This window comes from Carcharhinus amblyrhynchos, unplaced genomic scaffold, assembly GCF_965287045.1.
Source record: "Carcharhinus amblyrhynchos unplaced genomic scaffold, sCarAmb.v2.hapA scaffold_58, whole genome shotgun sequence".
NCBI lineage: Eukaryota > Metazoa > Chordata > Chondrichthyes > Carcharhiniformes > Carcharhinidae > Carcharhinus > Carcharhinus amblyrhynchos.
Genome location: NW_027649798.1, coordinates 901625 through 964410, shown reverse-complemented (window position 1 = coordinate 964410; position 62786 = coordinate 901625). Strand labels below are relative to the sequence as shown.

Sequence of the window (62786 nt, the reverse complement as noted above, 5' to 3'; positions counted from 1 at the left end):
GTCCAGACACAGGAGAGAAAGGTGAGGACAGTACAGAATTTAGAGAGCACCCTCTGTGACTGGATCCTGAACTTCCTAACTCACAGACCACAATCAGGAAGGATCGGCAACAACACCTCCTCCACAATCAACACCGGTGCCCCACAAGGCTGTGTTCTCAGCCCCCTACTATACTCTTTATACACCTCCGACTGTGCGGCAAAATTCCCCTCCCATTCGATTATTAAGTTTGTTGATGACACACTATAGTGGGTCGGATCTCAAACAATGATGAGATAGAGAATCTGGTGAACTGGTGCGGCAACAATAATCTCTCCCTCAATGTCAACAAAACAAAGGAGTGGAGAGATGGCAGATGGAATTTAATCCGGACAAATGTGAGGTAATGTATTTTGGAAGGTCTAATACAGATAGGAAATATACAGTAAATGGCAGAACCCTTAAGAGTATTGATAGGCAGAGGGATCTGGGTGTACAGGTACACAGGGCACTGAAAGTGGCAATGCAGGTGGAGAAGGTAGTCAAGAAGGCATACAGCAGGCTTGCCTTCATCGGCCGGGGTATTGAGTTTAAAGATTGGCAAGTCAGGTTGCAGCTTTGTGGAACCTTAGTGAGGCCGCACTTGGAATATAGTGTTCAATTCTGGTTGCCACACTACCAGAAGGATGTGGAGGCTTTAGAGAGGGTACAGAAAAGATTTACCAGGATGTTGCCTGGTACGGAGGGCATTAACTCTGAGGAGAGGTTGGAGAAACTCGGTTTGTTCCCACTGGAACGATGGAGGTTGAGTCTACAAGATTATGAGGGCCATGGACAGAGTGGATAGTCAGAAGCTTTTTCCCAGGGTGGAAGAGTCAATTACTCAGGGGCACAGGTTTAAGGTGCGAGGGGATGTACAAGGCAGATTTTTTTTTACACAGAGGGTGGTGGGTGCCTGGGACTCGCTGCCGGGGGAGGGAGTGGAAGTGGATACGGTCGTGAGTTTAAGGGGCGTCTGGACAAATCCATGAATAGGATGGGAATAGAGGGATATGGTCCCCGGAAGGGTAGGGGGTTTTAGTTCAGTCGGGGCAGCACGGTCAGTGCAGACTTGGAGGGGCCGAAGGGCCTGTTCCTGTGCTGGAATTTTCTTTGAGAATGTTATCGATTTCAGGAAGTGTAGAGGAGAACATGCCCCTGTCTACATCAACAGGGATGAGCTAGAAATGGTCGAGAGCTTCAAGTTTTTCGGTGCCCAGATCACCAACAACCTGTCGTGGTCCCCCCCCAATGCTGACACTATAATTAAGAAACCCCCACCAACTCCTTTACTTTCTCAGAAGACTGAGGGAATTTGGCGTGTCCGCTACGACTCTTGCCAACTTTTACAGATGCCTCCCATGGTCACTGGGAAGGACCTGTATGTTAATACATGTGACAATAATAGATCAAATAAATAATAAAGGCAGTGTCAGTAATCCTAGTACCAGATATATCAGGCAAAAACAAGACAGAGAGCAAGGGAAGTCCAGATTAAACTGCATTTATTTCAATGCAAGAGGCCTGATGGGCAAGGCAGGTGAACTCAGGGTATGGATGGGTACGAGGGACTGGGATATTATAGCAATTACTGAAACATGGCTAAGGGAGAGACAGGACTGACAGCTCAATGTTCCAGGGTACAGATGCTATCGGAAAGATAGAACAGGAGGTAAAAGAGGAGGGGGTGTTGCATTTTTAATTACTGAAAGCATCACAGCCGTACTGAGAGGGGATATATCTGAGCGTTTGCCTACTGAGTCTATATGGGTAGAACTGAGAAATAAGAAGGGGAAATCACTTTGATAGGGTTGTACTATAGGCCCCCAAACAGTCAGCGGGAAATTGAGGAGCAAATATGTAAGGGCATAAGAACATAAGAAATAGGAGCAGGAGTCGGCCATCTCACCCTTCGAGCTGCCCCGCCATTCAATAAGATCATGGCTGATCTGTCGTGGATCAGTTCCACTTTCCCGCTTTCTCCCCATAACCCTTAATCCCCTGTCTATCAGAAACCCATCTACCCGTGACTTAAATATATTTAACGAGGCAGCCTCCACCACTTCAACAGGCACCGTGACCCCTTATTTAGGAGGGAGGTATGTGACCCATGTGCCTCCAGCACCTACATAGTCACTGGGGACACACCCAGACGTCGGTGTGGTAGCACCTGATTGGACTCTTATCGATCGGGGGATCAAGTCCTGGTCAATTGATTGGCAATGGCCAAAAAGGGGCGTGAAACCCAACAGGGTATGAAGGGTGCTGCGCAACCAGGGATCTCTCTCTCTGACCCCACGAACGAGCTACAACAATGATGAACATCACCAGCGATGACCAGCACGAGGAGAGCCACCACACCCGAGAAGGAAGGAAGGAAGACCAGAGCCAGAGTGCCAGACCAGACCAAAGGAAAACTCCACAGATGACTACCGAGACCAACGCACAGATAAAGGCCAATATCTGCTTGGGTACTGGCCAGTCACGCAAAGTTAAGTCAAGGTCTTTGAATTCTAGTATTTCCTACAAGATAACTTATTGTTGGTTGGGTGGGTGATTATTGATTGTGTGGGTTTAAATAAATATTTTGTCCACCGTATAAGGGTTAAAACAGACTGATTTTACAATAGAGGATTGGATGGAGAGAAATTTATTGAGTGTATTCAGGAGGAATTTCTCATTCAGTATGTGGATGGCCCGACTAGAGAGGGGGCAAAACTTGACCTCCTCTTGGGAAATAAGGAAGGGCAGGTTACAGAAGTGTTACTGAGGGGTCACTTTGGGACCAGTGACCATAATTCTATTAGTTTTAAGACAGCTATGGAGAATGATAGGTCTGTCCCAAAAGTTAAAATTCGAAATTGGGACAGGGCCAATTTTGATGGTATCAGGCAGGAACTTCCAAAAGTTAACTGGGGGAGTCTGTGGGAAGGCAAAGGGACGTCTGGGAAGTGGGAGGCTTTCAAAAATGTGTTAACCCAGGGTTCAGGATAAACACATTCCTCTTACAGTGAAGGGCAAAGCTGGTAGAAGTCGGGAGCTCAAAGTGATTCAGGATATTGAGGCCCTGGTCAAGAAGGAAAGACGTGAAGACAGAGGCAGGGAAGTGGTTTCCACTGGCGGGTGAAACTAGAACTAGGGGGGCATGGCCTCAAAATAAGGGGAGCGGATTTAGGACTGAGTTGAGGAGGAACTTCTTCACACAAAGGGTTGTGAATGTGTGGAATTCCCTATCCAGTTGAGGCTCCCTCATTGAATGTTTTTAAGGCAAGGATGGATAGATTTTTGAACAATAAAGGAATTAAGGGTTATGGTGCACGGTTGGGTAAGTGGAGCTGAGTCCACAAGAAGATCAGCCATGATCTTATTGAATGGCAGAACAGGCTCGAGGGGCTGAATGGCCTACTCCTGCTCCTAGTTCGTTTGTACCATGAGGATTATGGGAGGTGGCGGGGTGTAAACGGACAAAGGGAATGTAAATGAAGATAAAGATGGTGAGAGAGGCACTAAAAGTGTCTATTGAGAGATCAGGATGTGAGTGGCAGATCAGAGGTACAGATGGTTAAGGCAGTTCTCTTCAAGGGGAATGGGGGAGGGAGTAAGAGGGAGAGTGCAAATGGAGAAGTGGAAAAATGAAAGAGAGAATGACGGATGATAAAAGATGGATGAATGGGATGAAATGTAATAAATAGAAATGGGGTGGGCGAGACCGTCGATGAAGCTGTTAAGCTCAATGTTCAGTCTGGAAGGCTGAAGAGGTTCTCAATCGGAAGAGGTTCTGTTCCTCCAGTTTGTGATGGGGCTCGCTGGAACATTGCAAAAGGCTAAGGACGGATACGTGGACAGGAGAGCGGGGTGGAGTGTTAAAACTGGCAAGTGACTGGAAGTCCAGGCTTGCTGCAAGTTAAGATGGAGGTATTAGAGATTTTGATGATGTCAGATTTACAGAGGGTAAAACATGGACAAGCAGTGAGGAGCATTTCGGTTACGATGAGAGGTAACAAGAACATGGCTGCGGGTTTCAGCAGCAGGTGGGGTCAGCCTCATTTGGAGACGGGCAAAGTTACAGAGGTGTTAATTGGTGTTGGTGAATATATGGTGGGAGCTTACCAATAAAACATCAAGGCTGCAAACTATCTGACTCAGCCTGAGAGAGAGAGGGACCGGGAGAGGGAACAGAGTTTGGGGTGGGGACCATGATAACGGCTTCAGTCTTTCCAATGAACAAGTTTCTGCTTCTCTCAGGCTGGTTCTCAGAGAATCAGTGACGGTGTGGAGTGAGCTGGCAGTGAAGTAGATCTGACTGCTGATAGGGTGTATGTGGACCCGCACATTAGATTGGGCCCTGTCCACTCCCACGTTTCACCTCTGACTGCAGACAGACCTTTGGTGCTCCAACAGCCTGTGAGTGTGCCTTCTGTAGTTGGTCCAAGGCCGTCTGAAAATCCTCCCACAGCATCGTCACTCCAGCAGCACATAAATCCAGCTCTTCTTGTACACTCCGAATCGTACCTGGAAAACTGGGAACATGAGAGGGACACAGAGGTTCAGTGCTGGAGGACTGGACAGGCTAACCCTGGGCAATACAGACTGCAATCTGATAGAATCCTACCAGAATACAAACAACCCTCACTGACATGCAAACACAGAAATGGTCAGAGCACAGGTGGTGGACATTCAGCCCCACATATCCATACAGGCTTTCTACAACAGCTATTCACATTCTGCACTGCTCTGTATTTTGTCCACAGCCCAAAACATTTATTTTTTTCATCTGATAACAACTCAATTTTCTTTCTGAAAGCCACAACAGAACCTGTCTCCACCACACTCTCAGACAGTACATTCCAGATCCTAACCACTCGCTGTGTGGAACTGGGAACTGTTCGGACTGGGAACGTCCGAAATGTGGAGCTTTTTCAAGGAGCAGCTACTGCGAGTCCTTTATAGGTATGTCCCTGTCAGGCAAGGAGGAATTGGTCGAGCTAGGGAACCGTGGTGCACTAAAAAAGTTGATTCGTTGGTTAAAAAGAAAAAGGAGGCTTATGTTCGGATGAGACTTGAGGGCTCAGGTAGTGCATTAGAAAGCTTTAGATTGGCTAGGAGGGAGTTGAAGAGTGAGTTAAGAAGGGCTAAAAGAGGACATGAGAAGACTTTGGCTGATAGGATTAAGGAGAATCCTAAGGCGTTCTATAGGTATGTTAAGAACAGAAGGTTGGTCAGGGCAAGATTAGGGCCAGTTACAGACAGCAGAGGGAAGTTATGTGTGGAACCGGAAGAGATTGGAGAGGCATTGAACCAATATTTCTCTTCGGTGTTCACGCAGGGGGACATGAATGTAGCTGAGGAGAACACTGGGTTGCAGGGGTGTAAACTAGACAGTATTGCAGTTGATAAGGGGGATGTGCTGGATATTCTTGAGGGTTTGAAAATAGATAAGTCCCCTGGTCCGGACAGGATTTACCCTAGGATTCTCTGGGAGGCAAGAGAGGTGATTGCAGAGCCTCTGGCTCTGATCTTCAGGTCGTCGTTGGTCACAGGTATAGTACCGGAAGATTGGAGGATAGCGAATGTTGTCCCATTGTTTAAGAAGGGGAACAGAGACTTCCCCGGGAATTATAGACCGGTGAGTCTTACTTCTGTTGTGGGCAAGGTTTTAGAAAAAATTATTAGGGATAGGATTTATAGTTATTTGGAGAGTAATGAATTGATTAGAGATAGTCAGCATGGTTTTGTAGCGGGTAGGTCGTGCCTTACTAACCTTATTGAGTTTTTTGAGAAAGTGACCAAAGAGGTGGATGGGGGTAAGGCAGTTGACGTGGTATATATGGATTTTAGTAAGGCGTTTGATAAGGTTCACCATGGTAGGCTTCTGCAGAAAATGCAGATGTATGGGATTGAGGGTAATCTAGGAAATTGGATCAGGAATTGGCTAGCAGATAGGAGACAGAGGGTGGTGGTTGATGGTAAATATTCGTCATGGAGTTCAGTTACGAGTGGTGTGCCTCAGGGATCTGTTTTGGGGCCACTGCTGTTTGTAATTTTTATAAATGATCTGGATGAGGGTATAGTTGGGTGGATTAGTAAATTTGCTGATGACACCAAAGTCGGAGGTGTGGTAGATAGTGAGGAAGGGTGTCATAGTTTGCAGGGAGACTTAGACAGGTTGCAGAGCTGGGCCGAGAGGTGGCGGATGGAGTTTAATGCGGAGAAGTGTGAGGTAATTCACTTTGGGAGGAATAACAGATGTGTCAAGTATAGGGCTAACGGGAGGACTCTGAATAGTGTGGATGAACAGAGGGATCTAGGTGTATGTGTACATAGATCCCTGAAAGTTGGGAATCAAGTAGATAAGTTTGTTAAGAAGGCATACGGTGTCTTGGCGTTTATTGGTAGGGGGATTGAATTTAGGAGCCGCAGCATCATTATGCAGCTGTACAAAACTCTGGTGCGGCCGCACTTGGAGTACTGTGTGCAGTTCTGGTCCCCACACAATAGGAAGGATGTGGAGGCATTGGAGAGGGTGCAGAGGAGGTTTACCAGGATGTTGCCTGGTATGGAGGGGAGGTCCTATGAGGAGAGACTGAGGGATTTGGGGTTGTTTTCGCTGGAAAGAAGGCGGCTAAGAGAGGATCTTATTGAAACATATAAGATGATCAGAGGTTTAGATAGGGTGGATAGTGATAGCCTTTTTCCTCGGATGGAGAAAGCTAGCACGAGGGGGCATGGCTTTAAATTAAGGGGGGGTAGTTATAGGACGGATGTCAGGGGTAGGTTCTTTACCCTGAGGGTGGTGAGGGATTGGAATGCCCTGCCTGCTGCAGTTGTAAATGCGCCTAGTTTGGGGGCGTTTAAGAGATCCGTGGATAGGTTTATGGACGAAAAGGGATTGGTTTAGGTTTTTAACTGGTCGGCGCAACATCGTGGGCTGAAGGGCCTGTTCTGCGCTGTAATGTTCTATGTCTCCACCACACTCTCAGACCGTACATTCCAGATCCTAACCACTCGCTGTGTGAATCTGTCTCCACCACACTCTCAGACAGTACATTCCTGATCGTAACCACTTGCTGTGTGAAAACACTTCTCCTCGTATCACAATGTCAATCTAATAACTTTGCCATGTCCACGAGGTGGCCCTGTTAGAATGAGCTCCCTGAGTGAGGAAGCGAATCTGGGACCTTGCAGAGGTATATAATGTGGAGCGTTAGGGCTACTGGCACTCAGGGTATGTACTGTGTACTGGCATGTACTAACTGTTTTACACAAATCGGGCTAGTGACGGCCTTGTGGGAGCTTTGTCAGTGGTAACGAGGTAAAGCAGGACTGAGAGGGAACTCGCTGGTAACAGTTGGTTGAAGTTAGGCTAAACCATTCTGATGCATCGTGCCTTAATTTGGAAGGCTGGACTTATGTGATCTGCCGTGAGGACTGGGCCCAAAATATGGAATGCACGCGTTACTTTTTTTGGGAAAATTATATTATGGTGGAGAAAACACAATGAGTAATTCTCCAGACCGCCTGTGGAGCTTCAGAATTTACTGTCATTCAGAGTTTAACTTTTCCTGAGGTGCCGGAATCTAAAATCTTTCAACAAGTGACTGAACAGTTTGAGAACACGATGATCCCAAACAACCTGTAATTCTGAAATGTTATCGTTTTTATTCAGCAATCTGAGAGTCGGGGGTGGGGGGGGAGAACGGGGGTGGGTTCTGTTATGTGTTTCCCAACTAGGTTAAGGTGCCTGGTAGAAGCGTGTAAATTTGGTTTAAAGTTTAACAAAATGAACAAGAAAGAACAAAGAAAATTCCAGCACAGGAACAGGCCCTTCGGCCCCTCCAAGCCTGCACTGACCATGCTGCCCCGACTGAACTAAAACCCCCTACCCTTCCGGGGTCCATATCCCTCTATTCCCATCCTATTCATGGATGAGTGAATTGGTTTAAACCTTAACGAGATGCTTAGAGACTGTCTGGTATGTGGGATTAATAACATTATCATTAAAAGCTCAGTTGGCCTTATCATTGGAGAAGTGTATGAGTTTCAAGCTATCCCAACGGAAGGGGACACTGGTGCCAGTTTGACTGAGTGTGGGAAGCACCTCGAGCGCAGACGATTATATCAGGAAGTATCCAGAAACACCTAACACCACAGAATAGTCCCAACGCTAAGCCAAACTTTGAGGAAACAATTACAAGTCCTTTCAGAATGCTGCCTGGGTAATATCTTGGAATTGTTGCGGAGTCAAAAAAAACAAAGGTGTCCGAAAAGACCTAGATTTAGAAATACAATTCAGGAGAATTCACACTCTGGAACATCCACCTACATCTGATTTAGAACAATTAATTTGTATTCCTCGGCCTGCTGACTCCCTCTCCCTCTGTCACTCTCTCTCTCCTGAAGGTGCTGGCTTCACAGCGCCAGGGACCCGAATTTAATTCCCGGCTTGGGATACTGTCTGTGGAGTCTGCATGTTCTCCCCGTGTCTGCATGGGTTTCCTCTCTCAGTCTGAAAGACGTGCTGGTTAGGGTGCGTTGGCCGTGCTAAATTCTCCCTCAGTGTACCCAAACAAGTGGAGTGTGGCGACTAGGGGATTTTCACAGTGACTTCATTGCAGTGTTAATGTAAGCTTATTTGTGACACCAATAAATACATTTAAAAAAACTCCCCCTCCCCCAGTGAAGGTGTCTCCTGAAGGTGGGGATTCCCCTCCCCTGACAGTGCTGTCTCTCTCACATCTCCCCTCTTACTGTTGGACAGAGGGGGATACTCACCAGCTGGTCTGTAATCGCTTGCAGGCTGCCCGGCTTGTGTGACTTAGCAATGCACACAGATCGCTCAGCACGTACCCCTGGAAACACAGAGCACACACATCACCATGTACACTAACGTCACAAACAAACCCTAACTAGTACCTTCATTTATCTATTCAGCTGATGTGGGCATCGCTGCCTAGACAAAGTTCAGAGAACAGTACAGCACAGAACAGGCCGTTCACACTCCGAGCCTGTCCCGATCATGATGCTTGAACTAAACTTTGTCCTTACTCAGTGTCTATCCCTCTATTCCCTCCCTATTCCTGAACCCATCCACCTGCCTCTTCAATGTTACTAATGTTCCTGCTGCCACCTCCCCCCCCAACCCCGGCAGCGCGTTCCAGGCACCCACCCCGTCTCTGTGTGAAAAACCCCCCCCTCACATCCCCCTTAAACTTCCCCCCCTCTCACCTTAAACCTGTGCTGCCTCCCCCCCCACCCCGCCGTGTAACTGACCCTTCCACCCTGGGGAAAAGCCTCTGTCTATCCACCCTATCCGTGCCTCTCATCATTGTGTAGACCCTCTGTCAGGTTTCCCCTCAACCTCCGTCTTTCCAGTAAAAACAATCCTAGTTATAGAGTCATCGAGATTTACAGCATGGAAACTCTTGTCCACGCTGCCCTTTTCCTTTTTTAAAACCCCTAAGCTAATCCCAATTGCCCGCATTTGGCCCATATCCCTCTATACCCATCTTATCCATGTAATTGTCCAAATGCTTTTTAAAAGATAAAATTGTATCCGCCTTTACTACTGCCTCTGGCAGCTTGTTCCAGACACTCACCACCCTCTGGGAAAAAATTATCCCTCTGGGCCCTTTTGTATGTCTCCCCTCTCACCTTAAACCTCTGCCCTCTAGTTTTAGACTCCCCTACCTTTGGGAAAAGATATTGACTATCTAGCTGATCTGTGCCCCTCATTATTTTACAGTTTATTCAACCTCTCCTCATAGTCAACACCCTCGAGACCAGGCAACATCCCGGTGAACCTTCTTTACACTCTCTCCAGAGCTTCCACATCCTTCTGGTAGTGTGGTGACCAGAACTGCACACAATACTCCAAATGCAGCCTAACCAAGGTTTTACAAAGCTGCAACATGATTTCCCAACTCCTGTTCTCAGTGCCCCGGCTGATGAAGACAAGCATGTCGTATATCTTCTTAATCACCTTGGCCACCCGTGTTGCCACTTTTAGGGAGCTGTGGACCTGTACGCCCAGATCCCTCTGTATATTAATGTTCTGAAGGGTTCTGCCATTTAGAATGGAGAGCTAGCTTCAATAATGGTGACCACCCATTGTTGCAAAAATTAATGTCCTTCAGCGAAGGAAACCTATCATTAGTTTGTGGGTCAGACCCACAGCACCGTGGCTGACTCTGAACTGCCCTCAGCTCAAGGACAATTAGGGCTAGAAAACAAATGGTAAACTTGCCTGAAACATCTACCTCCCAGGAAAGAAGAAACAAAGACACAGGTTTTGGGCAGAGCTGGAACATGAGGAACAGGTTTATCACACCTGCCGCAGAAGGTGCAGGAAGTGGAATCTGATGCCCACGGATTATTCAGGCTCGGAGTTGCTTGGATTGCAGGGATTACCCACTGGGATACTCACAGCAGTTAGCTTGGCGAGCTTTCTGACATTGACATCCTTGCCCAGGGGGAGCTGAGTGCTGAGTGCTGATATAATCACTTTCCTCTGTTCCTCACACAGATTCTCCATTGCCACCTCGTGCAGGAACAGTGTCTGTATATCAGCAAAGAGATCCTGCAGCCGACAAACTGTCCCGACCACCAGCACAGGATAATCACTGAAATCAGAGAGATATTATCATAGCAATCAGATAGAGATCACAGCGTACAGACCAGATACAGGGAGAGAGAGCACAGTACAGACCAGATAGAGGGAGAGAGAGCACAGTACAGACCAGATAGAGGGAGAGAGAGCACAGTACAGACCAGATAGAGGGAGAGAGAGCACAGTACAGACCAGATAGAGGGAGAGAAAGCACAGTACAGACCAGATAGAGGGAGAGAGAGCACAGTATAGACCAGATAGAGGGAGAGAGAGAAAGCACAGTACAGACCAGATAGAGGGGGAGAGAGCGCACAGTACAGACCAGATACAGGGAGAGAGAGAGCGCAGTACAGTCCAGATAGAGGGAGAGAGAGCACAGTACAGTCCAGATAGAGGGAGAGGGAGAGCACAGTACAGACCAGATAGAGGGAGAGAGAGCGCACAGTACAGTCCAGATAGAGGGAGAGAGAGCGCACAGTACAGTCCAGATAGAGGGAGAGGGAGAGCACAGTACAGACCAGATAGAGGGAGAGAGAGAGCACAGTACAGACCAGATAGAGGGAGAGAGAGAGCACAGTACAGACCAGATAGAGGGAGAGAGAGAGCACAGTACAGACCAGATAGAGGGAGAGACAGCGCACAGTACAGACCAGATAGAGGGAGAGACAGCGCACAGTACAGACCAGATAGAGGGAGAGAGAGCACAGTACAGACCAGATAGAGGGAGAGAGAGAGCACAGTACAGACCAGATAGAGGGAGAGAGAGGGCACAGTACAGACCAGATAGAGGGAGAGAGAGCACAGTACAGACCAGATAGAGGGAGAGAGAGAGAGCACAGTACAGACCAGATAGAGGGGGAGAGAGAGAGCACACAGTACAGACCAGATAGAGGGAGAGAGAGCACAGTACAGACCAGATAGAGGGAGAGAGAGAGCACAGTACAGTCCAGATAGAGGGAGAGAGAGAGCACAGTACAGACCAGATGGAGGGAGAGAGAGAGCACAGTACAGACCAGATAGAGGGAGAGAGAGCACAGTACAGTCCAGATAGAGGGAGAGAGAGAGCACAGTACAGTCCAGATAGAGGGGGAGAGAGAGAGAGCACAGACCAGATAGAGGGAGAGAGAGCACAGTACAGACCAGATAGAGGGAGAGAGAGAGCACAGTACAGACCAGATAGAGGGAGAGAGAGGGCACAGTACAGACCAGATAGAGGGAGAGAGAGCACAGTACAGACCAGATAGAGGGGGAGAGAGAGCACAGTACAGACCAGATAGAGGGGGAGAGAGAGCACAGTACAGACCAGATAGAGGGAGAGAGAGCACAGTACAGACCAGATAGAGGGGGAGAGAGAGCACAGTACAGACCAGATAGAGGGAGAGAGAGAGCACAGTACAGTCCAGATAGAGGGAGAGAGAGCACAGTACAGACCAGATAGAGGGAGAGAGAGAGAGCACAGTACAGACCAGATAGAGGGAGAGAGAGCACACAGTACAGACCAGATAGAGGGAGAGAGAGCACAGTACAGACCAGATAGAGGGAGAGAGAGAGAGCACAGTACAGACCAGATAGAGGGAGAGAGAGCACACAGTACAGACCAGATAGAGGGAGAGAGAGCACAGTACAGACCAGATAGAGGGAGAGAGAGCACAGTACAGACCAGATAGAGGGAGAGAGAGCACAGTACAGACCAGATAGAGGGGGAGAGAGCGCACAGTACAGACCAGATAGAGGGAGAGAGAGCACAGTACAGACCAGATAGAGGGAGAGAGAGCGCACAGTACAGACCAGATAGAGGGAGAGAGAGCGCACAGTACAGACCAGATAGAGGGAGAGAGAGCGCACAGTACAGACCAGATAGAGGGAGAGAGAGCACAGTACACAGGGTCTGCTCCATGAGGCAGTCCACCTATTACAGCCTGCTTTCAGTTAACCAATACTCAATCTGCTATTCGCACAACTCCACCAGCCCTTGTCGTCCGTACAAACCTCACGTGGCAGTTTGCTGAGTGCCTTTTGAAAATGCAAACTGCTTTGACTCTGCCTAATCACATTTGGATTTTCTGAGTTCCCTCTTACACTTCCTTATAAATTCCAGTATTTTCCTGCATAGCCTCCTGTTTGTTAACTTTCCCTTCTCTCTTAAACACCAGTGTTGCAGCTGCCAACATCCAATCCACTGGGATTGTCTGAGAATTTTGGAAAATCATTAGGAGTGCATCCACAATTTCCTAAAAGGTGAGTCTATCAGCTCCAGGAGATTTATTCTGCCTGCTCCATTTTCCAGTATCATTAACAATTACTGGAGTTCCCCACTCTCACTACATCCTTGTTCCCCAATATTTCTGGAATGGTCCTTGTTTCCTTTACTGGGAAGAAAGGTACAAACCTTTTGTTTTGCATTCTGATTCAACTTTATAATAACTACCACAGCTTGTAAAGAACCACAGTCTACTTCAGATAGTCTTGTTCTGAGAAACACAAAACAGGTAAGTATCGGCCAGTTAGTTTAACATCTGTCATTGGGAAAATGTTAGAATCCAGAATGAAGGATGCAATGACAAGAGCATTGATATTACATTATCTAATCAGTCAGCAAGGCTTTCTGAAGGAGAACAAAGAAAAGTACAGCGCAGGAACAGTCCCTGCGGCCCTTCGAGCATGTACCAATCATGATTATCTAACCAAACTAAAAAACTTTCTGCCCTTATTCGGAGCCTATCCCCCTATTCATGTATCCGTCCAGATGCCTCTTAAATATTGCTAACGTGCCTGCTTCCACCACCTCCAGCTCTCTGTGTGAAAAACTTCCCCCGCACATCTCCCTTAAACTGTCCCCCTCTCACCTTGAACCTGTGTCCCCGTGTAAGTGACACCTCCACCCTGGGGTAAAAGCCTCTATCTACACTGTCAGTGCCTCTCATCATTGCGTAGACCTCTATCAGGTGCCCCCTCAGCCTCTGTCTTTCCACTGAAAACAATCCTACTTTATTCAACCTCTCCTTATGGTCAACACCCTCTGTATCTATCTAGCCAGCCTATCCCGAATCCCATTGATTCTAGTAAATCATGCCTGAGAAATGTTTCAGAGTTTTTGGGGTGGCGATGAGCAGGATAGATAAAGGGGAACCAGAAGATGTAACATACCTGGATTTCTAAAAAGTGTTTGACAATGTACCACCAGAGGCTACTTCATAAGATAAGAGCCCATGATGGTGGGGGTAGTATATTATCATGGATAGAGGATTGGCTAACTGATAGAAAGTTGGGATAAGAAACACATTTTCAGAATGGCAACCTATAACTAACAGTGTCAGTGATCAGTGCTGGAGCCACAGTTATTTACAATATATACTAATGATGTGGATGAAGGAAGTGTTGCCAAGTTTGTGGATGGCACAAAAATAGGTGGAAGGCAAATGGTGAGGATGACAAAAAGAATCTACAGAGAGATATAGACAGGTTTATGAGTGGGCAAAACCTGGGAAGAACATAAGAACATAAGAAATAGGAGCAGGAGTAGGCCATCTAGCCCTTCGAGCCTGCCCCGCCATTCAATAAGATCATGGCTGATCTGTCGTGGCTCAGTTCCACATTCCCGCCCTCTCCCCATAACCCTTAATCCCCTCTCTTATCAAGAACCCATCAACCTGCTTCTTAAAAATATTGAGCGAGGCAGCCTCCACCACTTCAACGGGCAGAGAATTCCAGAGATTCACCACCCTTTGAGTGAAGAAGTTCCTCCTCAACTCCGTTCTAAACCGCCTCCCCTTTATCTTGAGGCTGTGCCCCCTAGTCCTACTGTCTTTTCTGAGCGGGAAGAGTCTCTCCACCTCTATCCTATCCATCCCATTCATCATCTTATACGTCTCAATGAGATCTCCCCTCAAAGGTGGAAGATAATATCGGGAAATGTGAAGATATTCACTTTGGCAGGAAGAACAAAGCAGCTGAATGTTTGAATAGAGAAAGACAGCAGGAAGCTGTAGCACAGAGGGATTTGTGTATAAATCACAAAAAACTAACAGCAGGTAATTGGGAAGACAAGAGGAACGTTATGATGTGGAGATGCCGGTGTTGGATTGGGGTAGACACAGCAAGGTGTCTCACAGCACCAGGTTAAAGTCCGACAAGTCTATTTGGAATTACAAGCTTTCAGAGCGTTGCTCCTTTCTCAGGTAAATTCACTCACCCCAGGAAGGGGCAGCGCTCTGAAAGTTCATGATTCCAGATAAACCAAACAGAATGTTGGCATTTATTTCCAAGGGAATAGAGCATAAAAATAGGGGAGTCTTGTTAAAACTTTACAAGGCACTGGTTAGACCACATCTGGAAAACTGAACAATTCTGATCCCCGTATCGGTTCATGCAGTTGATCCTAGGTATGGAAGGATTCTCTGATGGGGAAGAGGTTGAGTAGGTTGGGCCTGTCCTCCCTGAAGTTCAGAAGAATGAGGTGACCTAACTGAGACATATCGGCTTGCCGGAGAGTTTGACGGGGTAGATGCTGGGAGATTGTTCCCCTTTGTGGGGAGACAGAGGGCATTGCCCAGTGAACACAGAGATGAGGAGGAATTTATTCTCTGAGCATCGTGATTCTGTGGAATTCTTTATCACAGGAGGCAGTAGAGGCTGGGTCAGACTGATTTATAATCAGTAAGGGAATCGAGGGTTATGGGGATAAGATGGGAGAAGGACATTGAGGATTATCAGATCAGATACGACCTCACCAAATGGCTGAGCAGACTTGATGGGCCAAATGGCCTACTTCTGCTCCTCTGCCTTCTGGTCTGCAGACTTATCTGTGTTTTTATCTCCTGTTTCCATATTCCAAGCTGGTTTACTCACATAATCCACTTCTTCATCATTATTTTTTTAAGGACTCTTTGCTGGTTTTTAAATCTTTCCCAATCTTTAGGTTGACTCATCTTCACGGCTAAATTATCAACCAATTCTTTGAATTTTAATGCAGACATTCTCTAAAAAGGCTGTTCTCTGAGTGAAATTTAGTGGACAAAGCAGTTAGACAGAGAGTAGGGAGGAGTGGAGGCTCACACACACGTAGTTCAAATGGATCAGAAAGGGCCCTCGGGAGAAAGACACAAACAGTGAATGAAGTGTGAAGCCATACCAGTGAGTTAATGTGAGATCCTTCATGAACCGCTGCAGCGCAGAAATCAGGCGAGAATCTTCCCCCACTCCATCGCGTTCCTTCCCAATCATCGCAAGATTCCGCAGCAACAGAACGCAAGGGCGGTAAACATCAGCTTCTGAAAAGACAGCTTGGAGTTTGGCTTCAGAGGCCCCAGCGGAATCAGCACAAAGGCACACACAGTCCACCTATCGGGAAATACAGAGTCACTTCAAACACATGGGATTGCAGGGACTGTCTTGTGATGGATAGAAAGCTGGTTAGCAGATAGCAAAGAGTTGGTATAAGTGGCTCTTTTTCTGATTAGCAGTCAGTGACTAATGGGGTTCCGCAGGGCTCCTACATATGAATGATTTGGAAGAGGGAACTCACTGTATTATCTCCAAATTTGTAGATGATACAAAGTTGGGTGGGAGGGTGAGCTGTGAGGAGGATGCAGAGATGTTTCAGTGTGATTTGGACAGGCTGAGTGTGTGGGTATCTGCATAGCAGATGCAGTATGATGTGGATAAATGTGAAGTTATCCACTTTGGGAGCAATAATAGGAAGACTGATTATTACTGGAATGGGTGTAAATTGAGAGAGGTGGATACTCGGTGAGACCTTGGAGTCCTTGTGTATCACTCGCTAAGAGTAAGCGCACAGGTACAGCAGGCAGTAAAGAAGGCAAATGGTATGTTGGCCTTCATAGCGAGAGGGTTTGAGTATAGGTATAGGGATGTTTTACTGCAATTGTACAGGGCGTTGGTGAGGCCACACCTGGAATATTGTGTACAGTTTCAGGTCTCCTTATCTGAGGAAGGATATCTTAGCTCTGGGGGCTAAAGGGATCAAGGGATATTGGGAAGGGACGGGGGTGTGGGGAGCGTGGAGATCAGGATATTGAATTTGATGATCAGCCATAATGAAAATGAATGGCGGAGGAGGCTCATAGGGCCAAATGGCCTCCTCCTGCTTCCAGTTTCTGTGTACAGATGCACACAGTACCTGGGGAAACCCAGAGTTGATACAGACAGACCGTTACACCAGACACAATATCCACTCATTTCACTGACCTTTACCAGATGCAGGTTGAGCCGAGAGCAGGTGGCTTCCAGCACGGTGGTCTTGCCGCTACCTTTCGGACCCCACAACAGGACACTGCATGGTCCGTCTAGTATGGGAGGCCTGAGAGGACAGAGGGGAGAATACTGAGAGCACATTGCAAACAATCAAGAGAGGCGACGGCTATTATCATTAGAATATTAACTGAAGTTTATTTATTAGTGCCACAAATAAGGTTTACGTTAACACTGAAATGAAGTTACTGTGAAAATCCTCTAGTCACCACGGGAAGGGGAACATAAGAACATAAGAAATAGGAGCAGGAGTAGGTCATCTAGCCCTTCGAGCCTGCCCCGCCATTCAATAAGATCATGGCTGATCTGAAGTGGATCAGTTCCACTTTCCCGCCCTCTCCCCATAACCCTTAATTCCCTTGCCTACCAAAAACCTATCTACCCGCATCTTAAATATATTTAGCGAGGCAGCCTCCACCACTTCAACGGGCAGAGAATTCCAGAGATCCACCACCCTTTGAGTGAAGAAGTTCCTCCTCAACTCCGATCTAAACACCACCCCCCCTTATCTTGAGGCTGTGTCCTCTAGTCCTGCTATCCTTTCTGAGCAGGAAGAATCTCTCTACCTCTACCCTATCCATCCCTTTCATTATCTTATACGTCTCTATAAGATCCCCCCTCATCCTTCTAAACTCCGAGTACAGACCCAGTCTATTTAGCCTCTCTTCATACTCCAACCACCTCATCTCCGGTATCAGCCTAGTGAACCTCCTCTGCACTCCCTCCAAGGCCAAAATATCCTTGCGTAAGTGCGGCGACCAAAACTGCACACAGTACTCCAGCTGCGGCCTCACCAGTGCCCTGTACAGTTGCAGCAAGACCTCCCTACTTTTATATTCAATCCCCCTCACTATGAAGGCCAGCATCCCATTTGCCTTCCTGATCACCTGCAGGCTGGGTTTTTGCGACTCATGCACAAGGACCCCCAGGTCCCTCTGCACCGTAGCATGCTGCAGCTTTTCGCCCTTTAGATAGTAATCCCTCCTACTATTATTTCTGCCAAAGTGGATAACCTCACACTTGCTAACATTATACTCCATCTGCCAGGTCCTTGCCCACTTGCTCAGCCTATCCAGATCCCTCTGCAGACTTTCCACACCCTCCGCACAATTTGCTTTTCCACTTATCTTCGTGTCATCAGCAAATTTCGTTACCCTACACTCAGCCCCCTCCTCCAGATCATCTATATAAATGGTAAATAGCTAAGGCCCCAGCACCGATCCCTGGGGCACTCCACTAGTTACCAAGCGCCAATCAGAATAACACCCATTGATACCAACTCTCTGCCTCCTATTAGACAGCCAATCCTCTATCCACGCTAACACCTTACCCCCAACTCCATGCCCCCCTAACCTTCTGAAGCAACCTTTTGTGCGGCACCTTATCAAACGCCTTCTGAAAATCGAGAAACACCACATCCACCGGTTCCCCTCTGTCTACCGTACTAGTCACATCCTCATAGAAATCCAATAAATTCGTCATTCACGACTTCCCCTTAACGAATCCGTGCTGCGTCTGCTCTATCAAACAATTTTCTCAAGGTGCCGCACTATTTCTTCTTTGATGACGGATTCAAGCATTTTTCCAACAACAGACGTTAAACTAACCGGCCTATAATTCCTTGCCTTTTGTCTGCTACCCTTTTTAAACAGCGGCGTAACATTAGCCGTTTTCCAATCTTCCAGCACTTCCCCGGAATCCAGCAAGGTTTGGAAAATAATCACTAAGACTAAACCAAAAGTAGGGAAGTCTAAAACTAGAGGGTAGAGGTTTAAGGTGAGAGGGGAGAGATACAGAAGTGTCCAGAGGGGCAATTCTTTCACACAGAGGGTGATGAGTGTCTGGAATAAGCTGCCAGAGGTAGTAGTAGAGGTGGGTACAATTTTGTGTTTTAAAAAGCATTTAGATAATTACATGGGCAAGATGGGTATAGAGGGATATGGGCCAAATGCAGGCAATTGGGATTAGCTTAGGGGTTTTAAAAAAGTAAGGGTAGCATGGACAAGTTGGACTGAACAGCCTGTTTCCATGCTGCAAACATCTATGCCTCACCACACTCCAGCACCTGTTTGGTTACACTGAGGGAGAACTTAGCATGGCTAATGCACCTAACCAGCACGTCTTTCAAACTGTGGGATGAAACCAGACCACCCAGAGGAAACCCACACAGACACGGGGAGAATGTGCAAACTCCACACAGACAGTGACCCAAGCCAGGAATTGAACCCAGGTCCCTGGCACTCTGAGGAGCAGTGCTAACCACTGCACTACCGTGCCTTCCAGAAACTTAGCTAATATTCTGGAGACCCGGGTTCGAATCCCATCACGGCAGGTAGTGGAATTTGAATTCAATTAAATATATCTGAAATTAAGAATATAGGGGGATGGGAACCAGAGCAGATAGTGGAGCAGGGGTAAAAAGACGGGTTAGTTCAAGCAAAATCACAAATAGAAGGGTTGAGTGTGGTGGAAATAATCTTTTGAGGTGTGTCTATTTCAATGCCAGGAGTATTATGGGGAAGGCAGATGAGCTGAAGGTGTGGATTGACAGGTGGAAATATGACATTCTAGTCATTAGTGAAACTTGGCTACAGGAGGGGCAGGACTGGCAGCTCAATGTTCCAGGGTTCCAATGTTTCAGGTGTGATAGAGGCAGAGGGATAAAAGTTGCGGGGGTGGTATTGTTGGTCAGGGAAAATGTTACAGCGGCACTCAGGCAGGACAGATTAGGGAGCTTGTTTACAGAGGCCCTATGGGTGGAGCTGAGAAACAGGAAAGGTATGGCCACATTAATGGGGATGTATTATAGACCACCCAATAGTCAGTGAGAACTGGAGGAGCAAATCAGCAGAGAGATAGCTGACAACTGCAAGAAACAGAAAGTTGTGATATTCGGGGATTTTAATTTTCCACATATAGATTGGGACTCGCATACTGTTAAAGGTTTAGACGGGATAGAGTTTGTAAAATGTGTTCAGGAGAATTTTCTACATCAGTATACAGAGGTGCCAACTAGAGAGGATGCGATACTGGATCTCCTGTTGGGAAATGAGTTAGGGCAGGTGATGGATGTGAGTGTGAGGGAACACTTTGGATCCAGTGATCATAATGCCATTAGTTTCAACCTGATCATGGATAAGGATAGATCTGGTCCTCGGGTTGAAGTTCTGAACTGGAAAAAGGCCAAATTTGATGAAATGAGAAGGGATCTGGGAAGTGTGGATTGGCACAGGCTGTTCTCTGGTAAGGATATAAATGGAAAGTGGGAGGCCTTCAAAGGAGAAATTTTGAGAGTGCAGAGTTTGTATGTTCCTGTCAGGATTAAAGGCAAAGTAAATAGGAATAAGGAACCTTGGTTCTCGAGGGAGATTGTAACACTGATTAAGAGGAAGAGAGAGTTGTATGAAATGTACAGGCAGCAAGGAACAGATCAGATGCTCGAGGAGTATAAAAAGTGCAAGAAGCTACTTAAAAGGGAAATCAGGAGGGGTAAAAGAAGACATGAGGTTGCTTTGGCAGACAGAGTGAAGGAAAATCCAAAGAGCTTCTATAGGTTTGTTAGGAGCAAAAGGACAGTGAGGGATAAAATTGGTCCTCTTGAAAACCAGAGTAGTAGACTGTGTATGGAACCAAAAGAGATGGGGGAGATACTAAATGGGTTTTTTGTATCCGTATTTACTGAGGAAACGGGCATGGAGTCTACGGAAATTGGGCAAACAGGTAGGGAGATCATGGAACCTTTACAGATTAAAGAGGAGGAGGTGCTGGCTGTTTTGAGGCAAATCAGAGTGGATAAATCCCCAGGACTGGACAGGGTATTCCCACAGACCTTGAGGGAGGCTAGTGTTGAACTTGCAGGGGCCCTGGCAGACATATTTAAAATGTCAGTATTCACAGGGGAGGTGCCAGATGATTGGGGGGTGGTTCATGTTGTTCCGTTATTTAAAAAAGGTTCCAAAAGAAATCCGGGAAATTACAGGCCAGTAAGTTTGATGTCAGTAGTAGGTAAATTATTGGAAGGAGTATAAGAGATAGGATTTACAAATACTTGGATCAACAGGGACTTTTTAGGAAGAGTCAGCATGGCTTTGTGCGTGGTAGGTCATGTTTAACCAATCTATTAGAGTTTCTTGAGGAGGTTACCAGGAAAGTGGATGAAGGGCAGGTGGTGGATGTTGTCTACCTGGATTTCAGCAAGGCCTCTGACAAAGTCCCTCATGGGAGGTTAGTTAGAAAGGTTCAGTTGCTAGGTATACATGGAGAGGTAGTAAATTGGATTAGGCACTGGCTCAATGGAAGAACAGTAAAAAGTCTGACAACACCAGGTTTTAGTCCAACCGATTTATTTGATAATACTCACAAGCTTTCGAGGTTTCCCTCTTCGTCAGGTGAATGGAGAGTTCTGGCCTCAGACAGAGCATATAAAGCACAGACAGTTTAGAGATTACTGATTAGAATGCGAATCCTTACACCTAACCACTTCAGGTCTTGAACAGCAGGTTAGGTGTAAGGATTCGCATTCTAATCAGTAATCTCTAAACTGTCTGTGCTTTATATGCTCTGTCTGAGGCCAGAACTCTCCATTCACCTGACGAAGAGGGAAACCTCGAAAGCTTGTGAGTATTATCAAATAAATTGGTTGGACTAAAACCTGGTGTTGTCAGACTTTTTACTGTGTTTACGCCAGTCCAACGCCGGCATACCCACATCAATGGAAGAAGCCAGAGAGTGGTTGTGGAGGATTGCTGCTACATAAGAACATAAGAAATAGGAGCAGGAGTAGGCCATCTAGCCCTTCGAGCCTGCCCCGCCATTCAATAAGATCATGGCTGATCTGAAGTGGATCAGTTCCACTTTCCCGCTTTCTCCCCATAACCCTTAATCCCCTTGCCTACTAAAAACCTACCTACCCATGACTTAAAAATATTTAGCGAGGTAGCCTCCACCACTTCAACGGGCAGAGAATTCCACAGATTCACCACCCTTTGAGTGAAGTTGTTCCTCCTCAACTCCGATCTAAACTGCACCCCCCGCTTATCTTGAGGCTGTGCCCTCTGGTCCTGCTATTCTTTCTAAGTGGGAAGAATCACTCTACCTCTACCCTATCCGTCCCTTTCATTATCTTATACGTCTCTATAAGATCCCCCCTCATCCTTCTAAACTCCAACAAGTACAGACCCAGTCTATTTAGTCTCTCTTCACAGTCCAACCCCCTCATCTCCAGCATCAGCCTAGTGAACCTCCTCTGCACTCCCTCCAAGGCCGAAATATCCTTGCGCAAGTGTGGCGACCAAAACTGCACACAGTACTCCAGCTGTGGCCTCATCAGTGCCCTGTACAGTCGCAGCAAGACCTCTCTACTTTTATATTCGATCCCCCTCTCTGAGTGGAGGCCTGTGACTAGTGGAATGCCGCAGGGATCAGTGTTGGGTTCAGTATTGTTTGTCATCTATATCAATGATCTGGATGATAATGTGGTAAATTGGATCAGCAAATTTGCTGATGATACAAAGATTGGAGGTGTAGTGGACAGTGAGGAAGGTTTTCAAAGCTTGCAGAGGGATTTGGACCAAGTAGAGAAATGGGCTGAAAAATGGCAGATGGCGTTTAATGCAGACAAGTGTGAGGTATTGCACTTTGGAAGGACAAACCAAAGTAGAACGTACAGAGTAAATAGTAGGACACTGAAGAGTGCAGTAGAACAGAGGGATCTGGGAGTACAGATAGATAATTCCCTAAAAGTGACGTCACAAGTGGATAGGGTGGTAAAGAGTGCTTTTGGTACACTGGCCTTTATAAATCAAAGTATCGAGTATAAAAGTTGGAGTCTTATGGTAAGGTTATATAAGGCATTGGTGAGGCTGAATTTAGAGTATTGTGTACAGTTTTGGTCACCTAGTTACAGGAAGGATGTAAATAAGGTTGAAAGAGTGCAGAGAAGGTTCACAAGGATGTTGCCGGGACTTGAGAGGCTGAGTTACATAGAACATTACAGCGCAGTACAGGCCCTTCGGCCCTCGATGTTGCGCCGACCAGTGGAACCAATCTAATGACCCTCTAACCTAAACTATTCCAATGTTATCCATATGCCTATCCACTGACCATTTGAATGCCCTTAAAGTTGGCGAGTCCACAACTGCTGCAGGCAGGGCATTCCACGCCCTTACTACCCTCTGAGTAAAGAACCTACCTCTGACATCCGTCCTATAATTACCACCCCTTAATTTAAAGCTATGTCCCCTCGTGCTAGCCATCACCATCCGAGGAAAAAGGCTCTCACTGTCCACCCTATCCAATCTTTTGATCATCTTGTATGCCTCAATTAGGTCACCTCGTAACCTTCTTCTCGCTAATGAAAATAACCTCAAGTCCCTCAGCCTTTCCTCATAAGACCTTCCCACCATACCAGGCAACATCCTGGTAAACCTCCTCTGCACCCTTTCCAATGCTTCCACATCTTTCTTATAATGTGGCGACCAGAACTGTATGCAATACTCCAAGTGCGGCTGCACCAGAGTTTTGTACAGCTGCAACATGATCTCACGGTTCCAAAATTCAATCCCTCTACCAATAAAAGCTAACTCACCGTACACCTTCTTAACAACCTTATCAACCTGGGTGCCAACTTTCAGGGATCTATGCACCTGTACACCGAGATCTCTCTGCTCGTCGACACGACCAAGAGACCTTCCATTAGCCCTATATTCTGTACTCCTGTTATTCTGACCAAAGTGAATCACCTCACACTTTTCCACATTAAACTCCATCTGCCACTTCGCAGCCCAGCTCTGCAGCTTATCTATGTCCCTCTGCAAACTGTAACATCCATCCTCACTGTCTGCAACTCCTCCAACTTTGGTGTCATCAGCAAATTTACTAATCCATCCTTCTACACCCTCATCTAGATCATTTATAAAAATGATAAACAGCAGTGGCCCCAAAACAGATCCCTGAGGTACACCACTAGTAACTGAACTCCAGGTTGAATATTTCCCATCGACCACCACCCTCTGTCTTCTATCAGCTAGCCAATTCCTGATCCAAACTGCTAAATCACCCTCAATCCCATGCATCTGCATTTTCTGCAGTAGCCTACCATGGGGAACCTTATCAAACACTTTACTGAGAGAGATTGAATAGGTTAGGACTTTATTCCCTGGAGCGTAGAAGAATGAGGGGAGATTTGATAGAGGTGTATAAGATTTTGATGGGTATAGATAGAGTGAATGCAAGCAGGCTTTTTCCACAGAGGCTAGGGGAGAAAAAAACCAGAGGGCATGGGTTAAGGGTGAAAGGAGAAAAGTTTAAAGGGAATATTAGGGGGGGATTCTTCACGCAGAGAGTGGTGGGAGTGTGGAATGAGCTGCCAGATAAAGTGGTAAATGTAGGGTCACTTTTAACTTTTAAGAAAAGCTTGGACAGGTACATGGATGAGAGGGGTGTGGAGGGATATGGTCCAGGTACAGGTCAGTAGGACTAGGCAGAAAAATGGTTCAGCACAGACAAGAAGGGCCAAAAGGCCTGTTTCTGAGCTGGAATTTTCTATGGTTCTGTGGTTTTCTCTGGTTACTGACGACCATGAAACCATTGTTGATTGGCGGAAAATTCCCATCTGGTTTACTAATGTCCTTTAGGGAAGAAAATTGCCTTCCTTACCCGGTCTGGCCTACATGTGACTCCAGAGCCACAGCAATGTGGGTGACTCTCAACTGCCCTCGGGCAACTAGAGATGGGCAATAAATGTTGGCCAACCAGTGACACCCATGTCCCATGAATGAATAAAAAACACTCCCAGTACAGGTACAGCACAGGGTTAGATACAGAGTAAAGCTCCCTCTACACTGTCCCCATCAAACACTCCCAGGACAGGTACAGCACGGGGTTAGATACAGAGTAAAGCTCCCTCTACACTGTCCCCATCAAACACTCCCAGGACAGGTACAGCACGGGGTTAGATACAGAGTAAAGCTCCCTCTACACTGTCCCCCATCAAACACTCCCAGGACAGGTACAGCACAGGGTTAGATACAGAGTAAAGCTCCCTCGACACTGCTCCCATCATGGAGTTTAATTTAGACAAATGCAGGTGATGCATTTTGGTCGACTGAACGAGGGCAGGACTTACTCAGTTAATGGTAGGGCGTTGGGGAGAGTTACAGAACAAAGAGATCTAGGGGTACAGGTTCATAGCTCCTTGAAAGCGGAGTCACTGGTGAACAGAGTGGTGAAGAAGGCATTCGGCATGCTTGGTTTCATTGGTCAGAACATTGAATACAGGAGTTGGGACGTCTTGTTGAAGTTGTACAAGACATTGGTAAGGCCACACTTGGAATACAGTGTACAGTTCTGGTCACCCTTTTACAGCAAGGATATTATTTAAAGAGTGCAGAAAAGATTTACTAAGATGCTACCAGGACTTGATGGATTGAATTATAAGGAGAGGTTGGATAGACTGGGACTCTTTTCTCTGGAGCGTAGGAGGCTGAGGGGTGATCTTATAGAGCTCTATAAATAATGAGGGGCACAGATCAGCTAGATAGTCAATATCTTTCTCCAAAGGTAGGGGAGTCTAAAACTAGAGGGCAGAGGTTTAAGGTGAGAGGGGAGAGATACAAAAGGGTCCAGAGGGGCAATTTTTTCACCCAGAGGATGGTGAGTATCTGGAACAAGCTGCTAGAGGTAGTAGTAGAGGCGAGTACAATTTTGACTTTTACAAAGAATTTAAACAGTTATATGGGTATGATGGGAGGGATATGGGACACATGCAGGCAATTGGGACTAGCTTTGGGGTTAAAACAAAAAAGGGCGGTATGGACAAATTGGGCCGAAGGGCCTGTTTCCATGCTGTAAATCTCTATGACTCCCAGGACACATACAACACAGTTAGATACAGAGTTAAGCTGGATGTACTTTTCTCCCCAGTACTAACCCAGTATTCAGATAGGGCTGCATGATGCCACTGAGTTTGTCCACAGTGTCGCTCAGTCCAGGGGGAGATGTGCTGCCCCAGAATTGATGACCATTGGATGTAACAGCACGGGGGATATAACTGTTACCACAACCGTCCTGAAAAAGATACCAAAATATCAGCACACACACCCAGCAATGCTCCATCCCGGCCAATTACTGCCCAATCAGTCTACTCTCGATCATCAGTAAAGTGATGGAAGGGGTCATCGACAGCGCGATCCAGCAGCACCTGCTCAGCAATAACCCGCTCAGTGACGCCCAGTTTGGGTTTCTCCAGGGTCACTCAGCTTCTGACCTCATCACAGCCTTGGTTCAAACATGGACAAAAGAGCTGAATTCCAGAGATGAGGCGAGAGTGACAGCCTTTGATATCAGGGATGCATTTGACAGAGTGTGGCATCAAGGAGCCCGAGCAAAACTGGAATCAATGGGATCGGGGGCAAATACTCTGCTGGGTGGAGTCATACCTGGTACATAGGAAGATGGTTGTGGCTGTGGAGGGTCAGTCATCTCAGCTCCAGGATATCTCTGCAGGAGTCCCTCAGGATAGTGTCCTAGGCTCAACAATCTTCAGCTGCTTCATCAATGACCTTCCCTCCATCGTAAGGTCAGAGTGGGGATATTCGCTGATGATTACACAATGTTCAGCACCATTCCCCACTCCTCAGAGACTGAAGCAGTCCCTGTTCAAATACAACAAGATCTGGACAATACCCAGGTTTAGGCTGACCAGTGGCAAGTGCCACACAAATGCCAGGTAATGACCATCACCAATAAGATGGTCCATTGCCCCTTGACATTCAGTGGTGTTACCATCACTGAATCTCCCACTGTCAACATCCTGGGGTTACCACTGACCAGAAACCCAACTGCACTAGCCATGTAAATACTATGGCTATCAGAAGCTAGGAATACTGTGGCGAGTAACTCACCTCCTGACTTTGGCTGATAGGATTAAGGAGAATCCTAAGGCGTTCTATAGGTATGTCAAGAACAGAAGGTTGGTCAGGGCAAGATTAGGGCCAGTTACAGACAGCAGGGGGAAGTTGTGTGTGGAACCGGAGGAGATTGGAGAAGTATTGAACCAATATTTCTCTTCGGTGTTCACGCAGGGGGACATGAATATAGCTGAGGAGGACATTGGGTTGCAGGGGTGTAAAATAGACAGTATTACGGTTGATAAAGAGGATGTGCTGGAAATTCTTGAGGGGCTGAAAATAGATAAGTCCCCTGGTCCGGATGGGATCTACCCTAGGATTCTCTGGGAGGCTAGAGAGGTGATTGCAGAGCCTCTGGCTCAGATCTTCAGGTCGTCATTGGTCTCTGGTGTAGTCCCGGAGGATTGGAGGATAGCGAATGTTGTCCCATTGTTTAAGAAGGGGAACAGAGACTTTGCCGGGAATTATAGACCGGTGAGTTGTGGGCAAGGTTTTAGAAAAAATTATTAGGGATAGGATTTATAGTTATTTGGAGTGTAATGAATTGATTAGAAATAGTCAACATGGTTTTGTAGCGGGTAGGTCGTGCCTTACTAACCTTATTGAGTTTTTTGAGAAGGTGACCAAAGAGGTGGATGGGGGTAAGGCAGTTGACGTGGTATACATGGATTTTAGTAAGGCGTTCGATAAGGTTCACCATGGTAGGCTTCTGCAGAAAATGCAGATGTATGGGATTGTGGGTAATCTAGGAAGTTGGATCAGGAATTGGCTATCAGATAGGAGACAGAGGGTGGTGGTGGATGGTAAATATTCATCATGGAGTACAGTTACGAGTGGTGTGCCTCAGGGATCTGTTTTGGGGCCACTGTTGTTTGTAATTTTTATTAATGATCTGGATGAGGGTATAGTTGGGTGGATTAGTAAATTTGCTGATGACACCAAAATTGGAGGTGTGGTAGATTGTGAGGAAGGGTGTCATAGTCTGCAGGGAGACTTAGATAGGTTGCAGAGCTGGGCCGAGAGGTGGCGGATGGAATTTAATGCGGAGAAGTGTGAGGTAATTCACTTTGGTAGGAGCAACAGATGTGTCGAGTATAGGGCTAATGGGAGGACTTTGAATAGTGTGGATGAACAGAGGGATCTAGGTGTGTGTGTACATAGATCCCTGAAAGTTGGGAATCAAGTAGATAAGGTTGTTAAGAAGGCGTATGGTGTCTTGGCGTTTATTGGTAGGGGGATTGAATTTAGGAGTCGCAGTGTAATGTTGCAACTGTACACTACTCTAGTGCGGCCGCACTTGGAGTACTGTGTGCAGTTCTGGTCCCCGCATTACAAGAAGGATGTGGAGGCGTTGGAGAGGGTGCAGAGGAGGTTTACTAGGATGGTGCCTGGTATGGTGGGGAGGTCCTATGAGGAGAGACTGAGGGATTTAGGGTTGTTTTCGTTGGAAAGAAGGCGGCTAAGAGGGGATCTTATTGAAACATATAAGATGATTAGAGGTTTAGATAGGGTGGATAGTGATAGCCTTTTTCCTCAGATGGAGAAAGCTAGCACGAGGGGGCATGGCTTTAAATTAAGGGGGGGTAGCTACAGGACGGATGTCAGGGGTAGGTTCTTTACCCAGCGGGTGGTGAAGGATTGGAATGCCCTGCCTGCTGCAGTTGTAAATGCGTCTAGTTTGGGGGCGTTTAAGAGATCTCTGGATAGGTTTATGGACGAAAAGGGATTGGTATAGGCTAGTGGGTCATTGTTTTTATAACTGGTCGGCGCAACATCGTGGGCCGAAGGGCCTGTTCTGCGCTGTAATGTTCTATGTTCTATGTTCTATGACCCCCTAAAGCCTGTCCACCATCTAAAGGCACAAGTCAGGAGTGTGATGGAATACTCCCCACTTGCCTGGATGGGTGCAGCTCCAACAACACTCAAGAAGGCCGGCACGGTAGCACAGTGGTTAGCACTGCTACTTCACAGCTCCAGGGACCTGTGTTCAATTCTCGGCTTGGGTCACTGCCTGTGTGGAGTTTGTACATTCTCCTTGTGTCTGTGTGGGTTTTCTCCGGGTGCTCCGGTTTCCTCCCACAGTCCAAAGATGTATGGGTTAGGTTGATTGGCCATGCTAAAATTGCCCCTTTTGAGATGTGTAGGTTAGCGGGTTTCGCGGGTAAATATGTAGAGATATGGGGGATAGGGCCTGGGTGGGATTGTAGTTGGTACAGACTCGATGGGCCAAATGGCCTCTTTCTGCACTGTAGGGTTTCTATGATTCTAAGCTCGATATCATCCAGAACAAAGCAGCCCTGCTTGATTGGCACCACATCCACAAACATTCACTCCCTCTACCACCGACACTTAGTATCTGCAGTGTGTACCATCTACAAGATTCACTGCAGTAATTCACCAAAGATCCTTAGACAGCACCTTCCAAACCCACAACCATTTCCATCTAGAAGGACAAGGGCAGCAGGTAAATGGGAACATCACACCTGTAAGTTCCCCTCCAAGTCACTTACCATCCTGACTTGGAAATATATCGCCATTCCATCGCAGTCACTGGGTCAAAATCCTGGAATTCCCTCCCTAACGGCATTGTGGGTCATCCCAGAGCACGTGGACTGCAGCGATTCAAGAAGGCAGCTCACCACCACCTTCTCAAGGGCAACTAGGGATGGGCAACAAATGCTGGCCAGCCAGAGATGCCCATGTCCCACAAACGAATAAAAAACTGCAAAATGCTCCAAGTGTGGTCAAACCAAGGTACTCACCAGGTACAGGGATGTGTGTTCAGTGTCAGCCAGGAACCCAGATACCAGGTCTGCATCTCCCTCCCCTGACACAGACTTCACTCTCAGGTATAGCACGGGCCACCTGCAAGGAAAGACATCAGCAGTTCAGAGGAGTGCAGTGAAACAGAGCAACAAGTATATTTATAAAATGTCTTTAACCAAGTAAGGCCCTTACTGGGTGAGCACAGAGGTCAAAGAGGAAAGGAAGTTGGTACAAATTAGGACATTGGCAGCTCATCAAATCATACAAAAATATCATTTAAAAAGAGAGAAAGAGAACGCCCAGACAACAGAAGAATATAGATCGACAGAGTGAGAGGCAAACCTCCTTACCTCATGCATCTCTCGGAACAGTTTGCAATGAACTCCCCCTTGCCCCGGGTCCGAACACATAACACATCTCCCGAATGGACAAGCCTGAACCATGAAGACAAAGCATAGCATTTAACCGGGATTGATCTATACAGCCCATGATCTGGTGTAACCGTGTGAATACCATGACCCTGGGTAACTGGGAATGTCAGGAGTCGTGTAACCAGATATCATAACCCAGAAATCACCAGATTGTGTGGTTTCTTTCTGGGATGTAGGTGTCACTGATTGGCCAGCATTTATTGCCCATCCCTGAAGCATGTCACCCACATTGCTGTGACTCTGGAATGACGGGTAGGCCAGGCCGGGTAAGGATGGCAGATTTCCCTCCCAAAAGGACAGTAATGAACCAGATGGGTTTTTCCGACAATCGACAATGGTTTCATGGTCAGCAGTAGATTTTTAATTTAGGATTTTTAAAATATAAATTTCACAATCTGTCAGCAATCCTGGAATTCTGGCACTTGGGCCCCAAGTGAGTGCTCGGGAACGCCGGCACCCGCGCCGCCCAACCCCGGGAACGCCGGCACCCGCGCCGCCCAACCCCGGGAACGCCGGCACCCGCGCCGCCCAACCCCGGGAACGCCGGCACCCGCGCCGCCCAACCCCGGGAACGCCGGCACCCGCGCCGCCCAACCCCGGGAACGCCGGCACCCGCGCCGCCCAACCCCGGGAACGCCGGCACCCGCGCCGCCCAACCCCGGGAACGCCGGCACCCGCGCCGCCCAACCCCGGGAACGCCGGCACCCGCGCCGCCCAACCCCGGGAACGCCGGCACCCGCGCCGCCCAACCCCGGGAACGCCGGCACCCGCGCCGCCCAACCCCGGGAATAGCTGCCCCTGCTCACACGTATCTCTCTGCTCAGTCACACAGATGGAACACTAACCTCTGTGTTTTAAAATGCTCAAACAGTATGCAGTCATACACATCTCTGGCATTGTACGTTGGGGAGAAGATCACCTCCACGTGTAGTTCCTTTGCCAATGGGGGTTTAGACAGGGCTGAACGACTATCCTTCAGCTGCCTCCTCTCACAGGCCGTCTGGTAAAAACGCTGCAACAGAATTCAATATTTTCACCATCCATTCACCCCTATTGAAGAGGGACAGAGAAAGAGCCACAGGAGCACAACCCCACCCGGGGGCCACCTCCAGCCCTGGGGCCACGCGCGGAGCCACCGGCGCGCACCACTGCACTGGTGGGGCAGTTATAATCTGGGAGAACCAAGTCAGAATGGGGCATTCCCTTCTGCCAAGGGCATCATTGCAGGCTCACTTCTCCAAGAGGCCACTTTGGAAATTTCTAAACTGATTGGATTTCCAAACTCTTTTGCACCCTGAGGGTGCAATGCCTCACCTTGATTTTTAACGTGCTGTTGGACATTGGCACCGGGGACCCATTGGAAATGTTGAACCATAATGCACAAGAGATTGCCGCCACATTCTCTGCCAGCTCGAGCTGGGCACCATTTGCCAATTCCGCCACGACCACAGAGGCAAGTCGCGCGTTCAGCCAGCGATCAGAGCTACTTCCCAACGCCCTGGGACTGCTGCAAGTTCCTGGCTCCGTATTGGGGTGCTCTGCCTCAGTCTCGGCGTGTATTGCCCGCTCCTTCTCCACAGTTGGCTCCAACAAGGAGATGAGGACCCACTCACGGTTGAAGAGACCCAGTCGCTGCAGTGCTGGCTTGGTTAGAACCAGCAGGTTATCAACATCCAGGGTTTGCTGCTGACCAGCCACCGCTCTGGGCTGGAGCTTCCCATTCTCGGCCAGCCCAGGCAAATCAGTCACTATCACCTCCAGCCTACACTCCAAAGCCTGTAGAAAAGTCTTCATATCTGAGTCCAGGGTTTTGCCAGGCTCCAGCACAAAGCCTGTCCCCCAGAGTGCACTGGTGTAATGGGCAAAATCAGAGACACACAGTGACTGGACAGGCCTGACTGACTGGAATTCACTGGAGGGCAGCTGGCTGGAATCCCTGAACTCGGTCAGCAACAGGCTAGTGTTGATGGAAAGGACTCCTTGCAGAACAGGTTGGCACTCCAGGACCACCAGCTCCATGAGGTGGCCAAAAACCTCAGCACTGTCCTCCCCGAACAAAGGGTGATAGGGCAGGACGGGGGCATCCCCCTGCCGCAGCAGAATCTGCTGACACTGTAAGGTCAGGAGCAGAAGGCCATTGGCAAAGTTCTGGGACCCAGCCCAGCACAGGCTGGCTCTGGTACGGGCACCCAGCACCACCTTGCTCAAGGTGGGCACTGACTGCACCAGGGACACTCGCAGGCAGGCAGGGGCATCAAACACGTCACCCCCCAGCCCGGGGAGCTCTTCCTCCGCCACCTCCTCCTCCATCCAGAGCCCATAATGTTTGGGGAAGAGTTTGCTGGTGTAGATCAGGAGGGGAGCCCTGGGACCCTGTTCCCCCTGCCCGCTTCCCCAATCGCCCCGCTCCCCCTGCCCACTTCCCCAATCACCCCGCTCCCCCTGCCCGCTTCCCCGCTCCCCCTGCCCACTTCCCCAATCGCCCCGCTCCCCCTGCCCGCTTCCCCGCTCCCCCTGCCCACTTCCCCAATCGCCCCGCTCCCCCTGCCCGCTTCCCCAATCACCCCGCTCCCCAGGCCTGCTTCCCTGCTCATCCCGCTCCCCGCTGCCCCTCTCCCCGGGCCCGCTGCCCCTCTCCCCGGCCCCGCTGCCCCTCTCCCCGGCCCCGCTGCCCCTCTCCCCCCTCTCCCCGGGCCCGCTGCCCCTCTCCCCGGGCCCGCTGCCCCTCTCCCCCCTCTCCCCGGCCCCGCTGCCCCTCTCCCCGGGCCCGCTGCCCCTCTCCCCGGCCCCGCTGCCCCTCTCCCCGGGCCCGCTGCCCCTCTCCCCCCTCTCCCCGGCCCCGCTGCCCCTCTCCCCCCTCTCCCCGGGCCCGCTGCCCCTCTCCCCCCTCTCCCCGGGCCCGCTGCCCCTCTCCCCCCTCTCCCCGGGCCCGCTGCCCCTCTCCCCCCTCTCCCCGGGCCCGCTGCCCCTCTCCCCCCTCTCCCCGGGCCCGCTGCCCCTCTCCCCCCTCTCCCCGGGCCCGCTGCCCCTCTCCCCGGGCCCGCTGCCCCTCTCCCCGGCCCCGCTGCCCCTCTCCCCGGCCCGGGGCTCCGGCTCCTCCTCGGTCACAGTGGCCGCGATGAAGAGAGCGGGGCCCAGGGCCCAGGCCGGGCCGCTTCGCAGGGAGAGAATGCAGCCGGAGCCTGCGCTGGGCGGAGGGCCGGCGCTGAGGGCCGGGAAGGCGGCAGCGGGAAGGAGGACCTGCAGCGGGTGCAGCTGGGCCGGGAAAGGCCGCCAAAGCCGCAGCTCCGCCGGCACGGCCATTGGCACAGGCAGCGCCGGCGCCGCCATCTTAGGAAAGGAGCCGGCACACCAGTTCCATACACGGTAACGCACTCGCCATCTTGGTAAAGGGGCGGGGACGTCAGCTCCAAATGGCAGCACAGTCGCCATCTTGGTAAAGGAACGCAACTTCTAGACCTATAGGAGGTGCCGCTGCTGCCATCTTGGTATAGGACGATCCGTGTATCCCGGACTTCGCCCGCCATCTTTGTGTAGGTGTCACCATGTTTGTGAAGGTGCACATGCGCACCTGGTGCGGATCCTGCTGGGCACCACTCAATTGACCCAGGGAATTGGCCCAGGCAATGACAATAACTCAGCAATGTGCAGTTGCTGCTGTTCAACTGGGAGAGGCACAGTCAGAACTCCCACAACACCAGGTTAATGTCCAACAGGTTCATCTGTTGCATTAACTTTCGCAGTGCCCCCCTTCATCGGGTGAATAAAACAGTGGTGATAATTGGGGTGATGACGGATTGTCAACAGATCTTCCCCGAAGGGAGGACAAACTAATCAAACAGAGGCGCTGGTGGCCAGTGGAGAGCTGCCCACTGCTGGTGTCCACCAGACGGGTACAGACCACATTGCTGTTAGTCCCGGGTGTTGTATCTCCCCCCCCCGGGATACAGACCACATTGCTGTTAGTCCTGGGTGTTGTATCTCCCCCGCCGGGATACAGACCACATTGCTGTTAGTCCCTGGTGTTGCTGTAACAATAACGGGTTTTGTGGTGGTGGGTTAGAACATAAGAACATAAGAAATAGGAGCAGGAGTCGGCCATCCAGCCCCTCGAGCCTGCCCCGCCATTCAATAAGATCATGGCTGATCTGTTGTGGCTCAGTTCCACATTCCCGCCCTCTCCCCATAACCCTTAATCCCCTCGCTTATCAAAAGCCCATCAACCCGCGTCTTAAATATATTTAGTGAGGCAGCCTCCACCACCTCAACGGGCCAGAGGGTTTCTGCCCTTGGTGGAATTATTCCATTGGGAGCGAGGAATAAAAAGACATTTCTTTCTCTATCCGGTCAACCTTTGTTCATCAAGAATAAGCAAGTCTTCTCGAGTCAGGAAAAGCTACTACCCCTCTTCTCGGGAAACTTGAACCCTGTGAAGACTGGGCCCATTACGCTGAGTATATGCGTTGCTTCTTCCGTATTAAGAACATGGAAGGGGATGAAAAATGAAAAATAATTTTGTTGACGGCAGGCGGGGCCTCCCTTCAGATTGTTAAAAATCTGTCCTAACCAGATCCCCAACCTGAAAACTTTACATTGGCTTGTAGACCGAGGAGAAGCCAGTATGACCTCAAACACACTGTTATTCTCTGCAACATGGTCAGGGGAACCCCTGGGAATCTGTTCTTCAGATCTTGGTTAGGTTACGAAAATTAGCAGAGCATTGCGAATTCAGACTGCCTCTAACAAACTGTTGCGAGACAGATTGGTATGCGGCATTAATAACCTAATTTCTCACAAGAAACTGTTGGCAGAATCCAAGCTGGATTTGGAAAAAGTCATTGGAATAGTATTCTCACTAGAGAATGAAAAAAAGGGGGGCTCAGGAGCTACAGGGAGTGTCCTCCGGAAGGGCTGGATGGCCTACTCCTTCTCCTATTTCTTATGTTCTTATTAATCAGTCCTCAATGGAGAGTGCTAGTGTCAATGAGGTGTTAATCAGTGGATGGCACAGTGGTTAGCACTGCTGCTTCTCAGCACCAGGGACCCGGGTTCAATTCCCAGTGTGGGTTACTGTCTGTGTGGTTTGCATGTTCTCCCCGTGTCTGCGTGGGTTCCCTCCAGGTGTTCCGGTTTCCTCCCACAGTCCTGAGAGACATGCTTGTTAGGTGCATTGACTGAACAGTGCCAGGCTATGGTGACTAGAGGAATTTCACAGTAACTTCATTGCAATGTTAATGTAAGCCTACTTAGAGTCATAGAGATTTACAGCATTGAAACAGCACATTACGGGTAATGTATTGCCATGTTTACAGCATGTTATGGGTAATGTATTAGCATGGATAGAGGATTGGTTAACTAAAGAAAGCAAAGAGTGGGGGTAAATGGGTGTTTTTCTGGTTGGCGATCAGTGACTAGGGTGTGCCTCAGGGATCAGTGTTGGGACTGCAATTGTTCACAATTTACATAGATGATTTAGAGTTGGGGACCAAGTGTAATGTGTCAAAATTCACAGATGACACTAAGATGGGTGGCAGAGCAAAGTGTGCAGAGGACACTGGAAATCTGCAAAGGGATATAGATAGTCTAAGTGAGTGGGCGAGGGTCTGGCAGATGGAGTACAATGTTGGGAAATGTGAGGTCATCCATTTTGGTAGGAATAACAGCAAAATGGACTATTATTTAAATGGTAAAATATTGCAGCATGCTGCTGTGCAGAGGGACCTGGGTGTCCTTGTGTAGGAATCACAAGGAGTTGGTCTGTAGGTACAGCAGGTAATGAAGAAGGCAAATGGAATTTTGTCCTTCATTGCTGGAGGGATGGAGTTTAAAAACAGTGAGGTTATGTTGCAGCTGTATAAGGTGCTGGTGAGACCACATCTGGAGTTACTGTGTACAGTTTTGGTCTCCTTACTTGAGAAAGGATATACTGGCACTGGAGGGGGTGCAGAGGAGATTCACTAGGTTGATTCTGGAGTTGAGAGGATTGGCTTATGAGGAGAGACTGAGTAGACTGGGGTTATACTCATTGGAATTCAGAAGAATGAGGGGAGATCTTATAGAAACATATCAGATTATGAAGGGAATTGATAAGATAGAAGCAGGGAAGTTGTTTCCACTGGCGGGTGAAACTAGAACTAGGGGACATGGCCTCAAAATAAGGGGAGCAGATTTAGGACTGAGTTGAGGAGGAACTTCTTCACACAAAGGGTTGTGAATGTGTGGAATTCCCTGTCCAGTTGAGGCTCCCTCATTGAATGTTTTTAAGGCAAGGATAGATAAATTTTTGAACAATAAAGGAATTAAAGGTTATGGTGAGCGGTCGGGCAAGTGGAGCTGAGTCCACGAAAACATCAGCCATGATCTTATTGAATGACAGAGCAGGCTCAAGGGACCGAATGGCCTATTCCTGCTCCTAGTTCCTATGTTCTTATGGAAACAGGTCCTACAGCCCAACTTGTCCATGTCGCCCTTTTTTTTCACCCCTAAGCTAGTCCTAATTGCCCACATTTAGCCCATATCCCTCTATACCCATCTTACCCATGTAACTGTTCAAATGCTTTTTAAACGATAAAATTGCACCCACCTCTACTACTGCCTCTGGCAGCTTGTTCCAGACACTCACCACCCTCTGTGTGAAAAAATTGCCCCTCTGAACACTTTTGTATGTCTCCCCTCTCACCCTAAACCTGTGCCCTCTAGTTTTAGACTCCCCTACCTTTGGGAAAAGATATTGACTATCTAGCTGATCTGTGCCCCTCATTATTTTATAGGCCTCTTGTGACTAATAAATAAATTTAAAAAAAAGGACCCCTTACTATACTGGAGCTTTAGTTACATCAGCAGGCAGCCAAAAGAAGACAGCGACAAGCCCAAGATTGTTGGAGAATATACTCCAGAGAAGCCCAGATGCCAGACATGGATTACTGCAAACACTGAGAAAGGACACAGACAAGGTGAAATTTTCGGAAAAGGCAAAGCTCACGCTGCCTAGTGAAGAAGCCAAGACCAGTACCTGACCGTGCCATACAGGTATCCCCACTTCTAGAGACACTGAATTAGGGACATTGCAACATTCAAACAGTACAGCAGAGGAGACGGTGCAGAAGATGGTGTTGCAGTCATAGCTAGGATGTAAAGAAAGATTGGAATTTAAAGAAAGATTGGAGTTTAATGCGGAAAAGTGTGAGGTAATTCACTTTGGCAGGAATAACGGATGTGTAGAGTATAGGGCTAACGGTAGGACTCTGAATACTGTTGATGAACAGAGGGCATACGGTGTCTTGGCATTTATTGGTAGGGGGATTGAATTTAGGAGTCGCAGCGTCATGTTGCAACTGTACAAAACTCTGGTGCGACCGCACTTGGAGTATTGTGTGCAGTTCTGGTCCCCACATTACAGGAAGGATGTGGAGGCTTTGGAGAGGGTGCAGAGGAGGTTTACCAGGATGTTGCCTGGTATGGAGGGGAGGTCCTATGAGGAGAGACTGAGGGATTTGAGGTTGTTTTCGTTAGAAAGAAGGTGGCTAAGAGGGGACCTTATTGAAACATATAAGATGATTAGAGGTTTAGATAGGGTGGTCAGTGATAGCCGTTTTCCTCGGATGGAGAAAGCTAGCACGAGGGGGCATGGCTTTAAATTAAGAGGGGGTAGTTATAGGACGGATGTCAGGGGTAGGTTCTTTACCCAGAGGGTGGTGAGGGATTGGAATGCCCTGCCTGCTGCAGTTGTAAATGCGCCTAGTTTGGGGGCGTTTAAGAGATCCGTGGATAGGTTTATGGATGGAAAAGGATTAGTTTAGGTTAGAGGGTCATTGCTTTTTTCTTAATTGGTCGGCGCAACATCGTGGGCTGAAGGGCCTGTTCTGCGCTGTAATGTTCTATGTTAAAGACCAACTTAATATAAGATAGGTTCATTCAAAAGTCTGATGGCAGCAGGGAAGAAGCTGTTCTTGAATTGCTTGGTACTTGATCTGTACAGTGCACAAGAAACAATTCTTTTCACTGTACACTAATACGTGACAATAATAAATTAAATCAAAAGTCCAGAGCTCCACACTAGGCACTGTATCTGGGCCTGGGGCAGAGCTCCACGCTAGGCACTGTATCTGGGCCCAGGGGCAGAGCTCCACGCTAGGCACTGTATCTGGGCCCAGGGGCAGAGCTCCACGCTAGGCACTGTATCTGGGCCCAGGGGCAGAGCTCCACGCTAGGCACTGTATCTGGGCCCAGGGGCAGAGCTCCACGCTAGGCCCTGTCTCCGGGCCCAGGGGCAGAGCTTCGTGCTGGGCCCTATGTCCAGGCCCAGGGGCAGAGTTCTGTGCTGGGCCCTGCCTCCGGGCCCGGGGACAGAGCTCCGTGCTGGGCCTGTTTCCGAGCCTGGGGGCAAAGCTCCGTGCTGGGCCCTGTCTCTGTGCCCAGGGGCGGAGCTCCGTGCTGGGCCCTGTCTCCGTGCCCAGGGGCGGAGCTCTGTGCTGGGCCCTGTCTCCGTGCCCAGGGGCGGAGCTCTGTGCTGGGCCCTGTCTCCGGGCCCAGGGGCAGAGCTTCGTGCTGGGCCCTATGTCCAGGCCCGGGGGCAGAGTTCCGTGCTGGGCCTGTTTCCGGGCCCGGGGGCAGAGCTCCGTGCTAGGTCCTACATCCAGGCCTGGGGGTGGAGCTCTGTGCTGGGCCCTGACTCCGGGACCAGGGGCAGAGCTTCGTGCTGGGCCCTATGTCCAGGCCCGGGGGCAGAGGACACAGCCTCAGAATAAAGGGGGGGGCGGTTTAGAACGGAGTTGAGGAGGAACTTCTTCACTCAAAGGGTGGTGAATCTCTGGAATTCTCTGCCCGTTGAAGTGGTGGAGGCTGCCTCGCTAAATATTTTTAAGACGCGGATTGATGGGTTCTTGATAAGAGAGGGGATTAAGGGTTATGGGGAGAGGGCGGGAAAGTGGAACTGAGACACGACAGATCAGCCATGATCTTATTGAATGGCGGGGCAGGCTCGAAGGGCTAGATGGCCTACTCCTGCTCCTATTTCTTATGTTCTTATGTTATGTTCCGTGCCGGGCCCTGCCTTCGTGCCCGGGGTGGAGCTCCGTGCTGGGCCCTGTCTCTGGGCCCAGGGGTGGAGCTCCGTGCTGGACCCTGTCTCTGGGCCCAGGGGTGGAGCTCCGTGCTGGACCCTGTCTCCGTGCCCGGGGGCGGAGCTCCGTGCTGGGCACTGTCTCTGGGGGCGGAGCGGCTCCCGTTCTCGGTTCTGCCGCCGCTGCATCTGATTGGTTCCTGGAAGAGCCAAGCAGCGCCTCTCCTGCAGCCCCCTGCTTCTGATTGGACGTTCTGACAATGTGCCGCGCTCCGATTGGTTAATGCTTCCGCAGGGCGGAGCTTCCAGCAGGGCGGGGCTGCGTCCAATCGGAGCGCGCTGTCTCCGGGCTGCGATGTCCGAAAGAGGAGGCGGGGACTCCTGACAGACAGCTGGTACAGCCAGTAGGAGGGCGGGAACTAGTGCGGCCGAGCCAATAGCGAGCGGGTGCGGCTCACTGAGTTTAACCGTCAGAGCGCGAGAGACAGAGAGAGAGACAGAGAGAGACACTGAGAGAGACAGAGACAGAGAGAGAGAGACAGACACTGAGAGAGAGAGAGAGACACTGAGAGACAGAGAGAGAGACAGAGAGAGACACTGAGAGAGATAGAGAGACACTGAGAGAGAGAGAGACAGAGACAGAGAGAGAGAGACAGACACTGAGAGAGAGAGAGAGAGACACAGACACAGACACTGAGAGAGAGAGAGACACTGAGAGAGATAGAGAGACACTGAGAGAGACAGAGAGAGAGAGAGACACAGACAGAGAGAGAGAGAGAGACACTGAGAGACAGAGAGAGAGAGACAGAGACACAGAGAGAGACACAGACACTGAGAGAGAGAGAGAGACACTGAGAGACAGAGAGAGAGACACAGACAGAGACACAGAGAGAGACACTGAGAGAGAGAGACACAGACAGAGAGAGAGAGAGAGACACAGACAGAGAGAGAGAGAGAGACACTGAGAGACAGAAAGAGAGAGAGACAGAGACACAGAGAGAGACACAGAGAGACAGAGAGAGAGAGACACAGACAGAGACACAGAGAGAGAGAGACACAGACAGAGACACAGAGAGAGAGACACTGAGAGACAGACAGAGACACAGAGAGAGAGAGACACTGAGAGACAGACAGAGACACAGAGAGAGAGACACTGAGAGACAGACAGAGACACAGAGAGAGAGACACTGAGAGACAGACAGACACAGAGAGAGAGAGACACTGACAGACAGACAGAGACACAGAGAGAGAGAGACACTGACAGACAGACAGAGACACAGACAGAGAGAGAGAGAGACACTGAGACAGACAGAGACACAGAGTCACTGAGACAGAGAGGGAGATATAGAGAGATAGACAGAGACAGAGTGGCAGTGATAGTGTGTGAGAGAAAAGGAGCAGAGTGCCTGAGGGGACACAGAGAGAACGATTGCCTGGTATAGGTGTCTGGACCCAGGTAGAGGTAGTTATGAAACAGAGCTGAACACCTATAAATAGCAGCACTGCAAAGATATACAAACCCAGAGAGATAGCAGTGATTTATAATATAGTGTACAAACTCTCATTCAGTGACCCTACAGGAAGGACAGGTAAACAGAGAGAAAGTTTGCAGTATAAATACAGAACAGGTTGCAGCATTGTCAGATCAGTCAGTGAGTGACCAGTAAGGGGACTGAGACACCAGCAATTCTCAAAGATGGCATCATTCTGTCCTAAATGTACCAAACCTGTCTACTTTGGTAAGTGCACCATCCTCAGAGGACCCTGTCTGCTTTACAGAATACAACTGGCTTTATTTAATGAAATCACTGATCAGGAGGAGGTGAATGATCCCTGATACGTTTGCTCCATATTTATTAATGTTTCTTTGTATTTAGTTGTTGAATGGAAAATATTTCCTATGGGATCAAACTTCTCCAGGTCAAGTGCTTTACTGGATATAAGATTGGAAAGAAGTGTGTAACTTCATTTGAGAGAAAAAGGTTATGTTTTTTTCAGAAGTGGTTTCCATGCTGTGCCTCAGAACTTGGCAGTCAATTGTTTATTAATATTATATTCCTCCCTCTGGATTTCTTTATTTTTAAACAGCCTTTTAGAGTTTTTTTTATTGGGCAATGGGGAGATTGTTTATGCAGCCAGTAACAAGAGTGCACTGAGGTGAGTCTTTTACAAAAAAATTCTAAATAATCCCCTCTTCTCTCCCAGTGACAATAACTCTCCTAATAAATATGGAAAAGAGAGGGAGACCAAGATAATGCTGGATTGGGTAGGTGAGGTGGCTCTGCCCATCTCAGAGAGAGGGAATGGGAGATAGAGAGGAAGTGGGGAGCTGGAATAAGCCCTCTTGGGGTAAGAGAGAAAGAGGGGCAGTAGGGAGCAGGCACCATCGCTCTCTTTCACACTTACAGCTTGTTTTATTTACCTATGTGACTTCAACTTTCTTCTAAAAGTCTTTATTTTACCATCTAAAACCCTCCTGGGCTTTCATATTCACAAACTACTGCTGTCACAACGATGACCAATAGGTTAAAGTTTATCTAAAGGGCTTTCTTTTCCTTTTATCCCTGTCAGAACAAGTCTTTTGTGAGGACATTTAAAGCAGAGAGCTCTACTTGGCTCTAAGGTAGAAGGAGAAAATATATTGTGGAGAAAATTTGTTATCTCATTTGTTCCCCTTTGGTTTTTCTTTAATTGACACGACTCTGGAAGTATCTGTCCGTCCGTATACAAGCTTTTGTTTTGGCTGTTATTGTATGTGTGCTGTGATGTGTAGAAAAAAGTGGAAGTCCAGTTAATCCCAAAGGTTAATCTTTCTCGAGTTAGAGTTTGCTCTAATATCAGTCACTGGGGGTGGATGCCAGAGAAGAAGTGGGTGAATGAAGGAAATCTCTTTAATTGTTGCTGTTGGCCACCTAGCCAGTGCTGAGTCCCTTGTTTCTCGAATATCCTCAAATGGAGATTTTATTTTCAAATGACCTCAGAAATCAAAAAACAGCCTTTGGGAAAATCTCAGATGAGCAAATGGAAGATAAATGATTGAAGCCCTTGCTTGGGATGCTGATTGTCAGTGAACTATGGTAGTTAGGGAAAAAATTATAATGTTAGATCTGCCTTCTCGACCCATTGTGGAGCTTTATTTAGTTCAGAGTTGGAGCGATGGAACCTTGTGATTATCTAAAATTGTGTGGAATGTAACAACTTGGAAAGAGGCTAATTGGCTCAACCAGTCTGCATTCATTTCATTCTCTTTCCATCTTTCTCATTACAATCTGCTAACCTCGAATTATAGAAACATACAGTGCAGAAGAGGCCCTTCAGCCCATCGAGTCTGCACTGATACACAAACTCCTGATCTCCCACCCAATCCCGTTTACCAGCACTTGGCCCATATCCCTGAATGTTATGATGTGCCAAGGGCTCATCCTTATATTCTTTTCAAAGTCAAGTGTTTATCTTGCATTCCCCTTAAATTCTATTCAAATATGTTAGTAAATGTCACATACTCACCCCTATCTGAGTAAAGACTTCTTCTGAAATTTTTATTGGATTTATTACACCTCATGGTTGGTTTGAAGCATCTTCTTTACAGCTATCCCATCAAATCTTTTTTGACGTTTTAAAGGCCATGCACACAACACTCCAGACCTGAGCCCCACATGTTCACATCCATATTATTTTCCTCCTTTCTAGGTATTTCTTTTCTGTCCCTCCTAGACCCTACTCTTCTAATGAGATGCTTCCTTTAATTTCCCCACTCTTGTGTATTCTGCCCTCCCAATTCCCTATCCCTGCACTCCTTAACCTACCTTCTCTTGCTGCTATCCCAGACTTGACTGCCTCTTAGATAAGCATCAAGTTCCCGTGTATGTAGTTTCAGATTTTGTTTTTAATGTTTCTATGAAGCACCTTGCACAATATAAATATATTTTTTTTGTACTTGGCCACTCTCAGACTCCAGTGCTCTGTTGAAAGGAGTCTGTGAGTCTGTAAACATTGGAACCCTGCTGACCCTGATATCTTCCATTTATCTTGGTTAAATATTTCTCTGTCATTGAGTTCTGATACATTGCCAAGAATCTGGACCTGAACCCAGTCAGGAATCATTAACATTCCCGCTATTTCCACTTGGATTGAAAGACTGATCCTAACACTTCATTAATTGGAAGAGCTTGACTGTGGCCCCAGTGGGCCCAGGAGTGGGAGTGGGGGTGGGGCGGGGGTGGGCGTTGGGGGCCGGGGGCTGGGGTGGGGAGGAGAGGGGGGCTGCCGGGGTGGGCCGGGTTGTGGGGTGCTGGGTGCCCTGGTGGTTGGGGTGGGGGGGGGGGGGGCCGGGGGCCCTGGGCCCTGGTTTGGGGGGGGGGGGGGTGGCGGGGCGGTGGGCAGTGGGGCCCAGGAAGCGCCTGGCCGTATTTTAAAGGTAATCCGACACTTGAGCCAAAGGCAGGCTGCTGTAAGGGATGATGGGAAGGAGACTTAGCAGACTGAACCACATTCTTTGGAACAATGAAACCACAGAATTTGCATAGTTTTATCAACAAAATGTATGAACAATAAGGTTCCTAAAGCCACTTTATGAACAGGACTGTTCCAGTGTCCTGATAAGATAGTTCTTTTCAGATGTGAGAATTTTAGCTGTCTGGTTCACATATTGATGTGAATGTAAATAAGTGCCTCGGGTTGCTAAGCTCCGGGGAAGAAGCATCCAGATTCTTTGCATCAATGAAATAACTGAAGGGTTTGATTGTGGGTTTGATCAGTCTGACAGAGCATGGCCTGGGTTAGAGACAGATATCTGAGCTTTCTCGTTTGATCCCTGAAGTCATGGAGAGACCCTATCGAATTTGCCTCTACCACCACCGATGGCAGCCGATTCCACTCACCCACCACCCTCTGAGTGAAAAACTTAACCCCTGACATCTCCTCTGTACCTACTCCCTAGCACCTTAAACCTGTGTCCTCTCGTAGCAACCATTTCAGCCCTGGGAAAAAGGCCTCTGAGAATCCACCCGATCTATACCTCTCAACATCTTATACACCTCTATCAGGTCACCTCTCATCCTTCATCTCTCCAAGGAGAAAACATTGAGCTCTCTCAACTTATCCTCATAAGGCATGCCACCCTATCCAGGTGACATCCTTGTAAATCTCCTCTGCACCCTTTCAATGACTTCCACATCCTTCCTGTAGTGAGGCAACCAGAACTGCGCACAGTACTCCAAGTGGGGTCTGACAAGGGTCTTCTAAAGCTGCAGCATTATCTCCCGACTCCTAAACTCAATCCCTCGATTAATGAAGGCCAGTACACCATACGCCTTCTTGACCACATCCTCTACCTGCGAAGCCAGTTTGAGAGTCCTATGAACCCGGACCCCAAGATCCTTCTGATCTTCCACATTGCTCAGAGTCTTACCCTTAGCATTATACTCCTTCATCCCATTTGACCTGCCAAAATGGACCACTACACGTTTATCCAGGTTGAAGTCCATCTGCCACATCTCCGCCCAGTCTTGCATCCTATCTATGTCATGGTGCAACTTCCGACATCCCTCCAGACTATTCACAACACCTCCAACCTTCATGTCGTCGGCAAACTTTTACCAACCCATCCCTCCACTTCCTCATCCAGGTCATTTATAAAAATCACAAGGAGTCAGGGTCCCAGAACAGATCCCTGGGGCATTCCACTAGTGACTGACCTCCATGCAGAAAAAGACCCATCCACAACCACTCTCTGCCTTCTGTGGGCAAGCCAGTTCTGGATCCACAAGGCAACGTCCCCTTGGATCCCATGCCTGCTCACTTTCTCAATAAGTCTTGCATGAGAGACCTTATCGAACGCCTTGCTGAAGTCCATATAAACCACATCTACCGCTCTTCCTTCGTCAATGCGTTCAGTCACATTTTCAAAAAACTCAACCAGGCCCGTAAGGCACGACCTGCCCTTGACAAAGCTGTGCTGACTACCTTCTTCATGACTGAAGAAACGAGGTGTGCTGGTTCCCAAAAAAAACTACTGTTTTCACTGGCTAATTTACTTTTCTTCTTCCCATAACAGCGGAAAGAGTCAGCTCACTGGGTAAAAACTGGCACCGATTCTGCCTCAAATGTGAGCGCTGCAATAAGACCCTGTCAGCAGGTGGACATGCACAGGTAATGTACAGCTGGATCATTCCTGCCAGGATAACTCCTTAATACTGCCTAATACTGGACAGAGTGAGGCGGGGGGAGGAGGGCGGCGAGAGTGAGGGGGGCTTGTACAGTCTGCACTAACTCTCCAAAAGAACATCTTACCCAGGACCACTCCCCTGACCTATCCCCTAACCCACACGTTTACACTTCTTAGGACACTGAGAGGTGATTTTAACATCACATTGTGCCCATTTTTAAGAACATAAGAACATAAGAAATAGGAGCAGGAGTTGGCCATCTAGCCCTTCGAGCCTGCCCCGCCGTTCAATAAGATCATGGCTGATCTGAAGTGGATCAGTTCCACTTTCCCGCTTTCTCCCCATAACCCTTAATCCCCTTGTCTATCAGAAACCTATCTACCCGTGACCTAAATATATTTAGCGAGGTAGCCTCCACCACTTCAACGGGCAGAGAATTCCAGAGATTCACCACCCTTTGAGTGAAGAAGTTCCTCCTCAACTCTGATCTAAACTGCCCGTCCCTTATTTTGAGGCTGTGCCCCCTAGTCCTGCTATCCTTTCTGAGCGGGAAGAATCTCTCTACCTCTATCCTATCCATCCCTTTCATTATCTTATACGTCTCTATAAGATCTCCCCCCCCCCCCATCCTTCTAAACTCCAACGAGTACAGACCCAGTCTATTCAATCTCTCCTCATAGGCTAACCCCCTCATCTCCGGTATCAGCCTAGTGAACCTTCTCTGCACTCCCTCCAAGGCCAATATATCCTTCCGCAAGTGCAGCGACCAAAACTGCACACAGTACTCCAGTTGTGGCCTCACCAGTGCCCTGTACAGTTGCAGCAAGACCTCTCTGCTTTTATATTCTATCCCCCTCGCTATAAAGGCCAACATTCCATTCGCCTTCTTGATCACCTGCTGCACCTGCAGACTGGGTTTTTGCGATTCGTACACAAGGACCCCCAGGTCCCTCTGCACTGTAGCATGCTGCAGCTTTTCACCCTTTAAATAATAATCCCTCCTATTATTATTTCTGCCAAAGTGGATAACCTCACACTTACTAACATTATACTCCATCTGCCAGGTCCTCGCCCACTCACTTAGCCTATCCAGATCCCTCTGCAGACTTTCCACACCCTCCACGCAATTTGCTTTTCCACCCATCTTCATGTCATCAGCAAATTTCGTCACCCTACACTCAGCCCCCTCCTCCAGATCATCTATGTAAATGGTAAACAGTTGAGGCCCCAGCACCGATCCCTGCGGCACTCCACTAGTCACCGACTGCCAACCAGAACAGCACCCATTGATACCAACTCTCTGCCTCCTATTAGACCGCCAATCCTCTATCCACGCTAACACCTTACCCCCAACTCCGTGCACCCTAACCTTTTGCAGCAACCTTTTGTGAGGCACCTTATCAAACGCCTTTTGGAAATCTAAAAACACCACATCCACCGGTTCCCCTCTGTCTACTGCACTAGTCACATCCTCATAGAAATCCATAAATTTGTTAAACACGACTTCCCCTTAATGAATCCGTGCTGCGTCTGCTCTATCAAACCATTCTTTTCTAGGTGCCTCGCTATTTCTTCTTTGGTGACAGATTCTAGCATTTTTCCAACTACAGACGTTAAACTAACCGGTCTATAATTCCCTGCCTTTTGTCTGCTACCTTTTTTTAAACAGCAGCGTAACATTAGCCATTTTCCAACCTTCTGGCACTTCCCCGGAATCCAGCAAATTTTGATACATAATTACTGAGGCATCCACTGTCACCTCTGCCATTTCCTTTAGAACCCTGGGATGCATTCCATCCGGTTCTGGGGACTTGTCCACCTTCAGTCCCATTAGTCTATCAAGCACTAGTTCTCTAGTGACAGTAATTGCATTAAGGACCTCATCTCCTACCATCCTTCTATCTTTAATATCCGGCAAGCTATTCGTGTCCTCCCCTGTGAAGACCAACACAAAAACTTATTTAAAGCCTCAGCCATTTCCTCATCTCCCACCGTTAAGTCCCCCCTCTCGTCCTCCAAGGATCCAACATTCACTCTCGCCAGTCTCCTCTTTATATATTTGTAAAAACCTTTACTGTCATTTTTTATATTTAGACTATGAAGCTAAACTAGCTCTATCTTTCCTTTCTTTATCACCTTCTTAGTCATTCTTTGTTGTTTTTTAAATCTTTCCCAATTTTCTACTCGCTCACTACTTTCAGCCACTCTGAACACATCAGCTTTTAATTTAATACACTCCTTTATTTCCTTCGATAACCACGGCTGGTTATCCCTTCTCCTACATTCCTTCTTTACCATTGGAATATATTTCTGCTGAGCACTGAAAAAGATCTCCTTAAAAATCCTCCACTGTTACTCAGCCGTCCTACCTACCAATCTGCGCCCGCAATCTACATTCACCAATTCCGCTCTCATCTTATCATACTCCCCTCTGATCAAACAGAGGACGCTCGTTCGGGACCCTACTTTCTCATCCTCCATCTGCATCAGAAATTCAACCATACTATGATCACTTGTCCCAAGAGGATCCCTCACAATAAGATCCCTAATTCTTCCTGCGTCGTCACACAGTACCAGATCTAAGATACTCTCTCCCTCGTAGGTTCTGTTACATACTGTTCAAGGAAACTATCCTGACAGCATTCCAAGAACTCTTCCTCAAGCCCACCGCGTGCACTGTCTGAGAGTGTGGTGGAGACAGATTCACACAGCGAGTGGTTAGGATCTGGAATGTAGTGTATGAGAGTGTGGTGGAGACGGGTTCAAACGGGATAATTATCCGGAGAAAACATTTGCAGAGCTCAGGAAAGTTTGGGAAGTGGGACTAGCTATTGCAGAGAGCTGGCATGACATAGTGGGCTGAATGGCCAAATTCTTTGCTATAACCATTCTATGATAACGATGATTTGGTTTTTTTTTAGCATGATGGAAAGCCTTATTGTCACAAGCCATGCTATGCCACACTGTTTGGACCCAAAGGTTAGTGAATGTTGCTTGCACACAATTTCAGCTGAGTCTGGGTATATCACATGCTCTCATGATGACTGCTTGTTTGGTAGGAGACTAGAACAGCACTTGTGGTAGAACATAGAACATAGAACATTACAGCGCGGAACAGGCCCTTCGGCCCACAATGTTGCGCCGACCAGTCTTATTTTTAAAAGAAAAACATTGACCCACTAATCTAAACCAATCCCTTTTCGTCCATAAACCTATCCACCAATCTCTTAAACGCCCCCAAACTAGGCGCATTTACAACTGCAGCAGGCAGGGCATTCCAGTCCCTCACCACCCTCTGGGTAAAGAACCTGCCCCTGACATCCGTCCTATAACTACCCCCCCTTAATTTAAAGCCATGCCCCCTCGTGCTAGCTTTCTCCATCCGAGGAAACAGGCTATCACCATCCACCCTATCTAAACCTCTAATCATCTTATATGTTTCTATAAGATCCCCTCTTAGCCGCCTTCTTTCCAGCGAAAACAACCCCAAATCCCTCAGTCTCTCCTCATAGGACCTCCCCTGCATACCAGGCAACATCCTGGTAAACCTCCTCTGCACCCTCTCCAAAGCCTCCACATCCTTCCTGTAATGTGGGGACCAGAACTGCACACAATACTCCAAGTGCGGCCGCACCAGAGTTGTGTACAATTGCAACATGACGCTGCGACTCCTAAATTCAATCCCCCTACCAATAAACGCCAAGACACCGTACGCCTTCTTAACAACCTTATCTACTTGATTCCCAACTTTCAGGGATCTATGTACACATACACCTAGATCCCTCTGCTCCTCCACTCTATTCAAAGTCCTCCCTTTAGCCCTATACTCAACACATCTGTTATTCCTACCGAAATGGATTACCTCACACTTCTCCGCATTAAACTCCATCCGCCACCTCGCGGCCCAGCTCTGCAACCTGTCCAAGTCACCCTGCAAACTTCGACACCCTTCCTCACAATCTACCACACCTCCGACTTTGGTGTCATCAGCAAACTTACTAATCCACCCAACTATACCCTCATCCAGATCGTTAATAAAGATTACAAACAGCAGTGGCCCCAAAACAGATCCCTGAGGCACACCACTCATAACCGAACTCCATGATGAATAATTACCATCAACCACCACCCTCTGTCTCCTATCTGCTAACCAATTCCTGATCCAAGTACCTAAATTACCACCAATCCCATACATCTGCATTTTCTGCAGAAGCATACCATGGTGAACCTTATCAAACGCCTTACTAAAATCCATATATACCACGTCTACTGCCTTACCCCTATCCACCTCTTTGGTCACCTTCTCAAAGAACTCAATAAGGTTAGTAAGGCACGACCTTCCTGCTACAAAACCATGCTGACTATCTCTAATCAATTCATTACTCTCCAAATAACTATAAATCCTATCCCTAATAATTCTTTCTAAAACCTTGCCCACTACAGAAGTAAGACTCACTGGTCTATAATTCCCAGGGAAGTCTCTGTTCCCCTTCTTAAACAATGGGACAACATTCGCTGTCCTCCAATCTTCCGGTACTATACCAGAGACCAACGACGACCTGAAGATCAGAGCCAGTGGCTCTGCAATCACCTCTCTTGCCTCCCATAGAATCCTAGGGTAAATCCCGTCTGGACCAGGGGACTTATCTATTTTCAACCCTTCTAGAATATCCAACACATCCTCTGTATCAACTGCAATACTTTCTATTTTACACCCCTTCACCCCAGTGACCTCCTCAGCTACATTCATATTGTCCTGCGTGAACACCGAAGAGAGATAATGGTTCAATGCCTCTCCAATCTCTTCCGGTTCCACACACAACTTCCCCCTACTGTCTGTCACTGGCCCTAATCTTGCCCTAACCAACCTTCTGTTCTTGACATACCTATAGAACGCCTTAGGATTCTCTTTAATCCTATCAGCCAAAGTCATCTCATGCCCTCTTCTAGCCCTTCTTAACTCCCTCTTCAACTCCCTCCTAGCCAATCTAAAGCTTTCTACTGCACTACCCGAGCCCTCAAGCCTCATCCGAACATAAGCCTCCTTCTTCTTCCTAACCAACAAATCAACTTTTTTTGTGCACCACGGTTCCCTAGCCCTACCAATTCCTCCTTGCCTGACAGGGACATACCTATCACAGACCCGCAGTAGCTGCTCCTTGAAAAAACTCCACATTTCAGACGTTCCTAGTCCCTGTAATCTCCTAGTCCAACCAAGTTCCCTCACCCACCAACGTCCCCATGTTAAGTAAGTATTCTATTGAAATGGTACTCTATCAATCTGAACTTGGTGCTACTTTGTATGTAAGCAAAACCTCCCTCATTGTATTGTGGACAGGGGAGAGAGGCAAGCCTGAGATCCTTTATTCTGTTGCCATCTTCCCCTAAGCGGAGGTGTTTTCCCAGACCCTCACTTTGTGAGCTCAATTTCAAAAGTGCGTTGCAGCAAACTCTCTCTTTAGAATTAATTGTATTAATATTGTTTATTTATACCAAGGGAATTGCCACAACTTCATACACACTCCAGACACACCACATGCCACACACAAAGATAAGAGGGAGAGGTTTATACAGTTATTCATAACTTAAAAGAAAAAGAACCACAGATCTGGATATCAATTCACATTATTTGTTGAGTCAGAACCCACTGAGAGTTCCTTCAGAGGAGTTACAGTTTCAGCATGTTCAGCGAATGACACCAGGAATTACAGAACCCTTTTAAAGTTCAAGGTAGTGCAGCGAGATTCTCTCTTCCACCTTCTTCCTTCAGGAAAAAGATACAAAAGTCTGAGGTTACCTACCAACCAACTCAAGAACAGCTTCTTCCCTGCTGCTGTCAGACTTTCAAGAACATAACACAAGAAATAGGAGCAGGAGTAGGCCATCTAGCCCTTTGAGCCTGCCCCGCCATTCAATAAGATCATGGCTGATCTGAAGTGGATCAGTTCCACTTTCCCGCTTTCTCCCCATAACCCTTAATTCCCCTGTCTACCAAAAACCTATCTACCCGTGACTTAAAAATATTTAGCGAGGTAGCCTCCACCACTTCAACAGGCAGAGAATTCCAGAGATTCACCACCCTTTGAGTGAAGAAGTTCCTTCTCAACTCCATTCTAAACTGCCCGCCCCTCATTTTGAGGCTGTGCCCTCTAGTCCTGCTATCCTGTCTAAGCGGGAAGAATCTCTCTACCTCTACCCTGTCTATCCCCTTCATTATCTTATACGTCTCTATAAGATCCCCCCTCATCCTTCTAAACTCCAACGAGTACAGACCCAGTCTATTTAGTCTCTCTTCATAGGCCAACCCCCTCGTCTCTGCTATCAGCCTAGTGAACCTTTCTTTTGAATGGCCCTACCTCGCATTGAGTTGATCTTTCTCTACACCCTAGCTGTGACTGTAACACTACATTCTGCATTCTCTCATTTCCTTCTCTGTGAACAGTATGCTTTGTATAGCGCACAAGAAACAATACTTTTCGCTGTATGTTAATACGTGTGACAATAATAAAATCAAATCAAAGATGAGGTTGGTACCTAGAAAGAGTCAAAATCCTGGGTATTCCCTCTCTAACAGTACTATCAGGGCGTAGTAACAGTACTAACAGGAAGTTCCTCAGGAAACGCAGTGGTTGAGGAAGGCAGCTCACTACCATCCTTTGAAGAGCAGCTAGGGATGGGCAATAAATGCTGGTCTAACCAGTGACAACCACATCCCATAAATGAATAAAATAAAATTGGTCTGCTTGGCAAGTGATAGCAGTGAAATGGGCTTTGAGGGAGGTTTAGACTTGATGCAGGCTATTGGTCAGCCTGGAGTCTTGCTTTGATGTATGCAGGCTGGAGGTTAAACAAGTCTGCAGATATAATATTAAAACTTCCAAAAGGCCAGAAGTTTAGGTCATGTGAACCTGCTTGTTGATGCATCAGTTACAGGCTAATGAACACTTCCTAACCATCTGCTCAAAATCCAGAGGAAACCTTTGATGGCTATTGGCACCTCTGCAAGTGTGACAAGTTTTGTTGGCTCTTCCTCTATTATTGGTGAGGCTGAGGAGACAGATTGATTGCTGGTAACTGGTTTATTGATTGTCATAGGGCGGCATAGTGGTTAGTACTGCTGTCTTACAGCGCCAGAAACCCAGATTCAATTCCAGCCTTGGGTCACAGTCTGTATGGGGTTTGCACATTCACTGTCTGCGTGGTTTTCCTCCAGGTTCTCTGGTTTCCTCCCACAGTCCAAAGATGTGCGGGTTAGGTTGACTGGCCATTTTAAATTGACGCTAGTTTCAGGGGGATTAGCAAGGTAAATATGTGGGGCGACAGGAAAAGGGCCTGGGTGAGATTGTGGCCGGTGCAGGCTCGAAGGGCTGAATGGCCTCCTTCTGCACTGTAGAGATTGTATGGGATTCTAATGTGTTCTCTCAATGAGAAGGGAGATTTCACAGGGATGAGGGTTTGGTCTTCTGGCTGCTATTGAAAATTTACACAAACTGTAGCCAACCGTTTTTAATTCATTGGATAAAAGCAAATTCCTGCAAATGCTGGAATCTGAAATCAAAAGAGAAAATGCTGGAAAATCTCAGCTGGTCTGGCAGCTCCTGTAAGGAGAAAAGAGAGCTGAAGTTTCAAATCCAAATGACCCTTTGTCAAAGCTAAAAGTTAAAGCTTATTTATTAGTCACAACTACGGCTTACATTAACACTGCAATGAAGTTACTGTGAAATTCCCTTAGTTGCCACAGCCCGGTGCCTGTTCAGGTCAATGCACCCAACCAGCTTTCAGAATGTGGGAGGAAACCGGAGCGTCCAGAGGGAACCCACCCAAACATAGGGCGAATGTGCAGACTCCGCACAGACAGTGAGCCAGGCTGGAAATCGAACCTAGGTCCCTGGCGCTGTGAAGTAGCACTGCTAACCACTGTGCTATCCAGAAAGTGGGAGATATTTATCCTGCAGGGAAAGGGAAGGAAAGCTGAGTCCTAGCCACAGAAACCTGAGGAAAAGACTGTTAATGACAGTCCACAGAGAAGAAAAGATGTGAATGGCCAAATGGCAGAGAAGCTGAAATGAGGAGGTAAACTGTGACATGAAGATGTTGGGGCAAGAGGAAATGGATGAGAAAAGGGGAAGCAGGGGGAGAAAAGGTAAGGGAAGGGGTAAAGTAGGGGGAAAGAGTGGGGGAAAGGGAAGAAAAATGAAGAAAGACAATAAAGAAATAAAAGGTAGAGAACACTAAAAAACTAAATAAAATAGAATGAAAACAAAAGGGTGGAGGTGGGGTAGAGCGAATCACCTGAAGTTGTTGAATTCGATGTTGAGACTGGAAGGCTGTAAAGTGCCCAGCTGGAAGATGAGAAACTGTTCCTCCAGTTTGTGTTGAGCTTCACTGGAACATTGCAGCAGGCCAAGGACAGACGTGGGCATAGGAGCAGGATCATGTGTTAAAATGGCACCTTCGGTCTGTGCGCAAAGTGATCACTCAGTCTACACTTGGTCTCTCCGATATAGAGAAGACCACAACTTCACTTCCAATTTCCACCCCTCCATCACCTTCACCTGGTCCATCTCGGACACTTCCCCTTTTCTAAATTTTATCTCTGTCCCATCCATTTCCCCTCCCCTTCCCCCAACATCTTCATCCACGTAGAACATTACAGCGCAGTACAGGCCCTTCGGCCCTCGATGTTGTGCTGACCTGTGAAACCAATCTAAAGCCCGTCTAACCTACACTATTCCAATATCATCCATATGTTTATCCAATGATCATTTAAATGCACTTAATGTTGACAAGTCCACTACTGTTACTGGCAGGGCATTCCATGCCCTTACTACTCTGACTAAAGAACCTACCTCTGACATCTATCCTAATCTATCACCCCTCAATTTAAAGCTATGTCCCCTCATGCTAGCCATCTCTATCTGAGGAAAAAGGCTCTTACTGTCCACCCTATCTAATCCTCTGATAATCTTGTATGCCTCTATTAAGTCACCTCTTAACCACCTTCTCTCTAATGAAAACAGCCTCAAGTCCCTCAGCCTTTCCTCATAAGACCTTCCCACCATACCAGGCAACATCCTGGTAAACCTCCTCTGCACCCTTTCCAATGCCTCCATATCTTTCTTATAATGCGGCGACCAGAGTTGTATGCAATACTCCAAGTGCAGCTGCACCAGAGTTTTGTACAGCTGCAACATGACCTCACGGCTGCAAAATTCAATCCCTCTACCAATAAAAGCTAACACACCGTACGCCTTCTTAACAACCTTATCAACCTGGGTGCCAACTTTCAGGGATCTATGTGCATGGACACTGAGATCTCTCTGCTTATCCACACTACCAAGTATCTTACCATTAGCCCAGTACCCTGTATTCCTGTTACTCCTTCCAAAGTGAATCACTTCATACTTTTCCGCATTAAACTCCATTTGCCACCTCTCAGCCCAGTTCTGCAGCTTATCTATGTCCCTCTGTAACCTGCAACATCCTTCCACACTGTCCACAACTCCGCCAACTTTAGTGTCATCTGCAAATTTACTAACCCATCCTGCTACGCCCTCATCTAGGTCACTTATAAAAATGACAACAGCAGTGACCCTAAAACAGATCCTTGCGGTACACCACTAGTAACTGAACTCCAGGATGAACATTTCCCATCAACCTCCACCCTCTGTCTTCTATCAGCTAGCCAATTTCTGATCCAAACCGCTAAATCACTCTCAATCCCATGCCTCTGTATTTTCTGCAATAGCTTACCATGGGGAACCTTATCAAACACTTTACTGAAATCCATGTACACCACGTCAACTGCTTTACCCTCATCCATCTCTTTGGTCACCTTCTCAAAGAACTCAAACTTTGTGAGGCATGACCTACCCTTCACAAAAGCTTGTTGACTATCCCTAATCAAATTATTCCTTTCTAGATGATTATAAATCCTATCTCTTATAATCCTTTCCAAAACTTTGCCCACAACAGAAGTAAGGCTCACCGGCCTATAATTCCCAGGATGGTCTCTGCTCCCCTTCTTGAACAAGTGGACAACGTTTGCTATCCTCAAGTCTTCTGGCACTATTCCTGCAGACAATGACGACATAAAGATCAAATCTCCTCCCTAGCTTCTCAGAGAATCCTAGGATAAATCCCATCCGACCCAGGGGACTTATCTATTTTAATTCTTTCCGGAATTGCTAACACCTCCTCCTTATGAAGCTCAATCCCGTCTAGTCTAATAGTCTGTATCTCGACAACATTGTCTTTTTCCTGTGTGAATACTGACGAAAAATATTAATTTAGCGTCTCTCCTAACTCTTCAGAGTCCACGCACAACTTCCCACTACTGACCTTGACTGGCCCTAATCTTACCCTAGTTATTCTTTTATTCCTGACATACCTAGAGAAAGCTTTAGGGTTTTCCTTGTTTCCTTACATGCCCTGTTTATGAACAGACCTCCCACTCATCTCATGAAGGAGCAGCGCTCTAAAAGCTTGTGGCTTGTGCTACCAAATAAATCTGTTAAGAATATAACATAAGAAATAGGAGCAGGAGTGGGCCATCTAGCCCTTCGAGCCTGCCCCGCCATTCAATAAGATCATGGCTGATCTGAAGTGGATCAGTTCCACATTCCCGCTTTCTCCCCATAACCCTTAATTCCCTTGCCTACCAAAAACCTATCTACCCGCGTCTTAAATATATTTAGCGAGGTAGCTTCCACCACATCAACGGGCAGAGAATTCCAGAGATTCACCACCCTTTGAGCGAAGAAGTTCCTCCTCAACTCCATTCTAAACTGCCTCCCCCTTATCTTGAGGCTGTGCCCTCTAGTCCTGTTGTCTTTTCTGAGCGGGAAGAATCTCTCCACCTCTACCCTATCCATCCCCTTAATTATCTTATACGTCTCTATAAGATCCCCCCCTCGTCCTTCTAAACTCCAACGAGTACAGACCCAGTCTGTTTAGTGTCTCTTCATAGTCCAACCCCCTCATCTCCGGTATCAGCCTAGTGAGCCTCCTCTGCACTCCCTCCAAGGTCAAAATATCCTTGCGCAAGTACGGTGACCAAAACTGCACACAGTACTCCAGCTGCGGCCTCACTAGTGCCCTGTACAGTTGCAGCAAGACCTCCTGCTTTTATATTCTATCCCCCTCGCTGTAAAGGCCAGCATCCCATTCGCCTTCTTGATTACCTGCAGGCTGGGCTTTTGCGACTCATGCACAAGGACCCCCAGGTCCCTCTGCACCGTAGCATGCTGCAGCTTTTCGCCTTTTAAATAGTAATCTCTCCTACTATTATTTCTGCCAAAGCAGATAACCTCACACTTGCTAACATTATACTCCATCTGCCAGGTCCTCGCCCACTCGCTCAGCCTATCTAGATCCCTCTGCAGACTTTCCACACCCTCCGCACAATTTGCTTTTCCACTCATCTTTGTGTCATCAGCAAATTTCGACACCCTACACTCAGCCCCCTCCTCCAGATCATTTATATAAATGGTAAATAGCTGAGGCCCCAGCACCGATCCCTGCGGCACTCCACTCGTTACCAACCGCCATTCAGAATAACACCCATTGATACCAACTCTCTGCCTCCTATTAGACAACCAATCCTCTATCCACGCTAACACCTTACCCCCAACTCCATGCCCCCTAACCTCCTGAAGCAACCTTTTGTGCGGCACCTTATCAAACGCCTTTTGAAAATCGAGAAACACCACATCCACCAGTTCCCCTCTATCCACCGCACTAGTCACATCTTCGTAGAATTCCAATAAATTTGTCAAACACGACTTCCCCGTAACGAGTCCGTGCTGTGTCTGCTCTATCAAACAATTCTTCTCTTGGTGCCTCGCTATTTCTTCTTTGATGACGGATTCAAGCATTTTTCCAACAACAGACGTTAAACTAACTGGCCTATAATTACCTGCCTTTTGCCTGCTACCTTTTTTAAACAGCGGCATAACATTAGCTGTTTTCCAATCTTCCAGTACTTCCTTGGGATCCAGCGAAGTTTGGTAAATAATCACTAAGGCGTCCACTATCACCTCTGCCATTTCCTTCAGAACCCTGGGATGCATTCCATCCAGTCCTGGGGACTTGTCCACCTTCAGTCCCACTAGTCTATCAAGCAATATCTCTCTAGTGACAGTAATCACATTCAGGCCCTCAACTCCTACCATCCTTCTATCTTTAATATCCGGCAAACTGTTCGTGTCCTCCTCGGTGAAGACTGAGACTTCTAACTGTGCATCCCTAGTTGGAAGTCTCATGACACCAGGTTAAAGTCCAACAGGTTTGTTTGGTAGTAAACACTGCTAGCTTTCGGGGTTTGCCCCTTCGTCAGGTGAGTGGGGAGTCCTGATCATAAACAGGGCATGTAAAGGCGCACACAGTTTACAGAATACTGATTAGAATGTGAGTCTTTACAGCTAATCAAGTCTTAAAGGTGCAGACAATGTGAGTGGAGATAGCATTAAGTGTAAGTTAAAGAGATGTGTATTGTCTCCAGACAAGACAGTTAGTGAGATTTTGCAAGCCCAGGCAAGTCACGGGGGTTACAGATAGTGTGATATGAACCCAAGATCCCGGTTGAGGCCATCCTCATGTGTGCGGAACTTGGCTATCAGTCTCTGCTCAGCGACTCTGCGCTGTCGTGTGTCGTGAAGGCTGCCTTGGAGAATGCTTACCCGAAGGTCAGAGGCCGAATGCCCGTGACCACTGAAGTGTTCGCCAACAGGAAGAGAACAGTCTTGCCTGGTGATTGTCGTCAACAGTAACTTCATTGCATTGTTAATATAAGCCTACTTGTGACACTAATAAACAAACTTAAAAACTTCTGTATCTAACTTTTGGAAAACGAAAATTGAAAGTTAGTTATAGAATCATATAATTCTATATTTCTATAACTCTATAATGAAGCCCTTCAGCCCATCGAGTCTGCACCGACCACAATCCCACCCAGGCCCTATCCCCATAACCCCATGCATATACCCCAACTAGTCTCCCTAACATTAAGAGGCAATTTAGCGTGGCCAGTCCACCTAACCTGCATCTTCTTGGGGGTCATGCCTTCGATTGTCTCAGTCCCAAACTCTGGATTTCCATCCCAACCCTTCTTTGTCTCCTCTTCATGGTAAAGCTTTTGATCATCAGGCCTAGTGTCTCCTTTGTGGCTTGAAGTCACAGTTTGTTTGAATGCTCCTCTGAAGCAACGTGGGACATTTTTTCATATTAAAGGTGTTATCTACAAACTTGTTCTGCTCAATGGTACAAGGCAATCTTATATGTCCAACCTCTGTGAATCTTTTGAACTAGTTTTTTTTTGACAGTGAAATAAAGCGGTGGTAAAAATGTTAAAGGTGGAATTTAATTGAAGTAAATTTGTTCGGATTGTCTGCTCACTGTTCCCTTTACCTCCACAGGGGTCAATATTGGTGATGGTGGCTCTTACATTTATCAAATAGATTCATCGGCAGAACCACCAGTCAATGCGCTGATGCAGAATCTCCCTGTCAATTCTTCTGACCCTTCCAGATCTGCATCACCAGCATCAGCGCAGAGTACTTTGGTCAAACCCCCACCACCAGTGAGAACAGTAATTCCTGCACCAAAAGCACAATCCCGAGGTAAGAAGTATTTCAATGTGCACTTATGATGCCAAGGCATGCAAGACATGGGCCAAGTAGAGTAATAGAATCGCAGAGGCTTACAACATAGAAACAGGCCTTTGGGCCCAACTTGTCCATGCTGCTCTTTTTTTTAAACTGCAAACCTAGTCCCAACTGCCTACATTTGGCCCATATCCCTCTATGCCTATCTTACTTGTGTAACTGTCTAAATGCGTTTTAAAAGACAGAATTGTACCCACATCTACTGCTATCTCTGGCAGCTTGTTCCAGACACTCACCACCCTCTGTGTGAAAAAATTGTCCCTCTGTACACTTTGTATCTCTCCCCTCTCACCTTAAACCTATGCTCTCTAGTTTTAGACTCCATCTAGCTGATCTGTGCCCCTCATTATTTTATAGACCTCTATAACATCACCCCTCAGCCTTCTACACTCCAGAGGAAAAAGTCCCAGTCTATCCAGCCTCTCCTTATAACTTAAACCATCAAGTCTCAGTAGCATCCCAAGTAAATCTCTTCTGCACTTTTTCTAGTTTAATACTATCCTTTCTATAATAGGGTGACCAGAATTGCACACAGTATTCCAAGTGTGGCCTTACTATTGTCTTGTACAACTTCAACAAGACATCCCAACTCCTGTATTCAATGTTCTGACCGATGAAACCAAGCATGCTGCATGCCTTTTTCACCACTCTCCACCTGTGACTCCACTTTCAAGGAGCAATGAACCTGTACCCCTAGATCTCTTTGTTTGGTAACTCTCCCCAGTGCCCTACCATTAACTGAGTAAGTCCTGCCCTGGTTCAACCTGCCAAAATATATCACCTCACATTCATCTAAATTAAACTCCATCTGCCATTCGTCAGGACTTTGATCCTTCACCAAATCCAATCTGTCATGTTTGACTAATGAGATTGAATTCTTTGATAAAGTAACAGTGAGGTAATAAAGGCAGTGTGCTGGATTTGTGTGTGAATTTTCAGGTGGCATTTGATAAAATAACACTTTGATTTGCAGATTGAAGCTCATGGAATTAGAGTGGCAGTAAGTGCATTGACACAAAATTAGCTGAGAGACTAGTGAACAGTTGTTTATCAGACTGAAGGGAAGTGTATGCAGTGATGTTCCCCCACGGATTGCCACCACTGCTTCTTTTGATGTATATCAATCACCTGAGCATCATTGCAAAATGTGCATTAACACAAAGCTTGGCTGTGCCATAAACAGTTTTTAAAAATTTATTCACAGAATGTGGGTGTCAGTGGCTGGCTAGTATTTATTGCCCATCCCTAGTTGCCCTTGAGACGGTGGTGAGCTGCCTTCTTGAATCGCTACAGGCCACAGTGAGGTGGAGAGAACACAGAAAAACTACAGCGCAAACAAGCCCTTCGGCCCACAAGTTGCACCAAACATATCCTTACTTACTAGGCTTACCTATAACCCTCCATCTTACTAAGTCCCATGTACTCATCCAGGAGTCTCTTAAAAGACCTATCGAATCTGCCTCCACCACCACTGCCAGCAGCAGGATGGTAGCAGAATTCAGGAAAGTAAGGATCGGAGAAGAAGGAACCATGTAATGGATAAAATTTAATGCAGTGAGATGTGACTGCAATGTAAAGTTAAAGCACATGGGATTGCAGGTAATGTCTTGAGATGGATAGAAAGCTGATTAGCAGATAGGAAGCAAAGAGTTAGCATAAATGGGCCTTTTTCTGATTGACAGTCAGTGACTAGTGGGGTTCCGCAGGGATCTATGCTCAGACCCCAATTGTTGACATTATATATGAATGATTTGGAAGAGGGAACTGACTATTATCTCCAAATTTACAGATGATACAAAGTTGGGTGGGAGGGTGAGCTGTGAGGAGGATGCAGAGATGTTTCAGTGTGATTTGGACAGGCTGAGTGTGTGGGTATCTGCATGGCAGATGCAGCATAATGTGGATAAATGTGAGGTTATCCACTTTGGGAGCAATAATAGGAAGATAGATTATTACTGGAATGGGTGTAAATTGAGAGAGGTGGATACTCAATGTGACCTTGGTGTCCTCGTGTATCAGTCGCTGAGAGTAAGCGCGCAGGTACAGCAGGCAGTAAAGAAGGTAAACGGTATGTTCACCAATGCCCTGCGGCTGTGTAGGGCATTGGTGAGGCTGCAGCTGGAGTACTGTGTGCAGTTTTGGGCGCCGTACTTACACAAGGATATTTTAGCCTTGGAGGGAGTGCAGAGGAGGTTTACTAGGCTGATGCCGGAGTTGAGGGGGTTGAGCTATGAGGAGAGGCTGAATAGATTAGGCTTGTACTCGTTAGAGTTTAGAAGAATGAGGCGAGATCCCATTGAGACGTATAAGATGATGAATGGGATGGATAGGATAGAGGTGGAGAGGCTCTTCCCGCTCAGAAAGGATAGTAGGACTAGGGGGCACAGCCTCAAGATAAAGGGGGGGCGGTTTAGAACAGAGTTGAGGAAGAACTTCTTCACTCAAAGGGTGGTGAATCTCTGGAATTCTCTGCCCGTTGAAGTGGTGGAGGCTGCCTCGCTAAATATTTTTAAGACGCGGGTTGATGGGTTTTTGATGAGAGAGGGGATTAAGGGTTATGGGGAGAGGGCGGGAATGTGGAACTGAGCCACGACAGACCAGCCATGATCTTATTGAATGGCGGGGCAGGCTCGAAGGGCTAGTTGGCCTACTCCTGCTCCTATTTCTTATGTTCTTATGTTCATAGTGAGAGGGTTTGAGTATAGAGATAGGGATGTTTTGCTGCAATTGTACAGGGCGTTGGTGAGGCCACACCTGGAATACTGTGAGCAACTTCCATATCCTTATCTGAGGAAGGATGCCCTTGCTATAGAGGGAGTGCGGCGAAGATTTACCAGACGGATTCCTGGGATGGCAGGTCTGTGTTATGAGAATAGACTAAGTCAGCTAGGATTATATTTGGGGCGGCACAGTGGCACTGTGGTTAGCGCTGCTGCTTCACAGCTCCGGGGACCTGGGTTCGATTCCCGGTTTGGGTCACTGTCTGTGTGGATTTTGCACATTCTCCTCGTGTCTGTGTGAGTTTCCTCCCAGGTGCCCCGGTTTCCTCCCACAGTCCAAAGATGTGCGGGTTAGGTTGATTGGCCATGTTAAAATTACCACTTAGTGTCCTGTGATGCATAGGTTAGAGGGATTAACAGGTAAAATATATAGGGATATGGGAGTAGGGCCTGGGTGGGATTGTGGTCAGTGCAGACTCTTTCTGCAGTGTAGCGTTTCTATGGTTCTATATTTACTGGAGTTTGGAAGAGTGAGAGGGGATCACATAGAAACTTACAAAATTCTAAGTGTTAAGACAGGATAGATTCAAAAAGAATGTTCCTGATGGTGGGGAGAGTCCAGAACTAGGGGTCATAGTTTGAGGATAAGGGGTAAACCTTTTAGAACTGAGGTGAGGAGAGATTTCTTCACCCCGAGGATGGTGAATGTGTGGAATTCACTCCCACAGAAAGTAGTTCAGACCAAAACGTTGTCTGATTTCAAGAAGAAATTAAATATACCTCTTGGGGCTGAAGGGATTTTTTTTATTATTCATTCATGGGACATGGGCTTAACTAGCCAGCATTTATTGCCCATCCCTAGTTACCCTTGAGAAGGTGGTGGTGAGCTGCCTTCTTGAATCGCTGCAGTCCATGTGCTCTGGGTTGACCCACAATGCTGTTAGGGAGGGAATTCCAAGATTTTGACCCAGCGACTGCGATGGAATGGCGATATATTTCCAAGTCAGGATGCTAAGTGACTTGGAGGGGAACTTACAGGTGTGATGTTCCCATTTACCCGCTGCCCTTGTCCTTCTAGATGGAAATGGTTGTGGGTTTGGAAGGTGCTGTCTAAGGATCTTTGGTGAATTACTGCAGTGAATCTTGTAGATGGTACATAGAACATAGAACATTAC

The 62786-nt window shown here is 47.6% G+C and overlaps 2 protein-coding genes across 5 annotated transcripts in view; one reads left to right on the top strand and one right to left on the bottom strand.

The window, feature by feature from the left end:
- Window positions 1–4351: 4351 nt before the first annotated feature.
- On the bottom strand, window positions 4352–33431 carry LOC145337679 (uncharacterized). Its single transcript, XM_080182503.1, has 10 exons — window positions 31314–33431; window positions 30845–31011; window positions 29919–30002; window positions 29565–29667; window positions 25824–25960; window positions 16832–16943; window positions 15756–15964; window positions 10442–10637; window positions 8791–8867; window positions 4352–4538 (listed from the first exon to the last, which is right to left on the bottom strand). Exons 1-10 carry the CDS (start codon window positions 33429–33431, stop codon window positions 4352–4354), a joined length of 3390 nt encoding a protein of 1129 aa, XP_080038629.1.
- Window positions 33432–40178: 6747 nt separating this feature from the next.
- Window positions 40179–62786, top strand: part of LOC145337676 (cysteine-rich protein 2-like) — an 86999-nt gene continuing 64391 nt past the window's right edge. For all 4 annotated transcript variants that reach the window (XM_080182498.1, XM_080182497.1, XM_080182496.1 and 1 more), the window contains exons 1-4: window positions 40179–40799; window positions 45116–45210; window positions 48149–48206; window positions 58643–58846. In XM_080182498.1, coding sequence (XP_080038624.1) covers window positions 40757–40799; window positions 45116–45210; window positions 48149–48206; window positions 58643–58846 — 400 coding nt within the window. In that variant the 5' untranslated portion in view covers window positions 40179–40756. The remainder of the gene's footprint in view (window positions 40800–45115; window positions 45211–48148; window positions 48207–58642; window positions 58847–62786) is intronic.

Bases quoted from the DNA above. Each gene is read 5' to 3' on its own strand.
- LOC145337679 (XM_080182503.1), bottom strand. From the start codon at position 33,431: ATGGCGACTGTGCTGCCATTTGGAGCTGACGTCCCCGCCCCTTTACCA. The intron at 16,944-25,823 runs GTTAGTACTGGG...CTGTCCTCTCAG, and splicing joins CAGCCCTATCTGAATACTGG to GCCTCCCATACTAGACGGAC. The intron at 15,965-16,831 runs GTCAGTGAAATG...ATTTCCCGATAG, and splicing joins TCAACCTGCATCTGGTAAAG to GTGGACTGTGTGTGCCTTTG.